The sequence below is a fragment of the Oryctolagus cuniculus genome, chromosome 16 (assembly GCF_051225735.1).
Source record: "Oryctolagus cuniculus isolate XC-2025 breed Fujian yellow rabbit chromosome 16, ASM5122573v1, whole genome shotgun sequence".
In the NCBI taxonomy this organism is placed as follows: domain Eukaryota; kingdom Metazoa; phylum Chordata; class Mammalia; order Lagomorpha; family Leporidae; genus Oryctolagus; species Oryctolagus cuniculus.
Genome location: NC_142882.1, coordinates 24,324,749 through 24,393,224, shown reverse-complemented (window position 1 = coordinate 24,393,224; position 68,476 = coordinate 24,324,749). Strand labels below are relative to the sequence as shown.

Here is a 68,476-nt window from a genome sequence, read left to right as displayed (position 1 = left end):
TCCCCTATGAACACTACTCAAGACCTACTTGCTCTGCTTCTGATCCAGCTCCCTGCTCACACACCTGGGAAAGCAGCAGAAGATGGCGCCAGTATTTGGGTCCTTGCCACCCACATGGGAGACCCAGATAGAGTTCTGGACCCCTCTGTCTCTCTGTCTCTCTCTCCTTCTCTGTGTCACTCTGCCTTTCCAATAAACAAAATAAATCTCTATAATGTATATTGAGTGAGAGATGAGAGAAAGGTTATTGCATTAACAGCCAGGATAATATAAGCTGATTTCTAGGATTCATTAACTTGAAAAACATAAATTAAACAGAAACTAAATGAAACTCAAAATGTAACCAAAAATCATCATTTGCTACAAATTACAACCATTACATGCAGAGCTGTAACTGAAAAAAATGTTACTACTTCTTTTAAAAAAAACACACACACAAAATGAAGTACTTTGGTCACTCCCTCCAAATGAAGCCTCCATTAAACTGTAGCTGAATCCTCCCAGTCACTGGGGTTCAAGGACAAGGCTTCCTTCTCCAGCCCACAGCAGATGTCAGTAGCTGCTAGTAACGGAGAGATGAATGGACATCATCAGACACCATCAGCTTCCCCACAGGGTGCCTTTCCTAGAGACATCACTGCTAAATCACCAGAGCATGTATCTCATATTAAAAACTTCTCTTCCACATGCTAAGTACCTTGCCTGTCACCCTCAAGCGGCAGTGGGTATGATCTGCAGAGGACAGCCTGCCAACAGGACAGCTCTAGGAATCCTGTTCCTGGCTGTTTCCCTGGGAGATGAATGGTCACAGAATGTGGGTGCTCAGAACGCCGGCTTGAAACAGCACCTCCCAACAGCAATACACAGCTGCTGGTCCATCAGAGGCTCCATAACAGGATGCAGCCTGGGGACAAGCAAACCCCACACTGGGGCTGAGAGGAGGCATGCAGCAACCTTCACACCCACTGCCTAGAGTCCCTTCTGCTCCTCCCTCCTAGGCGGCCTCATTATGGGCAATCAGGTTCATCAACCGGGAATCGGGTGACAGCACTAACCTAACAGAACAGGGACTCACTCAAGACTGGTTACTCTGCTGACAATTCCACTATGCGGAAGATAAGTGCCGTATTTTCCTAGGCCACATCTCTTTCCCCACTGCGTGGGCATCTCTGCGGGGGAAAGGGGGCGCTTATTTCTGGTCCCTTTTTCTGTTTTACCCCTCCTGACACTTGTACAGAGGCCTCCACAGACCAGACCTTGTGCAAATCAGCAGTTAGTGTGCTCCCAATGCTAAAAATGTCTTGGGCTTTGGCACCAAACAGAAAATAAAAAAACTCAGCGTCCCCCTTACTTCCAGCTGCAGGGACTGTAGGACAATTGGTGGGGAGCTGCACTGCGGGACAGTGAAGAACAGGGGGGAAAGTCAGCGGAGCCCGCAGAGCCCCAGCCACCACGAGTTCCCGCGGGTACCTCACCTTGCGGGCAGTGTGCATGTGGAGTGGGGGCAGCAGGGCTGAGCCATCCACTGCAACCCTGGGCTCCCTGCTGGGGGCCACCCAGCCCTGCTCCATGGGAACCGCTGCAAAATGGCCTGGTAAGTCTGAGGTCGCATGGGCACCGAAAGAGGAAGCTAGCTCTTAACAACTCCAGTTCCGGGCAGTCACCTGCCTGCGTGCACCCAGACCACTGACCCAGCTCTGCACTGCGGCATTTCTCAGAAAGTCTCAGCTCCAAAGCCTCTACCTGGTTGTTGTGTGTTGTTGTTGTTACTATTTTTGTTTTTTTTTTTTTTTTTTTTTTTTTTTTTTTTTTTTGCCTTTAGCCAGTTTTTTCTTCCCAAGAGGAGGGGTCCCTGCTGGTACTTAGAACCATATAAAAAGGAACCCCACCCCTCCGATTGTGGACCAATTAAAAAAAAAAAAAAAAGCGAGACCTTTAAAAACCTAGTACACCTCCTGAAAACCAGCATCCGGCTCGGATAAGACTCTACTTTCGCTTGGCACAAAAAAGCTTCTGCCTTTTTTGCTACCTTTTTCCGGCCGTTTATTGCTACACTGAACCCACCGATCCGTTCCAGTAACTGAACACCCCACACACACACCCTTCGCGACTGGGAACACCACCTTGGACCCCATAAATAAAAGGCATTAAGGAAACTTGAGAAAAGGGGAGACACAGGACCCCCAGAGTGTGGGGAAACGAAGGACAGCCTGGGTCCCTCTCAGTCCTTGCCGCCGCCTGATGGCACCCAGCGAGCCAGGAACCCCAGCCGCCAGCAGCCCTGGCGCCCAACCCCTCTTCATGGTCTCTGTATCTGCCGTGAGAATTCTGGGGAGCTCGGCAGCTCCCTTCAGGCCACGCAGGGAAGCAAGGGGATGCGCGGGAACAGTAGTGGCCATGGCTACAGACCAACAGCAGTGGGAGGAGAAGCAGCAGGGGCGGCCCGGTTGTTGTGCTTGCAAGCTGCCTGGGACCGCAGGTGCAGAGTAACGGACTCGCTGAGTGTGAGCGAAATCACTGCCTCGCCTCCCAGCGCTGGCTCCCGTCAGTGAATAAACTTCCCCAGTCCTGGGCTTTGGATCCACCTGTGCGCACACGCGCTCCGATGTCCACACATGCCATAACCACCCTCCCACCTGCAAACCATCCCATCTCCTACTCTTTATCCCATCCCATTCTTCATTAAGATTCATTTTTAATTATCTTTATATGCAGAAGATCAACTTAGTATATACTAAGTAAAGTTTTCAACAGTTTGCACCCACACAGACACACAAAGGGTAAAGTACTGTTTGAAGACTAGCTTTACCATTAATTCACATAGTACAACACATTAAGGACAGAGATCCTACGTGGGGAGAAAGTGCACATTGACTCCCGTTGTTGATTTAACAATTGACATTCTTATTTATGACGTCAGTAATCACCTGAGGCTCTTGTCACGCACTGCCAAGGCCACGGAAGCCTCTTGAGTTCACAAACTCCGACCTTATTTAGACAAGGCCAGAAGCAAAGTGGAAGTTCTCTCCTCCCTTCAGAGAAACTGAACCAACATCCTTAAGAGTGACACCCAGTGAAGCTGACCCCAATTTCAGGATGCTTTATAAACTCTGCCTTCTTCCAAAAAGTACCTTACCTGCTGCTTACCTGGAAGATTTCTCTGGGTTTTTACCCGTAACAGTCAAATAATAAATGAGAATGAATGCAAAATAATCATTGATGAGTTGCAGAGGGGAAAGCTTAGCATCCAGATTTGAGAATAAAATTCGTATTGGTGTTTTATTGATGTTTGGTAGTTATTTTCAAATCATTTTACGTCATCCTTTAGTTCACCAAGTACAGAAAGAATAACGGGAGACCTGGATAGAGAACTAACATTCCTGAGAGACTAAATGCCTTCCATCATATCTTTTAGCCCATAGATTAATTCTGGGGACCATATTATCACTAGTTCACTAAGAGGAGACTCAGGTGGAAAAGGTTGGATGGAAGACCTTTCTCTCTCTCTCTCTCTCTCTCTCTCTCCCCCCCCTTCCCTCCCTCCCTCCCTCCCTCCCTCCTTCTCTCTCTTTCCCTGTTTCTCCTCTCTATTACTCTACTTTTCAAATAGATAAATAAATCACACGTACACACACACACACACACACATATATATAATTAAGGGAAGTGTGATTATATTCTTGGAGTCATACCCATGAAATGCATAAAATCTTTATATTAATAATAGAATTTTGGGGGTCCAGTGTTGTGGCGTACTACACTAAGCCTCCACCTGCAGGGCCAGCATCCCTCATATGGGTGCCAGTCCATCTCCCAGCTGCTCCACTTCCTATCCAGCTCTCTGCTTATAGTGTGGGAAAGTGGTGGAAGATGTTCCAAGGGCTTGGGCCCCTGCACCCATGTGGGAGAAAACAGAAAGCCCCAGTAAGCTGAGCTTGAAGTTGAGATAGAAATGGGTGAAAACTGTTGAGCAAACTGAAGAGGAAATTCAAGAAAACTTCACCCATTAAAAACCCAACGTATGCCAGTGGGCATGTGATGGGTGCCCTCTTAACACAATCAGGCAGGTAAGTAATAGCTCCATTTTATAACTGAGAAATCAGGCCAAGAGAAGATGATTTCGCTTATTCACCAAATATATGCACAAGGAACCTATAGATGTGTAAGATTTTCCCAAGAAGCTCTGAATATCATAGGAGATACAGGAAAATCATCATATTACACGAGGATGCTTAGACAAGGTACAATGAAGCCATAAGATCAGTCAGTGTGAGAGGCAGCATTCAAATACTGGACTATCTGGGTGCGAACTGCACCACCTTAGTGGGCCAGCTTTTAGTTAGCATCCTAACGCACAGTACATTTCAGAGGGGCAGTGGCCTTTGCTGCTGGCAGGGAGTTTTTGAGAGCAAAGAGAGGACGTTGGGAATTGGGAAGCAGCATCTACAAGTAATCCAGCAGCAATTCAGACCCAGAAGAGATGGTGATATATGTCTCCAAAGTAGGCAAGCCATAGTGATCCTTCCCGTGGGAAGGGCTGACTCCAGAGTCTAGAGGTGATAGTGGTTCTGGCTTTGGGAGCCACTGGAGGTAGGAAACCAGGTTGCTCATTGTGGGGAGCAACTCAGACTAGACTGTTACTGGAATTAAGACTTATTCTATGCATCTGCTCTCCCACAATATGGCGCTGGGAGAGGAGGAAACAGCTTCTACACAGCTGCCTCCAGTTCAACCAATAAACAGCAGGACCTGCTCCTGATTGGAGGAGAGCAGTGTGCTCGGCGTGTGGGTAGCAGAGTTGGGATTGGTGGAAGAGGACTATAAAGGAGGAGAGAGACAACATGCACCAGGAACATCTATCTGAAGGAACACCTGAGCAGCCCCCGAGAGAGCCAGCCGGCGGTGTGCCACTCCCCCACGGAAGTGGGGAAAGTGGCAGGGGGAACCACCCTTCCACAGAGGTGGAAGGGTCGGTAACCAACCTGGGAAGAACCAGCAGCAAACCCGGGAAGGGCCGAGCAGACAAAAGAACAACGCAGGGTCCTGTGTCGTTCCTCCACGAAGACGGGGAGCGACATAATGGTGCCGTGACTCGGATAGGAAACCTAGGAGGGAAGAAACGGGAAGAAGTGGGAAAATACCAGAGAGAGAGACTAGCAAAGAGCCTAGGGAAAAGCCGGACGGAAAAGGTGCCAGAAGAAGCTATCGAAAGCCTAGGCATAGACTCGGATATGGACTGTGGGAAAGAAGTTAAGATTGGACGCTAGGATTGAAAGTGAAAGTGGAAGCTGGGAGAAATCTCTAAGGTTGAAAGTGAAAGTGAAACCTAGAAGAAACTTAGACTCGGATACGGACTGTGGGGAGAAGCCAGGAGAAATGAGAGGGGAATATTGTTGGAAGAAAAGTTAGGAAACATACCGGGTAGAGAAAAATATGTTAGGGAGGATGAAGCCGCGGGGGCAGACTGAGGCAGAGACGTAAGCTAGCTTGGGATTCTTCAAGTCAGCCCGGGGAGCAAAAGGCGAAAAGCTAAAACTAGAGGCGGACACGTAAGCCAGGTTGGAATCCATCAGATTAGCCCAGGGAGCAAAAGACGGGAAGCCAAACCGAAAGGCGCAGACGTGAGCTAGGTTGAATTCGCCAGGTTAGCCCGGGGAACTTAGACTGAATACCGGTGGCAGAAACGTGAGCTAGGCTGTGTGACTCACAGAAGCCGCCGCGCGCATTGAGAGTGCGCGGGGTACAAGCAGGGAGAGCGTGCGGGGCGCAAGTAGATAGGGAACGCAGGGCTAGCGCGAAGGCCGTGGTGTGGGCGCAAAGGGGCGCGGAGACCGTGGAGCGTGCGCGAAGCTGGGAAAGCCACGCAGATGAAAAACGCGGGCTGAAGCCACGCAGAGCCGGGAAGCTGCCGCGGGGCAAGGCGCCGAGAAGCTGCCTCGGGGCGGGTGCCGGGAAGCCACGGGGATAAGAGAAACAGAAGTTTAGAAGTAAAATGAGAGAAATAGGAATGCTGGCAGATAGAAGTAAAATAGGAGAAATAGGAATGCCCAGAGATAGAGAAATAGAGAAAAATAAGGCCTCCCCACAACATGGCAATGAGAGAGCTTGGATTTGGTCTGCCTGATTAGTAAGACGATAAGCACCTGTGGGCGGCTGCAGGTCACCGAAGACAGGCACGTTATCAACACCAATAAGTCTCCCCACAATACGGCAATGAGAAGGTTCAGATTCGGTTTGCCTGATTGGTAGGGCTTGTAAGCACCTGCAGGCAGGTCTAGCAGAGCAGAGCATGCGCTGCAGGGCACCGAACACAGGCACGCATCAGCGCCTAAAAACCTCCTCACAACATGGCGAAGAGAGGACCCGGATTTGGTTTGCCTGATTGGTAGGCTTGTAAGCACCTGTGGGCAACTCTAGCAAGTAGAGCAGAGTGTGTGCCACGGGACACCGAAGACAGGCGTGTATCAATGCCAAAAATAAAAAGAAAGGGGGATCTGTGGGGAGCAACTCGGACTAGACTGTTACTGGAATTAAGACTTATTCTATGCATCTGCTCTCCCACAATATGGCGCTGGGAGAGGAGGAAATAGCTTCTACACAGCTGCCTCCAGTTCAACCAATAAACAGCAGGACCTGCTCCTGATTGGAGGAGAGCAGTGTGCTCGGCGTGTGGGTAGCAGAGTTGGGATTGGTGGAAGAGGACTATAAAGGAGGAGAGAGACAACATGCACCAGGAACATCTATCTGAAGGAACACCTGTGCAGCCCCCGAGAGAGCCAGCCGGCGGTGTGCCGCTCCCCCATGGAAGTGGGGAAAGTGGCAGGGGGAACCGCCCTTCCACAGAGGTGGAAGGGTCGGTAACCAACCCGGGAAGAACCAGCAGCAAACCCGGGAAGGGCCAAGCAGACAAAAGAACAACGCAGGGTCCTGTGTCGTTCCTCCACAAAGACGGGGAGCGACAGCTCATAAACAAAACAACCTGAGGACAAGGCAGTAGAGGGCTCTTGAGCTCGGGTTGACAGTGGAATAGCACTGTTGATATGAGAAGGAAGGATGCAAATTCTTGGGTTAGGAGGAGAAAATAAACTCTGACAGGATTGGCTGCCTTGGAAAAAGTAAACCTTTGCTTCTTTCTTCCCCTGTGAGCCCCGTAGCTCAGGGACCCTGGGCTCCAACATTTCTAGAGATGCATAGTCTATGGCCAGTGGATGCATAGCTCAAGCAGGCCTTGTGCATTGGGACAGGCTGTAGGCTTCATTGAGTTTGTCACCCATTCCTCTGGGGAATGTGCATGCACCACTCTGGACCAGCAGGCAAGGTTGGCTGAATGACAACAGAGGAGGTGAGGAGAAGAGATGAAACACAGGAAGTAGAGTGTGGAGCAGCTAGAGGAAGAGCTCCACTCTTGGCAGGTGGCTTCCTTTGGTTTCTGATCAAATGGGAGGTTTGTAAAGCCAACAAGAAAAAGGCTAATTTAAAAAATATATTGGGCACTGGCATTGTAGTATAGCAGGTAAAACCACTGCCTGTGACTCTGGAAACCCATATGGACACTGGTTCAAGTCCTGGCTGCTCCACTTCCAATACAGCCCCTGCTAATGGCCTTGGAAAGCAGGAAAAGACAGCCCAAGTGCTTGGGCCCCTGCACCCGTGTGGGAGACCTGAAAAAAGCTCCTGGCTCCTTGCTTCGGATTGGTTCAGCTCTGGCATTGTGGCCAATTGGGGAGTGAAACAACCTCTCTATCTCTCCCTCTCTCTCTCTCTCCCTCTCTCCCTCCCTCTCTCTCTCTCTCTCTCTCTCTGTGCATGTGTGTATGTGTGTCTCCTTCTCTCTGTGTAACTCTGATATTCAAATAAATAATTTTATATATATATTGCAATATATATACATATATATTGTATATATATGTATATATATGTATATATATGTGTGTGTATGTATATATATATATATATATATATATATATATTGCACTGGCTTGTAGCATAGAAGGTAAAACCATTGCCTATGACTCTAGCATCCCAAATGGACATTGATTCAAGCCCTGGCTGCTCCACTTCCAATCCAGCTCCTGTTAATGGTCTCAGAAAAGCAGTGGAAGATGCTCCAAGTGCTTGGGTCCCTGCCACACACATAGGAGACCTGAAAGAAGCTCCTGGCTCCTGGTTTTGGCACAGCCCAGCCCTTGCCATTGCAACCATCTGGGCAGTGAAGCAGTGGATGGAAAATCTGTCAATCTCTCTCAATCTCTCTCTCTCTCTCTCTCTCTCTCTCTCTCTCTCTGACAGTCAAATAAATAAATAAATTTTTAGAAAACATATTGAACTGCAGCATATGTGTCCCCAGGGAGTTCGCCCTTGCCATGAGAGGTCTCCCAGGGAGGTCGTGCATTCCCAAGCCTGCAGCTTTCTAGGCACTTGCAGGCCTGTAGAAACACCAATGTGCTGCTGCACTTGGTTTTGGTCACTGAAATTTTCAACAAATTCATATTAAAACCAAAGAGAAAAGTAAATGGGGCCAAATGAGCGCTATGGGAGACCTTTCTCTCTGTCTCTACCTCTCACTGTCTATAACTCTACCTCTCAAATAAATAATTTATTTCTTACAAAAGTGATCTGAATGTCTTATTGCTCCTGAACACCATCACCCCTACAACTTTTGGAAACTTTGCTCTGTATAGCTCATAGATAAGTAGGCATGGAATCTGTACAGTGTCCCTATTTTGTGGGAAAGGCAACCAAGGCACAGATGCTGCACAGTTCTGACAATGTTGGCAGCACCCAAGAGAAGGCCCTTCATGCTTCCAGCAAGAGCAACCTCCCCAAGAACATCCAGCAATGCAGCCAGACAAAGAGGCTCGGGAGGCTCAGCAGCCCAAGGCACAGGGAATCACTGAGATTCTAATCATTGAAAACTCTGGTATACTGGGAAAGGAAATGAGAGTGGAAAGATGCAGGCCAACTTTGGAGAAGCAGAGAATTAAAAATAGTGGAACTTTGTTTTGGCTTCTCTTATGATTGTGACTGTGACTTGATAGTCCCAGTAAGTGTTGCTTTCCTGAGTGAGTGGGTAAATGAGTGAATCAAAACATTGCTTCCTGAAGTCGAATTATTTCCCTTTCAAGGGAAGGAGTGGCAAAACCAGTCATTGGAAAAATGTTGACATTCATGAAAATTTTCTGTGAGAAAAGGAAATAATGACAAATTTTCTTTAGCTGATTAAAGCTGAAAAAATAATCTAGGTGTAATTCATTACATATCCATGCATTTTCTCTCCATGCTTAAAGGATAACAATGGAAATACATTCTTCACTCTATTAAAGGAAAATATCCTTCCATTCCTGATTCTACAGTGCAAGTAATGTAATATATGAGGTAAACAGGGACAGGTGTTATGGTTCAATGAGTTAAGTTGCTGTTTCGGATCCTTGCACTGTGTATGAGAGTAGGCACCTGTTTCTGAGAAAGAAATGAACATCCTATTTGGATCTGATGAATATAGCAAAAATAGTTGTCCAGCACCAGATTTTTTTAATTGCAAAGTATCTATTTATCATAATTCTTTTTTACATCACATTTTCAACCTAGATTCAGGAAAGTATCTGTGTCTCCCATCAAAGGAGAAGGGTCCTGCACATTACAAAGAGCAAAATTTTTTTCAGAAATAAAACTTTAAATTGATCCATTTCTATTTTCTAAAGTTTCTTGAGTACATTGGAGAGTTGAAAAAAGAAAGAGGAACATATATACTTCAAACAGGGACATTGTGATAACCTTCTTTAAGTTGGTAAGCTATATATTCTTTTATCTGTAATTCAGACCCTGAACCCTCTGACATCCCCTCAAAATTCCTAAATCACAGTTGTCGCTCCCCCATTCATGGAGGAATGACACAAGACCCTGCGCTGTTCTCTTTGCCTGGCCCTTCCCGGGTTAGCTGCCATTCCCTCACTCGCGGAGGAACGACGCCATCCCGGGTTAGCTGCAGGCCCCTTGCCTCTGCAGAAGGGCGGCACCCCCCACCACTTTCCCTGCTTCTGTGGAGGAGCGGCACACCACCGGCCAGCTTTCTCGGGAGTTGCTCAGATGTTCCTCAGGTGTTCCTGGTGCATGTTGTCTCTCTCCTCCTTTATAGTCCTCTTCCACCAATCCCAACTCTGCTACCCACACGCCGAGCACACTGCCCTCCTCCAATCAGAAGCAGGATCAGCTCCTGCAGCTTATCAGTCAAATTGGCGAGGGAGCTGCATAGAAGTTGTTTACTCCTCCCCAGCGCCATATTGTGGGAGAGCAGATGCATAGAATAAGTCTTAATTTCAGTAACTTAGTCTAGTCTCAGTTGCTCCCCACAGTTCCCCCTTTCTTTTTATTCTTTGGCGTTGATATGCGCCTGTCTTCAGTGCCCCATGGCACACACTCTGCTCTGCTCGAGTTGCCCACAGGTGCTTACAGCCCTACCAATCAGGCAAACTGAATCCGGGTCCTCTCATTGCCATGTTGTGGGGAGACTTCTAGGCACTGATGCGTGCCTGTGTTCGGTGCCCTGCGGCACATACTCTGCTCTGCTCTGCTACAGCTGCCCGCAGGTGCTTACCGCCTTGCTAATCAGGCAGACCGAATCCGAGCCCTCACATTGCTGTGTTGTGGGGAGACTTATTGGTGTTGAAACATGCCTATCTTCGGTGACCTGCGGCGCATACTCTGCTAGCCGCCCGCAGGTGCTTACCACCTTACTAATCAGGCAGACCAAATCCAAGCCCTCTCATTGCCGTGTTGTGGGGAGGCCTTTTTTATTTTTCTCTATTTCTCTCTATCTCCAGGCATTCCTATTTCTCTTATTTTACTTCTATCTCCGGGAATTCTTATTCCTCTCATTTTACTTCTATCTCTGGGCATTCTTATTTCTCTCATTTTACTTCTATCTCCCAGCATTCTTATTTCTCTTATCCCCACGGGTTCCTGGTGCCCGCTCCGCGGCAGCTTCCCGGAGACCTGCACCACAGCGGCTTCCAGGCTCTGCGTGGCTTCAGCCCATGCTTTTCTCATCTGTGCAGCTTCCTGGCTTCGCATGCACTCCGCGGTCTTCGCGCCTTTCACACTTGCCCCCACGGTCTCCGCGCTAGCCCCGCACTCTTATCTACTTGTGCCCCGTGCACTCTCTCCGCTCGTGCCCTGGGCGCTCTCTCTGCGCTCGGCGGCTTCTGCAAATCACGGCCTAGCTCACATTTCCGCTACCGGTTTAGTTTTCAGTCTAAGTTACCCGGGCTAACCTGACGAATTCCAACCTAGTTTACGTCTCCACTTCTGGTTTGGCTTCCCGTCTTTTGCTCCCCGGGCTAATCTGACGAATGCCAACCTAGCTTATGTCTCCGCTTCCAGTTTAGTTTTTCACCTTTTGCTCCCCGGGCTAACTTGACAAATCCCAACCTAGCTTAGGTCTCCACTTCGGCCTACCCCTGTGGCTTCACTTTCCCTAGCTTATTTTTTTCTCTACCCGGTACTTTTCCTAGCTTTCTTCCAGTAATATTTCTCTCTCATTTCTCCTAGCTTCTCCCCGCAGTCCGTATCCGAGTCTAAGTTTTTCCCAGCTTTCACTTTTGCTTTCAACCTTAGATTACTCCTAGCTTCTCCCCACAGTCCGTATCTGAGTCTATGTTTCTTCTAGCTTTCACTTTCGCTTTCAATCTTAGATTTCTCATAGCTTTTCCCCACAGTCCGTATCCGAGTCTATGCCTAGGCTTTCACTGGCTTCTTCCGGCACTTTTTCCGTCCAGCTTTTCCCTAGGCTCTTCCCTAGTCTCTCTCTGGTATTTTCCCACTTCTTCCCTCCTAGGTTTCATATCCAAGTCACAGTACCATTATGTCGCTCCCCCATTCACGGAGGAATGACACTAGACCCTGCGCTGTTCTTTCTGCCCGGCTCTTCCCGGGTTAGCTGCCGTTCCCTCACTCGCAGAGGAACGATGCCGTCCCGGGTTAGCTGCAGGCCCCCTGCCTCCGCGGAGGGGTGGCACCCCCCACCACTTTCCCCACTTCTGTGGTGGAGCGGCACACCACCGGCCGGCTCTCTTGGGAGCTGCTCAGATGTTCCTCAGGTGTTCCTGGTGCATGTTGTCTCTCTCCTCCTTTATAGTCCTCTTCCACCAATCCCAACTCTGCTACCCACACGCCGAGCACACTGCCCTCCTCCAATCAGAAGCAGGATCAGCTCCTGCAGCTTATCAGTCAAATTGGCGAGGGAGCTGCGTAGAAGTTGTTTACTCCTCCCCAGCGCCATATTGTGGGAGAACAGATGCATAGAATAAGTCTTAATTTCAGTAACTTAGTCTAGTCTCAGTTGCTCCCCACAACAGTGCTCTAAATTCTTCTACATCTCAATGTCAAAGAGCTCACTGGTAACCACAAACCTATTATCCTTCCCCAAGAAGGCTAACAAAAAGCAGCAGGCTGTTGTAGTGTTTTCTTAGTGCTGAGGTCCAGCTTTCTTTAAAGGACACTGGAGAGCTATGTTTTTAGAGCCTGGCTGCAGTACCATTTCTTTAAAAATCCATAGACTCTCTCATGGCCGGCGCCACGGCTCACTAGGCTAATCCTCCACCTTGTGGCGCCGGCACACTGGGTTCTAGTTCCGGTCAGGGCGCCAGATTCTGTCCCGGTTGCCCCTCTTTCAGGCCAGCTCTCTGCTGTGGCCAGGGAGTGCAGTGGAGGATGGCCCAAGTACTTGGGCCCTGCACCCCATGGGAGACCAGGAGAAGTACCTGGCTCCTGCCATCGGATCAGCGTGGTGCACCGGCCACAGCGCGCCAGCCGTGGTGGCCATTGGAGGGTGAACCAACGGCAAAAGGAAGACCTTTCTCTCTGTCTCACTGTCCACTCTGCCTGTCAAAAAAAAATCCATAGACTCTCAAGTTCAGATACATCTGGGCTTGGATATCAGCTCTAGCAATTACTGGCTCTGGGATTAAGGCACTGGTTTTCCTCACTGAGCCTCCTTTTTTTTATACCTATGAATATATATTACATATATTTAATATACAAAATGCCTATGCTAAGGCACAATAATAAGAATAGTAATAACCAAGTGAGCTAACAGAGTATGTCTGAAAATGCTTCAAAAGCATTTAACAAGTAGAGGATGAATTTTAATGCTCTCTAGAATCAATACTTTTCAGACCTTGGTTTACTAAACTTCCCCCGGAACCCACCTATCTTTCCAATGGAGCCAAAGAAATGTACTTGTCAGAAAGATTAAATACCAGTTTCACTGGATGCTGAAAGGTGTCATACCAAAAAAAAAAGACAGTTTTGCAGGACAAACATGTTTGGGAAAGTCTGGGTTAGTCAACTTTAAAAAAAAAAAAAACAGTCTCTCTCCTTTAAAACTTCTGAGGACTTCTACTCTAACATGCATTATGTTCTCTAAAAGATGTTACGAGTACAGCTTGATGTCATTTATCAAGCGCTCACTGTGTGCTAGCTTCTGTGTTAAATGTTTCACGTGTATTAATCCTTGCTTAATCTTGTCACATAACACAGATGATTTCATTACCTTAATGCTATAGATGAAGAAGTGAAGGCATAGAGTGGTTAAGTACCCCATCCAAGGTCACAAGCAAGAAATCAGCAGAGCTGATAGTCTGGGGACTGCACAGATGTTCATTGAATCCATTTCCTCTTCTCATAGGGCTCACCACTGAAGTACATTCGCCAGGCCCTTTGAGGAGTGAACCAAGCAGATGGAAGATCTCTCTCTGTCTCTCTCTTGCTCTCTCTCGCACACACTGTCCTCCTCTCTCTTTCTGTAACTCTGCCTTTCAAATAAATAAAATAAATCTTAAAAAATCCAGTCACTTGCAGCATGGATGGAACTGCAGGGCATGCTATGTGAAATAACCCAGCCATAGAAGGACAAATACCACATGTGCTGTCTCATATCTAGAAGCTAAAAATGTTGATTTCACAGAAGCAGAAAGAATGGTTACCAAAGCCTGGGAAGGGGGAGGAAAAACCCTACATACACCTGGTTGATGGGTACAAAAGTAGTTATATAGAAGAGTTGGTTTCTAGCATTTTATAGCACAACAGGGCAATGGCAGTTAACAATAATAATTCATTGTGTATTCCTAAGTAGCTATTAAGAGAGAATTCTGAATGTTCTAATCACAATAACAAATTGATAAAGGTCTGAGGTGATAGATAATGCCTATTACTCTGTTCTGAGCATTACATTCGGTCTTCATGTATTGAAACATCACACCGGACCTGATAAATATGGACAATTATTATGTGTCAATTAAAAATCTTAAAAAATGATGTCTGTCTCCTATACCCAGTCTCTCAGCCTCAATCCCCTCCTATGCCTGGAATGGTGTTCTCGTCATTCCTCAGTGCCCAGTCTAATGCTACTGCAGGTGCACAGAGATCAAATTCTTCAAGTGTCACCTGTAGGCAGAGGCTGGTGGGGGCATAGGGGATTCTGGTGACAAGGGAACCCTTGATCTGTGTGCAGTGATTCAGTGCTCTGCTCAGTGACCCAGAAATTTTCATTCACACGTATCTTCTCTTCCCGGAGAAGATAAAACAAATGCTTCTTGTGTCCCAGCCAGCACCGGCCATCCTAAGTCTGCCTCCACCATCCAGAGAGAGAAGAAAAACTTTTTTCCATTATATCAGACATGTATTTACTTGAATGCAAGAGGGAGAGAGTGAGAGATCTCACATCTGCTGGTTCACTCTCCCAGATTCCTTCAAGAACTTGGGCTGGGCCAGGTGGGATCCAGGAACCTGGAGCTCTATTCAGGGCCCAGACGTGGGTGGACATGGCAAGGACTCAAGACTAACATCAGGAACCACCTCATTCTCATGTGCATTAGCAAGAATCTGGGTTAGATGCCGAGTCTCCAGGACTCCCAGTGGCACTTGCATATGGATGCCATTGTCTCTTGTGGCAGCTTCACCTGCTGCACCTTCACGCCTGCTGCAACTTCTGCTTCTTTAACTGCTTCAAACTTCTGGAATTCTTTCTTGGGACTGCTTTTCTGTATTGGAATATTCGTGAATAGAGGATAGGTGTGTGCATCGATTTCACATTCACAGGAATCAAATGTTTTCACGAATGGATCAATAACAACATTTTATAGACGTGACATCCAGATGAGGATTAGAAGAGGAGGAGAATGTTATCAACCCAGGACTCCAAGGAACTGACTGACAATCACTGGTGAAAGTATTAACAACCATTTTGCTGATGTGAAACGAAAGGTAAACAGGAACAAAAGTTTGGTTTAGTGGGGTATCAGCAGTCGAAACCGTTTCTAGAAAGGAAATGTGTGACTGCCTTTGTGGTATCTATACTACGTGTGTGTGTGAAATCATGGCTTCCTTTCTTGCATTCCCATGGAAACTGACTAGGACCCCGGGGGATGTGGAGGGGGAATCTGCTTTGGGATCAGGCGATTCTGAGAGAGGGGTTTCAAGGGAGTTAACTCTGCATGAGGCCTTCAGCATCCTGACACTCTTCACCAGTTTAGTCGTGCTGGCTGCAGGGACTGCTTTCCCAAAACATCACCAATGCTTAGTCAAGTCCCACTGACCTTGGAAAGCAACCCAAGTGCTCTAATTCCCCCTGCCCATGTGCATTGAGCACTCCTGGCCGCCAGGCTTCTGTGTGCATGCGCAGCCCACAGAGCTCGCGAGCCAGGAGCCCCTGCGCAGTTGTGTTGCTTGGCAACAGTTACTGTGAGCTGAGAGAAGCATCCTGAGACCCCGGCTTGCGCTGCACACAGCTGCCACAGGTGCCTCAGGCCTCGGAGTCTGTGAGAGGTGGCCGCCAGTCTCAGCACGGAAGAAGGCTAGCTCCTTCCCCTTTCGGAAGGGGAATCATGTGTGAAAACTGTGGGTAGGATGAAATCCCAGTCCGGGGTCTGTCAGCATGGGGGGAACGGCCCGAGACCACCTTAGGTACAGACTGCGTGACCTACCTACTCCTTGAATAGTTCATCCGTTGTCACAGCTTTTTGATGGGCTGTGGAGCTGCCTCCGAGGGTCTAATCATGTCATCTGCAGATATGGACTTTTGGTTACCTCTTGTGAAATTTGATGCCTGTTTTCCTCTTTTTCTTTTTTATTCATCCCACACCCTGTGAGAGCCCTGCTTTGTCCAGTCCTCTCAGAGTGACAGACCTGGTTTGTCCCGGACCTCTGGCTGTGGCGGTCTTGTTTTGTCGCACCCCTCTGTGCCTGGCAGCCCTGCTTTTTACCACCCCTGAGGTTGTGACCATCTTGCTTTTTCCTGCCCCCTGAGAGTGAAAGCCCTGCTGTATCCCGCCCCTGAGGGAGTGACAGCCTGCTTTGTACTGCCCTCTTGTACTGACAGCCCTGCTTTGTCCAGACCTCGGGAGTGACAGCCCTGATTTGTCCTATCCCCCTAGGATTGACAGCCCTGCTTTGCCCTGCCTCTCTGGGTGTGACAGCCCTGCTTTTTCCCGACCCCAGGAGTGAAAGCCCTTTTTTTTCCCAACCCCAGGAGTGACAGCCCTGCTTTGTCCAGCCTCTGTCAGAGTGATAGACCTGGTTTGTGCATGCCCTCTAGCTGTGGCAGTCTTGCTTTGTCCCGCCCCTCTGGGCATGGCATCCCTGCTTTGTACCGCCCCCAGGGACTGATACCCTGCTTTGTCCCGCCCCTCAGGGAGTGATAGCCCTGCTTTGTCCCACCCCCTGTGACTGACAGCCCTGCTTTGCCCCTCCCCTCTGGTTGTGTCAGCCCTGCTTTATCCTGCCCCCCTGGGAGTGACAGCACTGCTTTATCCCACCCTTTGATAATGATAGCCTTGCTTTGTCCCGGCCTTTTGGGAGTGACAGCCCTGTTTGTCCCAGCCCCTGGTAGAAAAAATAGCCCTGTTTCTCCCCAGGGAGTGACAGCCCTGCTTTGTCAAGCCCCTCTCAGTGTGACAGCCCTGCTTTGTCCAGGCCCTATGGCTGTGGCAGTCTTGCTTTGTCCCACCCCTCTGGGCATCTCAGCCTTGTTTTGTCATGCCCCTGGGACTGACCACCTTGCTTTGCCCCGCCCCTCTGCTTGTAACAGCCTTGCTTTGTCCCGACTCTCTGGGAGTGACAGCCCAGCTTTGTCCTGTCACCTGGGAATGACAGCCCTGCTTTGTCCTGCTCCCTGAGGGTGACAGCCCTGCTTTGTCCCAGCCCTATGGCTGTAGCAGCCTTGCTTTGTCCTGCCACTCTGGACTCTTGCAGCCCTACTTTGTACTGCCCCTCTGGTGGTGGCAGTCTTGCTTTGTCCCGCCCCTCTGGGCGTGGCAGCCCTGCTTTTTCCTGACCCCTGGGATTGACAGTACTGCTGTGTTCCACCCCTCTGGGGGTGACAGCTCTGCTGTGTCCTGCTCCATGAGAGTGCAGCCCTTCTTTGTCTTGCCCCCCTGAGAGTGACAGCCCCATGTCTGACTCCCGCTGCCTTTCTCTTTTTCTGACTGCTCTTGATGAGGCTTCCAATACTTCATGAAATAAGAGCCGTGGGAGTTGATATCCTTGTCTGGTTCCAGCTTGGAGGGGAACTGACAAATGACTTTGCTCTTCTAAATTTCCTCCATCTGTTCCTCCACTTGAATATAGGGTAAAATCAACCTTTCGTCCTTTTGGCTTCTCTTAGGATTGTGACTGTGACTTGATAGTCCCAAGAAGTGTTGCTTTCCTGAGTGAGTGGGTAAACGAGTGAATCAACACACTGCTACCTTAAGTCATATTATTTCCCTGTAATGGGATCCAGTGACCAAACCAGTCATTGGAAAAATGTTGACATTCATGAAAATTGTCTGTGAGAAAAGGAAATAATGACAAATTTCCTTTAGTTGATTAAACCTGAAAAAATAATCTGGGTGCAATTCATTATATCTCTATACCTTTTTGTCTATGCTTAAAGGATCAAAACACTAGAGTGGGCAGATCCCAATAGGATGTTCATTTCTTTTTGATATTATTCTTAGAATTTATTCTTTGTAACATTTTTCTCATTTTCTCAGACATTTAGTTACCTCAATGGAAGAGTGAGAGAGTGAAAGAGTGAGAGATCTCACATCTGCTGGTTCACTCTCCCAGATTCCTTCAAGAACTTGGGCTGGGCCAGGTGGGATCCAGGAACCTGGAGCTCTATCCAGGTCTCCGACTGGTGTGGCGGTGGCAGGGACTAAAGAACTAGGATCGTGAACCAGCTCATTCTCATGTGTATTAGCAACAATCTGGGTTAGATGCAGAGTCTCCAGGACTCCCAATGGCACTTGCATATGGATGCCATTGTCTCTTGTGGCAGCTTCACCTGCTGCACCTTCATGCCTGCTCCAACTACTGCTTCTTTAACTGCTTCAAACTTCTGGAATTCTTTCTTGGGACTGCTTTTCTGTATTGGAATATTCGTGAATAGAGGATAGGTGTGTGCATCGATTTCACATTCACAGGAATCAATGATTTCACGAATGGATCAATAACAACATTTTATAGATGTGACATCCAGATGAGGATTAGGAGAGGAGGAGGAGAATGACATCAACCTGTGACTCTGAGGAACTGACAATCACTGGTTGGAGTTTTAACAATCATTCTCGTAATGTGAAATGAAAGGCAGACAGGAACAAAAGTTTGGATTAGTAGTGCATAAGCAGAAGAAACCATTTCTGAAAATGAAATGTGTGACTGCCTTTGTGGTATCTATACTATGAGTATGTTTAAAATCATGGCTTCCTTTCTAGAATTCCCATGGAAACTGACTAGGACCCCAGGGGATGTGGAGGGGGAATCTGCTTTGGGATCAGGCGATTCTGAGAGAGGGGTTTCAAGGGAGTTAACTCTGCATGAGGCCTTCAGTGCCTTGACACTCTTCACCAGTTTAGTCGTGCTGGCTGCAGGGACCGCTTTCCCAAAACATCACCAATGCTTAGTCAAGTCCCACTGACCTTGGAAAGCAACCCAAGTGCTCTGATTCCCCCTGCCCATGCGCACTGAGCACTCCTGGCCACCAGACTTCTGTGTGCATGCGCAGCCCACAGAGCTCGCGAGCCAGGAGCGCCTGCGCAGTTGCGTGTTCAGGCGTTGCTTGGCAACAGTTACTGGGTGCTCAGAGAAGCGCCCTGAGCCCCTGGCTTGCTGCTGCAAAGAGCTGCCACAGGTTCCTCAGTCCTCGGGGCCAGTCTCGGCCTGAAAAAGCCTTACTCCTTCCCCTTTCGGAAGGGGAATCATGTGTGAAAACTGTGGGTAGGATGAAATCCCAGTCTGAGGTGTGTCAGCGTGGAGGAAGTGGCCCAAGACCACCCTAGGTAGGGACTACGTGACCTACCTGCTCCTTGAATAGTTCATCCATTTTCACAGCTTTTTGATGGGCTGTGCAGGTGTTTCCAAGGGTCTAATCATGTCTTCTGCAGATATGGACTTTTGGTTTCCTCTTGTGAAATTTGATGCCTTTTTTGCCTGTTTCTTTTTTTTTTTTTTTTATCTCACACCCTGTGAGTGAGAGCCCTGCTTTGTCCAGCCCTCTCAGAGTGACAGACCTGGTTTGTCCCGGACCTCTGGCTGTGGCAGTCTTGCTTTGTCCCGCCCTTCTGGGCGTGGAAACCCTGCTTTCTACCACCCCTGAGGTTGTGACCATCTTGCTTTCTCCTGCCCCCTGAGAGTGAAAGGCCTGCTGTATCCCACCCCTCAGAGAGTGACAGCCTGCTTTGTACTGCACTCTTGTACTGACATCCCTGCTTTGTCCCAACCCTGGGAGTGACAGCCCTGATTTGTCCTATCCCCCTGGGAGTGACAGCGCTGCTTTATCCAGCCCCTTTGGGACAGAATCCTCCTTCTTCCTGGCCCTCTGGGAGTGACAGCACTCCTTTGTCCAGCCCCTCTCAGAGTGACAGCCCTGCATTGTCCCGGCCCTATGGCTGTACCAGTCTTGCTTTGTACCGCCCCTCTGGGCATGGCAGCCCTGCTTTGACCATCTTGTAGTGACCACACTGCGTTGTCCTGCTCGTTGAGAGTGACAGCCCTTCTTGGTCATGCTCCCCTGAGAGTGACAGCCCCATATATGACTCCCGCTGGCTTTCTCTTTTTCTACCTGCTCTTGGTAATGCTTCCAATACTGCATGAAATAAGGATGTTGGGAGTTGATATTTTTGGTTCCAGGTCTGAGGGAAACTGATAGATGACTTTGCTCTTCTAGTTTTCCTCCATCTGTTCCTCCTCTTGAATGCTGGATAAAATCAAGCTTCTCTCTCTCCCACTCTGTCTCTGTCTCTTTTTCTGTCTCTCTATCTCTCTATCTCTCTGTCTCTGTCACTCTGCCTCTGCTTCTGCCTATCTGTAACTCTTTCAAACAAATAAATAAATCTTAAAAAATAATAAAGTGATCCTTCAGTGATCAATGAGTTTTGTCAAATATATTAGGTGAACAGTGTATTGAGTGTAATTTTATTGTGTGATTCTTCAGTTTTTACCATATTTTATCCATCTTTTCATAAACTTATAGTCCTTTTTGCATTGTTTGCTGTTTGTTTCTTGAGGACAGAGAGTAAACTATATGCATTTCCCTAGTTTCTTATTTGGATGCAGCTTGGATCTCTCTCCTGAATTCCAGCTCATTTCTTCAGTTCCCATTTGGATGTCCATACATATTTGACACAGAAACTTTGGACATAAGGTGTTCAATATCAACTTCACGTCTTTTTTTCTTTTTAAGTTTTATTTATTTATTTATTTGAAAGTCAGAGAGAAGTTACACGGAGAGGGAGAGGGAGAGAGAGAGAGAGGTCTTCCATCCAATGGTTCACTCCCCAGTTGGCTTCAAAGACCAGAGCTGTGTTGATCTGAAACAAGGAGTCAGGAGCTTCTTCCAGGTCTCCCATGCAGGTGCAGGGGCTCAAAAACATGGGCCAACTTCTACTACTTTCTTTTTTTTTCTTTTTTTTAACTTTTATTTAATGAATATAAATTTCCAAAGTACAGAATATGGATTACAATAGCTTCCCCCCCATAACGTCCCTCCAACCCACAACCCTCCCCTTATTCACTACCTCTCCCCTTCCATTCACATCAAGATTCATTTTCATTTCTCTTTATATACAGAAGATCAGTTTAGCATACATTAAGTAAAGATTTCAACAGTTTGCTCCCACACAGAAACATAAAGTGAAAAATACTGTTTGAGTACTAGTTATAGCATTAAATCTCAATGTACAGCACACTAAGGACAAAGATACTACATGAGGAGTAAGTGCACAGTGACTCCTGTTGTGGACTTAACAAATTGACACTCTTGTTCATGGCATCAGTAATCACCCTAGGCTCTTGTCATGAGCTGCCAAGGCTATGGAAGCCCCCTGAGTTCACTGACTCTGATCATTTTTAGACAAGGCCATGGTCAAAGTGGAAGTTCTCTCCTCCCTTCAGAGGATGACCCATTCTTTCCACTGGGATCTCACTCGTGGAGATCTTTCATTTAGGTTTTTTTCCCCCAGAGTGTCTTGGCTTTCCATGCCTGAAATACTCTCATGGGCATTTCAGCCGGATCCGCATGCCTTAAGGGCTGATTATGAGGTCAGAGTGCTCTTAGGACATTTGCCATTCTATGGGTCTGCTGTGTATCTCACTTCCCATGTTGGATCATTCTCTCCCTTTTTGATTCTATCAGCTAGTATTTTCAGACACTATTCTTGTTTATGTGATCCCTTTGGTTCTTAGTCCTATCATTATGATCAATTGTGAACAGAAATTGATCACTGGGACTAGTGAGATGGCATTGGTACATGCCACCTCGATGGGATTGAATTGGAATCCCCTGGTATGTTTCTAACTCTACTGTTTGAGGTAAGTCAGCTTGAGCATGTCCCGAATTGCACATCTCTTCCCTCTCTTATTCCCACTCATATTTAACAGCAAACACTTTTCAGTTAAGTTTCAGCACTTAAGAAGAATTGTGTATTGATTACAGTATTCAACCAAAAGTATTAAGTAGAACAAACAAAAAAATACTAAGAGGAATAACATATTAAGCTGCTCATCAACAGTCAGGGTGAGGGCTGATCAAGTCACCATTTCTCATAATGTTCATTTCACTTTAACAGGTTTCCTTTTTGGTGCTCAGTTAGTTGTCACCTATCAAGGAGAACAAGTGGTATTTGTCCCTTTGGGATTGGCTTATTTCACTCAACAGAATGTTTTCCAAATTCCTAACAGGGATCACTTTTCAGTTAAAATTTAAACCCCTAAGAATAATTGTGTGTTAATTACAGAGTCCAACCAATGGTACTAGAACAAAGAAAAATACTAAAATGGATAAAGTATTACATTGTACATCAATTGTCAGGACAAGAGCTGATCAAGTCACTGTTTCTCATAGTGTCCATTTCACTTCAACAAGTTTCCCCTTTGGTGCTCACTTAGTTGTCACCAATCAGGGAGAACGTATGATATTTGTCCCTTTGGGACTGGCTTAATTCACTCAGCATGATGTTTCCCAAATTCCTCCATCTTGTTGCAAATGACTGGATTTCATTGTTTTTGACTGCTGTATAGTATTCTATAGAGTACATGTCCCATAATTTCTTTATCCAGTCTACTGTTGATGGGCATTTGGGTTGGTTCCAGGTCTTAGCTATTGTGAATTGAGCTGCAATAAACATTAATGTGCAGACTGCTTTTTTGTTTGCCAATTTCATTTCCTTTGGGTAAATTCCAAGGAGTGGGATGGCTGGGTTGAATGGTAGGGTTATCTTCAGGTTTCTGAGGAATCTCCAGACTGACTTCCATAGTGGCTTCACCAGTTTGCATTCCCACCAACAGTGGGTGAGTGTCCCTTTTTCCCCACATCCTCGCCAGCATCTGTTGTTGATAGATTTCTGCATGTGAGCCATTCTAACTGGGGTGAGGTGGAACCTCATTGTGGTTTTGATTTGCATTTCCCTGATTGCTAGTGATCTTGAACATTTTTTCATGTGCCTGTTGGCCATTTGGATTTCCTCTTTTGAAAAATGTCTATTGAGGTCCTTGGCCCATCTCTTAAATGGGTTGTTTGTTTTGACCTTGTGGAGTTTCTTGATTTCTTTTTAGATTCTGGTTATCAACCCTTTATCTGTTGCATAGTTTGCAAATATATTTTCCCATTCTGTCGGTTGTCTCTTCACTCTCCTGACTGTTTCTTTTGCAGTACAGAAACTTCTCAATTTGATGCAATCCCAAATGTTAATTTTGGCTTTGACTGCCTGTGCTTCTGGGATCTTTTCCAAGAAGTCATTGCCGGTAGCTATATCTTGCAGGGTTTTTCCAACGCTCTCTAATAATTTGATGGTGTCAGGTGGTAGATTTAAGTCTTTAATCCATTTTGAGTGGATTTTTGTGTAAGGTGAAAGGTAGGGGTCTTGCTTCATGATTCTGCATGTGGATATCCAATTTTCCCAGCACCATTTATTGAATAGACTGTCCTTACTCCAGGGATTGGTTTTGGACCCTTGATCAAATATGAGTTGGCTATAGATGTTTGGATTGATTTCTGGTGTTTCAATTCTGTTCCATTGGTTTATCCATCTGTTTCTGTACCAGTACCATGCTGTTTTGATTACAACTGCCCTGTAGTATGCCCTGAAATCTGGTATTGTGATGCCTCCAGCTTTGCTTTTGTTGTACAAGATTGCTTTAGCTATTCGAGGTCTCCTGTGTCTCCATATAAATTTCAGCATCATTTTTTCTAGATCTGAGAAGAATGTCTTTGGTATCTTGATTGGGATTGCATTGAATCTATAAATTGCTTTTGGGAGAATGGACATTTTGATGATGTTGATTCTTCCAATCCATGAGCATGGAAGATTTTTCCATTTCGTGGTATCCTCTTCTATTTCTTTCTTTAAGGTTTTGTAATTTTCATCGTAGAGATCTTTAACGTCCTTGGTTAAGTTTATTCCAAGGTATTTGATTGTTTTTTTAGCTATTGTGAATGGGATTGATCTTAGAAGTTCTTCCTCAGCCATGGCATTGTCTGTGTATACAAAGGCTGTTGATTTTTGTGCATTGATTTTATACCCTGCTACTTTGCCAAAATCTTCTATGAGTTCCAGTAGTCTCTTAGTAGAGTTCTTTGGGTCCCCTAAATAAAGAATCATGTCATCTGCAAAGAGGGATAGTTTGAGTTCTTCCTTCCCAATTTGTATACCTTTAATTTCTTTTTCTTGCCTAATAGCTCTGGCTAGAACCTCCAGAACTATATTGAATAGCAGTGGTGAGAGTGGACATCCCTGTCTGGTACCAGATCTCAGTGGAAATGCTTCCAACTTTTCCCCATTCAATAGGATGTTGGCTGTGGGTTTTTCATAGATTGCTTTGATTGTATTGAGGAATGTTCCTTCCAAACCCAGTTTGCTTAGAGTTTTCATCATGAACGGGTGTTGTATTTTATCAAATGCTTTCTCGGCATCTATTGAGATAATCATATGGTTTTTCTTCTGCAGTCTGTTAATGTGGTGTATCACATTGATTGTCTTGTGCACATTAAACCATCCCTGCATACCAGGGATAAATCCCACTTGGTCTGGGTGGATGATCTTTCTGATGTGTTGTTGCATTCTATTGGCGAGAATTTTATTGAGGATTTTTGCATCTATGTTCATCAGGGATATTGGTCTGTAATTCTCTTTCAGTGCTGCATCTTTTTCCGGCTTAGGAATTAAGGTGATGCTGGCTTCATAGAAAGAATTTGGGAGGATTCCCTCTTCTTCGATTGTTCTGAATAGTTTGAGAAGAATTGGAGTTAGTTCTTCTTTAAATGTCTGGTAGAATTCAGCAGTGAATCCATCTGGTCCTGGGCTTTTCTTTGTTGGGAGGGCCTTTATTACGGTTTCAATTTCTATATCAGTTATGGGTCTGTTTAGGTTTTCGATGTCTTCCTGGTTCAATTTAGGTAGGTTGCATGTGTCCAGGAATCTATCCATTTCTGATAGGTTTCCCTGTTTGCTGGCACACAAGTCCTTGTAGTAATTTTGATGATTCTTTTTATTTCTGTGGTGTCTGTTGTTACGTTTCCTTTTTCATCTCTGATTTTATTGATTTGGGTCTTTTCTCTTCTTTTTTTAGTTAGTTCGGGCAATGGGGTGTCAATTTTGTTTATTTTTTCAAAAAACCAGCTCTTCGTTTGGCTGATTTTTTGTAATTTTTTTTTTGATTCAATCCTGTTGATTTCTTCTCTGATTTTAATTATTTCTCTTCTCCTACTAGATTTGGGTCTGGTTTGCTGCAGTTTTTCTAGATCCTTGAGATGTGTTGAAAGCTCATCTATTTGGTGCCTTTCCAATTTCTTGATGTAGGCACCTATTGATATAAACTTTCCTCTTAACACTGCCTTTGCTGTATCCCATAAGTTTTGGTATGTTGTGCTGTTATCCTCGTTTACTTCCAGAAAATTTTTGATTTCTCTTTTGATTTCTTCTATGACCCATTGTTCATTCAGGAGCATGGTGTTCAATCTCCATGTGTTTGCGTATGCTCTAGGGATTCCTGAGTTGCTAATTTCCAACTTCATTCCTTTATGGTCTGAGAAGCTGCATGGTATGATTCTAATTCTTTTGAATTTGCTGAGACTTGCTTTATGGCCTAGTATGTGGTCAATCCTAGAGAAGGTTCCATGTACTGCTGAGAAGAATGTAAATGCTTTCTGTGTAGGATGAAAAGTTCTGTAGATATCTGTTAGATCCATTTGGGCTATAGTGTCGTTAAAATCTACTGTATCCTTGTTGATCTTCTGTCCTGTTGATCTGTCTATTTCTGAGAGTGGAGTATTGAAGTCCCCCAGTACTATTGTATTGGGGTCTAAGTCTGCCTTTAAGTCCCTTAACAAATCTTTTAGATAAACCGGTGCCCTGTAGTTAGGTCATATACATTGATAATTGTTATATCTTCCTGTTGAATTGATCCCTTAATCATCATATAGTGTCTCTCTTTGTCTCTCTTAACAGTTTTTGTGGTAAAGTTTATGTTGTCCGATATTAAGATGGCTACGCCCGCTCTTTTTTCATTTCTGTTGGCATGGTATATCTTTTTCCAGCCTTTCACTTTCAGTCTGTATGCATCTTTGTTGGAAAGATGTGTTTCTTGTAAGCAGCAAATAGATGGGTTTTGTTCCTTAACCCAATCAGCCAATCTGTGTCTGTTAACTGGACAGTTCAGGCCATTAACGTTCAATGTGACTAATGATAAGTGGTAACTTTGCCCTGCCATTTGCCAAAGATAAGTTCTAATATATGCTTTGACTTCCCTGTGATCTTTTGCTGTGAGGTTTCCTTCCTTTACCTTCTTTCATATTGATGACCATGTTTCTGTGTTTCTGTGTGTAACACATCTTTGAGCATCTTTTGCAGGGCTGGACGAGTGGCAACAAATTCTTTCAATTTCTGTTTGCTATGAAAAGTCTTTATTTCACCTTCATTCACAAATGATAGCTTTGCAGGATATAATATTCTGGGCTGGCAGTTTTTCTCTCTTAGTACCTGGACTATATCTCACCATTCCCTCCTAGCTTGTAGGGTTTCTGATGAGAAGTCTGCTGTGAGTCTAATTGGAGATCCTCTGAGAGTAATCTGACGTTTCTCTCTGGCACATTTTAGGATCTTTTCTTTATGTTTCACTGTGGAGAGTTTAATTACAACGTGTCGTGGTGAGGATCTCTTTTGGTCATGTTTATTAGGGGTTCTGTGAGCTTCCTGTACTAGGATGTCTCTGTCCTTCTCCAAACCTGGGAAATTTTCTGCTAATATCTCACTAAAAAGGCCTTCTAATCCTTTCTCCCTCTCCATGCCATCAGGAACTCCTAGAACCCGAATGTTGGTTTTCTTAATAGTATCCTTCAGATTCCTGACAATATGTTTTAGATTTCTAATTTCCTCTTCTTTTCTTTGGTCTGACTGTATCCTTTCCTGTGCTCTATCTTCTAAGTCCGATATTCTCTCTTCTGCTTCACCCATTCTGTTTGTAAGGCTCTCTATTGTGTTTTTCATTTGATCTATTGAATTCTTCACTTCATTATGATTTCTCTTCACTATCACAATTTCCTGTTGTATTAGTTGTTTCGTTTCATTTTGATTCCTCCTTAATATTTCATTTTCACGAGAGAGATTTTCTATCTTGTCCATTAAGGATTTCTGTAGTTCAAGAATTTGTTTTTGAGAACTTCTTAATGTTCTTATCAATTTTTTGAGATCTGCTTCTTGCATTTCTTCTAACTCATCATCTTCATAATCTTGAATTGGGGTGTCTTTTTCATTTGGGGGCGTCATGGTGACTTCCTTGTTTTTATTACCTCGGTTTTTGCGTTTGTTATTTGGCATATTGGAGATATTTGGTTTCTTCACTGTGGTGCTTTTTCTTGTTATACTATGACTCTAGATTAAGTGGACTGTCTGTTTTTGATGGAGCCTCAGAGGCTTGAGATGGGTGTGGCCTGAGAGCTCTGTTTGGTGTGCCAAAGGTGACACTCCCAGGTTAGGTGTGGTAGATCTCTCTCTCTCTCTCTCTCTCTCTTTTTTTTTTTTTTTTTTGATTCAAAAGGGAAGTAATTCCGCACAGCTGAACGAAGTTGGAGGTAGTTAGCAGGCAAATGACATACCCACAGGAGCCAGAGATCGGATGTTCTTTCCCAAGGACCACACAGAGAATCTGTTCTGCCCTCAGGGTGGGCTCAGATTCTCTTTCAGTCTCCCACTGGGTTGCCAAAGTTACGGAATTGTAGCGTCTCTGGAGAGTACTCACATGAATTCTGTGAGTTCTCTCCCCCACCATCTCTTTTTTCACAGTCTCAGTTCAGTAGCACCACAAATTTACTAGGTCCTAATCTCCTGTTAATTCACCCCACCTAGAGTCAGGTTTTTCTGCTAGGCTCAGGGCCGGTGCAGACCTGAGGTCGCTCTGCTTATGACGTATGTCCAAGATGGCGCCTGCTCTTTGTCTTGCTCGCCCTTGAGAGGTGAGTGGAGAGAGAGAAACCCGTGTCCGTACCAGTCACCTTTTTTTTTTCTCTCTCTCTCTCTTCCAGTTAGCCTGGTGAACTTTTCCCCCCCGGGGGTCGTTCCCTCTAGTCTCCTCTCTCTGCTTGCCTGCCGGTGTCTCGGGCTATTGAGGTTTGGCTCACCTCGCGTTCCAGCGCTGGTGTGTTGAGTCTGCCGCTGGTGTCCCAAACTGTGGGCTCCCAAGCTCTCCACGTAAGTCCACTGTGAATCACGCGTTCCGGAAGAGTTTCTTCTGCTGTTTCCTCCCCTACTCTTCCTTGAATCTGCAGTATCTCCACTTTTATTAAATTGTCTCTCCCCCGACTATCAGTGTGCTCCCTTCCTATTCCGCCATCTTGCCTCCTCCCCAACTTCTACTACTTTCCAAGGCCATAGCAGAGGGCTGGATCAGAGGTGGAGCAACCACGTCTCAAACCGACACCCATACCGGATGCCTGCACTTCAGGCCCAGGTGTTAACCCACTGTGCCACAGCACTGGCCCCAACTCCACGTCTTTCCATCACATTATTTGCCCTTTTTTCCCCAAGTTCAGTTTGCAGAGCCAGTGCCTATCCCACTCGTCATACAGAGTGGAATTAAACTCTACATTTCAGGCCCCTCACAACAAACAGCAGTGAATTCTCCTCTTGCCCTTTTTCCATTTTCTCATGTACACTCAGTTTTCCTGTGCTTATTGCTCTGTGTCCTGATGGAAATTGGTCATGTCTCAGTCTGTTTTGCTTCCCTCTATCATTTAGTTCTTCTCCATTTGCTTCACTGGGGAGGACATTTAATATACCAATCTGTCCGAGTAGTTGCCAGATTTTATTGGTCTCATTATTTACAGCAAATTAGTTTCATGTAAAAAACAACAAGTATTTTGATAATATTTGTAGGAAATAGAAAGATACATATTAACATACTTTATAAACAATTTTTTAAGAAATAGCAAGTGCATAAAACTCATTGGAATTAGGTCAAGCACATAAATAAAGTGTCACCTAAGTATCAGCTCTTTAAACACCTTTCTACTTTTACCACCTCACAACCCAAGGCCACTCACTTAAAAATGCTACAGGTTTTAGGTCTGGTCTGGGTTCTCTGTGCTTTTAACAACTGAATGGCTGCATCATATTCTTATGAACAATTCTTGCATGAGTGAACCTGATAATAAAGAAAAATCCATTTTTAAAAACATTCTTGCATCCTGCACCATGACATAGCAGGTTAAGCCATGGCCTGTAGCACTGACATCCCATATGGGTGCTGATTTGAGTCCCAGCTCTCCTCTTCCCATCCAGCTCCCTGCTAATGTGCCTGGGAAAGCAGTGGAAGGTGGCCCAAGTCCCTGATCCCTGCACCCACATGAGAGACCTAGAAGAAGCTCCTGGCTCCTGGCTTCAGTCTGGTATAGCTCTGGCTGTTTTGGACTTTTGGGGAGTGAAGCAGCAGGTGGAAGATTTTCTGTCTCTCTGTATCTCTACCTTTCAAGTGAATAAATCTTTAAAACATAAAATAAAGAAATTATTTGCTACCCTAATTGAAGATGTTCTCCTATAGTTTGTCGAGAATGTTAATTCAGTCCTGTGTTTATACTTGAGTCTACAGACCACAGTCTGAGCTCCTTTCACAATCACTAAAAATGAGCTCCAGAATAAGGGAAACTCCATTGTATTGGTTTTGGAATTAGAAAATTATATAGAAGCAAGATTTTTTCCCTATGATTATGCTTTCTGTTGCTAGGTAGATTACAAACTAAGCTGCACCTTATCAAAAGAAAATAATATGCACACAGAATGCAATCCCAATCTTTGATGAGAGCAGATATAATCAGGAGATGCTGGTGCCTTTTGAAGATCTGGCTGTGGTCTTCAGCTAGGAAGAGTGGCAGCATGTGAACAATGCTAGGAGGACCCTGTAGAGGGATGTGATGCTGAGAACTACAGTCTTTGGGTGAGTAAAACTCACCACAGTCTTTGGGTGAGTGAAACTCCCCTGAAATGGACAACTTTATTCCCATTTGACAAATAAATGGACACCTTGCAAGGTTTTGGGCTGGGTAGGTTTAGGAATTGAGTGCATGAAGGGTGAGCAGAGCATTTAAATGGGCACTTTTGCTGGGGCTGGCACTGTGGCACAGTGGGTTAAAGCCCTGACTTGAAGTGCTGGCATCCTATATGGGCACTGGTCCAGCAGCTCCTATTCCAATCCAGCTCTCTGCTATGGCCTGCGGTAGCAGTAGAAGAAGGCCCAAGTCCTTGGGCCCCTGGACCCTTGTGGGAGGCCCAAAAGAAGCTCCTGGCTCCTGGCTTCGGATTGGCACAGCTCTGGCCATTGTGGCCACCTGGGAAGTGAACCAGTGGATGTAAGACCTCTCTCTCTGTCTCCACCTCTCTCTGTAACTCTGTCTTTCAAATAAATAAAATAAATCCTTAAAAAATAAATTGGCACTTTTGCTGCATAAATTCTAGGACCAAATATTGTCCTTCAGCACTCTAACTTACTAATTTCACAAAACCAGCATCATTTTCTAGGAGCAGGGTGTTACAGCACCAAACGTCAGGAGGTCTTCAAGCTGGAGCAAGGAGAAGAGCCCTGTGTGGTGGCAAAATCCATCAATCAGAGCCTCTCACGTCAGTCAACACACAATGGGCAGGGAGGCCGGGACTAAAAGAACTGCAGAAAGAACTCAGCAGATGATGACTGTGTAGAGCTCTTATCACTAATTTTTCCCCATCCCTGCTCTGAGAACAGCTGGTATCATGCACCAGAGACAGGGATTCTGCAGTCTCCAAGGAAGGCTGCCATGTGTATGTTCATCTACTTGCTTTTCTGCTCTTAGTGAATATTATCTTAGATTTTTACCAAAAATTCAATCAATTTCTGGCTCTAATAAGGCTGTTTTCTAGATTAGACAGAGCCCTTACATTCTACCTTGTCCTTGTCTCTACTTTTTTAAGGTAAACAAATTTCATGTATTTCATGAGTGTATGTATTTCATATATGCAGATTTAGGAACATAGTGATTCTTCATCTCCTGCCCTTCCTCCTGTCCACTCTCCCACCTGTTCCTCCTCCCTTCCTCTCTTATTTCTGTACAATTTTTACAATGATCTATTTTCAGTTTACTTTATACTCATAAGATTAACCCTACACTAAGAGTTCAGCAAATAGTAAGAGGGAAAAAGCCCATTTCCTCCACAGCAGCCTTGTCTCTACTACACACCTGGCTTCTTTTTAGACATCCATTTATGTATTTGTTACTTCTTTCAATGCTTATTAGCTGGAAAGTCATAGGCACTGGTTTCTTACTAGTTACAGAGACTGAACTCCTAACTTGTGGTTTCAGCCAGGCAAAGGCATTGTGTTGCCTAAATCTGAGGACTGCACCAGTGAATGAGAACTAACTCCTTCTCCCTCTCCCTCTCCCTCTCCCTCTCCCTCTCCCTCTCCCTCTCCCTCTCCCTCTCCCTCTCCCTTTCCCTCCCTCCCTCTCTCTCTCATGTTTCTCTGTCTTCTCTCTCTCTCTCTCTCTCTCGGTCGCTGATTCTCAAATAAATATGTAAGAAAAATAATACACTGTTGGCAATAATTGAGAAGTAAACCAGTGGATGGGTTCTGGTTTCCTATGTGCTACTCTCTGGATCTCAAATCAAGAGCAGGAAAGAAGTAAAAATAACAGCAAAAGATGCCTCTGTATTATGACATCAGAAATTGAGACACTAAGCAAAAGGAAATGGGTGGTGCTAAACTAACTGAGAGAATCAGGAGAATATGGTTACCAAGGCTACATGAATCCATGGATTCTCAGTGAATCACTGATACTTTTTTGGGAGGGGAGATTGTACTTAAAGTTTTCCTTCAAGGACTGGCACTGTGGTTCAGTGGTTTAAAGCCCCAGCCTGTAGTGCCTGCATCCCATATGAGCAGTGGTTCAAATTCCAGCTGCTCTAATTCTGATCCAGCTCTCTGCTATGGCCTGGGAAAGCAGTAGAGGATGGCCCAAGTCCTTGGTCCATCCTCCCCCATGCCTCTCTTCTCTCATGGTGTAATTATACTTTAAAATAAATAAATAAATTTTTTTTGACAGAGTGGATAGTGTGAGAGACAGAGAGAAAGGTCTTCCTTTTGCCGTTGGTTCACCCTCAAATGGCCGCCACGGCTGGTGCACTGTGGCCGGCGCACCACACTGATCCAAAGGCAGGAGCCAGGTGTTTCTCCTGGTCTCCCAGGGGTGCAGTGCCCAAGCACTTGGGCCATCCTCCACTGCCTTCCCGGGCCACAGCAGAGAGCTGGCCTGGAAGAGGGGCAACCGGGACAGAATCCAGCGCCCCAACCAGGACTAGAACCCGGTGTGCCGGCACCGCAAGGTGGAGGATTAGCCTATTCATCTGCGGCGCCGGCCAATAAATAAATCTTAAAAAAACTTTCCTCTTCTGGGGATTAAAAACCTCAACAATAGTTAAGGTTAAGTCTGCTTTTGGGGTCCTTTGATCTTCTTGTATCTGGATGTACATGTCTCTTTCAAGACCTAGGAAATCCTCAACTACTTTTTTAAAGATTTATTTATATGAAAGGCAGAGTTACAGAGATGGAGAGGCAGAGGCACAGATAGAGAAGCTTCTGCCTGTTGGTTCACTCCCCCAAATGGCCACAATATCTGCAGCTGCGCCAGTCTGAAGCCAGCAGCCAGGAGCTTCCTCTTGGTCTCCCATGTGGCTGTAGGGGCCCAAGGACTTGGGCCATCCTCCACTGCTTTCCCAAGTGCATTAGCAGGGAGCAGGATTGGAAATGGAGCAGCCAGCTCTCAAGCCAGCACCCATATGGGATGCTGGCACTGCAGGCAGCAGCTTAACCCACTATGCCACAGTGAAATCCCCCTCAACTATTATTTTCTTTAGCAGGTTCTCAATGCCTCTTCTCTTTTCCTTCATGTATACCTGTAATTTGAATATAATGGTATTCCAAATTTCGTATAGACTTTTTTTTTAGATGAGATATCTTTGGAAAATTTAATTTGGACCATATTTTCTTTCTCTTGCTGAAAACATCAAATATCCCCCCACACATTTTGGGCTCCACAGCTTATAAAGCAGCAGTGGTGTCCCACAGTCACATACTGTACCCAACTTTCTATAGAAAGATAAGACATTTTCCAACCTTGCTTTTGAGTATTTCCTAAAAAATGCTTTAAAGGTTCCTTACAATAAATGGCAAGTAAAACAAAGTAAGGCTTGATGTTCTCCTTGTCCCTGTTTGGGTACTGCGTGTTGGAGGATTAAGGAAGACTAGTTATGTCAGTGTTGGTACCCTGGGGATGGCTGCAGGGTCCTCCAAGGTGCACCTGTGCACCGAGGAACCTGAGAAGCTGGCAAGCACGGAGCAGTCTGTCACAGCCCTGTGGGGCCCGTGTGGCGAAGGGCGGACTGGCAGCTGCGGTTCTCAGCACTCACAGGGCTGCTAGCCGCCATGGCCAGAGATCTCCCACCTGGCACTGCGGTACCACACACTCACTTCTGTGGGCCTTACTATGCACAGTCACAGACTAAATGAATTTGCTGAAGATAAAATGAGGAAAAAATGCCTTTACTAATTCCTGTATCAAATGACTAGACTGAAAATAAAAGCATCTGTTGGATAAAACATGTTCTCTATGTTGGATGAAAACCACTCTCTTGCAAGATAATTTTAGTAATGTATATTTGTCACTATCCACATATTTTTGCCTGATGCACACATTTCTCTGACTGCACCATCTGAACAGCTCTGTCATTTTTCAAACTTGTGTTTCTTTAGTTTAAAAGAAGGATAAGGCAGCCAAATGTAACTAATGTTGGTTGCAGGCAAACATCGCAGACATTAACCTTCCTCTTCTCAAGTGTTAAGAGTGCATGACTAAATGGTGACCAGGCAGCTTCTTCTCTCGGCTGGAAAGGAAGCAGCTACTGTCACCAACTGTACCTCTAGCAAACACAGGCCCCTCATAAATATAAAATTAAATTCTTCTGAGGAATAGGTTTGTGATTTTAGTTATGCATGATTTATACTTATTCTTTATATTTTGTCATAAAAAAAGACCATGTGGTCTTCGTTTCATTATTTTCATATATGGGCATTTCTTCATCTCAGCAGGTTCTCACATGGAGCTGGCAGGCTGTGTCACTCAGCGTGAGCAAGAAAGGGGAGGCAGCCATGCGCAGTGTGCTCTCAGAATCCCTGTAGAAACTCCTGCAGCTGGGTGACAATCTCTGTGTCCACCGTCTCCATGAGGGACTGGAAGCCCTGTTCCCCCAGTAACTCCTGCTGGGCCTTGAGCTTCTCGTAGATGAACTGCTGCAGTGACACCATGTGCACAGGGTCCTTCAGGGCCAGCATCTTCTTCCTCTTATCTTGTTCTATGGGCAGTTCTTCGTCTTCTGTTACTTTTGGTTCTTCCAGATGAGACATTAACATACAGTCTTTGTAAGTGCCTGTTTCGGAATCTTCCGTCATGACATCATGCAGGCCCTCCACTGAGATGTTTATAATCCCACAGAATTTATCTTGGATAACACTGTTATCAGATGGCAGGAGAGACAGCAAAGCCAAAGCTGAAAGTTTCCTTCTTTTGGGCTGGGTAATGTTGTCCATTCGATCCACCCACATTTCAACTATTATTTTCTTTAGCGGGTTCTCAATCCCTCTTCTCTTCTCCTTCATGTATACCTGTAATTTGAATATAATGGTATTCCAAATTTCGTATAGACTTTTAAAATTCTTTCCTGTTTATTTTTGTTTGATTGAGTTGTCTTGTCCTCAAAGTCTGAAACTCTTTCCTCCACTTGGTCTCTGTGGGGAGCAATCCGGACTGGACTAAGTTACTCGAATTAGGACTTATTCTATGCATCTGCTCTCCCACAATATGGCGCTGGGAGAGAAGTAAACAGCTTCCGCACAGCTGCCTCCAGTTCAACCAATTAACTGTAGGACTTGCTCCTGATTGGAGAGCAGCGTACTCAGCCGAGTTGGGATTGGCGGAGGAGGACTATAAAGGAGGAGAGAGACGGCATGCACCAGGAACATCTATGGGGAACATCTAAGGGAACCCGTGCAGCCCCCAGAGAGCCGGCCGGCGGTGTGCCGCTCCCCTGCGGAAGTGGGGAATGTGGCCAGGGGGAACTGCCCTTCCACGGAGGTGGAAGGGATAGTAGCCAACCCGGGAAGAACCAGCAGCAAACCCGGGGAGGGCCGAGCAGACGAAAGAACAGCGCAGGGTCCTGTGTCGTTCCTCCACGAAGAGGGGGAGCGACATAATGGTGCCGTGACTCGGATAGGAAACCTAGGAGGGAAGAAATGACTCGGATAGGAAACCTAGCTCGGATAGGAAACCTGACTCGGATAGAAAACCTAGGACGGATAGGAAACTTAGGACGGATAGGAAACCTAGGAGGGAAGAAACGGGAAGAACTGGGAAAATATCGGAGAGAGAAACTAGCAAACAGCCTAGGGAAAATATCGGAGGGAGAGACTAGCAAACAGCCTAGGGAAAAGCCGGACGAAAAAGGAGCCGGAAGAAGCTATTGAAAGCCTAGGCATAGACTCGGATACGGACTACGGGGGGAAGCTGGGAGGAATCTCTAAGGTCGAAAGCGAAAGTGAAAGCTAGAACAAACAGACTCGGACGCGGACTGTGGGGAGAGGCCAGGAGAAATGAGGGAGGAATATCGTTGGAGGAAAGCTTGGGGAAACATACCGGGTAGAGAAAAATGTTAGGGAAATTGAAGCCGCGGGGGGCAGGCCAAGGCGGAAACGAAAGCCACTTTGGGATTCTCAAGTTAGCCCGGGAATAGGGGGCGAAAAGTTAAAACCAGAAGCTGAGACGTAAGCCAGATTGGGATCCGTCTGATTAGCCCGGGGAGCAAAGGACGGGAAGCCAGATCGTGGGGCGGAGACGTACGCTGGGTTGAATTCGCCAGGCTAGCCCGGGGAACTTAGATTGAATCCTAGTGGCGGAGACGCAAGCTACGCTGTGTTACTCGCGGAAGCCGCCGCGTGCAGAGAGAGCACGGGGCGTGAATAGATAGGGAACGCTGGCGTAGGCCGTGGTTCAGACGCGAAAGGGTTAAGCGTGGAGACCGCGGACCGCGCAAAGCCGGGAAGCCGCGCAGAGAGGCGCGCGGGCTGAAGCGGCGCAGAGCCGGGAACCCGCCGGCGGGGCGAGGTGCCGGAAAGCCGCAGGGATAAGAGAAACAGAAGTTTGGAAGTGAAGTAAAAGAGAAATGGGAATGCTGGAAGATAGAAGTGAAATGGGAGAGGTAGGAATGCCCGGAGATAGAGAAATAGAGAAAAATAAGGCCTCCCCTCAACATGCCAATTAGAAGGCTTGGATTCGGTCTGCCTGATTTAAGGCGGTAAGCGCCAGCAAAGCTCGACCAGAGTATGAGCTGCAGGTCACCGAAGATAGGCACGAACCAACACTAATAAGTCTCCCCCACAATAAGGCAATGAGAAGGCTTGGATTCGGTTTGCCTGATAGGTTTTGTAAGCCCCTGCGGGCAGAGCAGAGCATGCGCTGCAGGGCACCGAACACAGGCATGCATCAGTGCCTAAAAACCTCCTCACAATGGCGAAGAGAGGACCCGGATTCGGTTTTCCTGATTGATAGGACTTGTAAGAGCCTGTGGCAACTCTAGCAAGTAGAGCAGAGTGTGTTCCGCGGGACACCGAAGACAGGCGCGTATCAACGCTAAAAAATAAAAAGAAAGGGGGATCTGTGGGGAGCAATCCGGACTGGACTAAGTTACTCGAATTAGGACTTATTCTATGCATCTGCTCTCCCACAATATGGCGCTGGGAGAGAAGTAAACAGCTTCCGCACAGCTGCCTCCAGTTCAACCAATTAACTGTAGGACTTGCTCCTGATTGGAGAGCAGCGTACTCAGCCGAGTTGGGATTGGCGGAGGAGGACTATAAAGGAGGAGAGAGACGGCATGCACCAGGAACATCTATGGGGAACATCTAAGGGAACCCGTGCAGCCCCCAGAGAGCCGGCCGGCGGTGTGCCGCTCCCCTGCGGAAGTGGGGAATGTGGCCAGGGGGAACTGCCCTTCCACGGAGGTGGAAGGGATAGTAGCCAACCCGGGAAGAACCAGCAGCAAACCCGGGGAGGGCCGAGCAGACGAAAGAACAGCGCAGGGTCCTGTGTCGTTCCTCCACGAAGAGGGGGAGCGACAGTCTCTTCTGCTGTTAAAGGTCTCAATTGTATTTTTAATTTCACTGATTGAAGATTTCATCTCTAAAATTTCTACCTGGTTCTCCTTAATGACTTCTATCTACTTAGTGATATTTTCATTATGCCATTTATTGATTTCTTCATTCTTTAACCTATCTGTATGCTCTTGCATTGCATTGAGTTTTCTGACAATCTTTCTTTTGAATTCTTTTTTTTTTTACATTTAATGGAATTTATTGCTAAATGGTAAAGGCAGGTAATGGAAACAGGAAAAGACTAAATTAAGGGTATAGGCATTTAAAACACAGGTGCAAATGTTGAGATGGGAATCAATTTAGTCTTGGAAGTCTAACTGTAAATTCTGAAATTTTTATCTCCCCACTATATTTAGGCACAATTGACAAGTGAAAATCAAATATACATGCTATGTATAATATTTGTGTTGATATATGTGTACATTGTGAATGAACCACCACAAATTCAGAGTATGGTAATTTAAGCAAGCTGGTGATGTTCATTCATTTGGTGAATAAAAACAAAACAGGCTTAAAACTAGCTGATATTCAGTTTAAAACCTACTTACCTTACTAAACTTAATAAATGAAAAAATTGGGGAAAATAAGCAAAAAGACTATCAAGAGCCAAGGAAGGGATTTGTTATGAGCAAAAAGCTGGTTTGTGATTCTTATTCTCACCACTGTCTTGGAATCTGAGACAATGAGAAAACTTTATAATTTTTTTTCCAGAAAGCAAAAGTCAAATAATCTGCCCCATATCCTTTGCAAACCAGGAGAAGAATGACAGTCCTGGAGCAGTGAGGAGTCATCACTTCCTCTAATCACTCTGCCCTGTGAGCTGTGGTCCAACTCCATGCCAGGGGGAATGGGTAGAATATACTTGGACTCAGTATGATCTTCTGTTTCCTTAAGGGTCTTGTCTAAATGGTAACTTTTCCAGGCACGGATTCTGGTATTTTATGATTTCTAGTTGTCCATTGTGTGCATCTACAATGCAATAATACAACTCAAAGCATCTCATAACAATTTCTGAAGCACCACATACTACACAACAAATGATTGTGTAAAATTTTTGCTCAAAGAAAGTAAGCTTTTCCTCTTTGTGTTTTGGGTATGGATTGCAGGAAGCGATCAAAGAATAGAAACTTTTCTTTGATTTTGTTTTTCTCCTGGACCTTTTTTTATACTTTCTTTTTTTTTTTTTTTTGAAGGTGGTCAGAAAGCAAAATTTATTTAAAGACAAAGTACATGCTCAAGGAATAATTGCTGGTGTTGGTGTTGTGGTGCAGTGGGTTAAGCTGCTACTTTCAATGCCAGTATCCCATGTAGGAGTACCTAATCGCATCTTGGCTGTTGCACTTCTGATCCAGCTACCTATTTTTTTTAACCTTCAAACGCATTTATTTTATTTTTTTAACTGTTATTTAATGAATATAAATTTCCAAAGTACGACTTATGGATTACAATGGCTTCCCCCCCATACCGTCCCTCCCACCCACAACCCTCCCCTTTCCCACTCCCTCTCCCCTTCCATTCACATCAAGATTCATTTTCGATTCTCTTAATATACAGAAGATCAGTTTAGTATACATTAAGTAAATATTTCAACAGTTTGCTCCCACACAGAAACACAAAGTGAAAAATAATAGATGATTTTTTTAAATGATGATGAAATCAGATCAGACCTATTGTCATGTTTAATCCCAGTGAGAGTCAAGTTGGGAATTGATAATTTCTTTTTTTTTAACAGAAGATCAGTTTAGTATACATTAAGTAAAGATTTCAACAGTTTGCACCCCCATAGAAACACAAAGTGAAATATACTGTTTGAGTACTCGTTATAGCAGTAAATCTCAATGTACAGCACATTAAGGACAGAGATCCTACATGAGGAGTAAGTGCACAGTGACTCCTGTTGTTGACTTTACCAATTGACACTCCTGTCTATGGCATCAGTCATCTCCCTATGCTCCAGTCATGAGTTTCCAAGGCTATGGAAGCCCCTTGAGTTCTCCGACTCTTATCTTGTTTAGACAAGGTCATAGTCAAAGTGGAGGTTCTCTCCTCCCTTCAGAGAAAGGTACCTCCTTCTTTGAAGACCTGTTCTTTCCACTGGGATCTCACTCACAGAGATCTTTCATTTAGGTTTTTTTTTTCCAGAGTCTCTTGGCTTTCCATGCCTGAAATACTCTCATGGGCTTTTCAGCCAGATCGGAATGCCTTTAGGGCTGATTCTGAGGCCAGAGTGCTGTTTAGGACATCTGCCATTCTATGAGTCTGCTGAGTATCTCGCTTCCCATGTTGGATCACTCTCCCCTTTATTTATTCTATCAGTTAGTATTAGCAGGTACTAGACTTGTTTATGTGCTCCCTTTGACTCTTAGTCCTTTCATTATGATCAATTGTGAACTGAAATTGATCACTTGGACTAGTGAGATGGCATTGGTACATGCCACCTTGATGGGATTGAATTGGAGTCCCCTGGTATGTTTCTAACTCTACCATTTGGGGCAAGTCAGCTTGAGCATGCCCCAAATTATACATCTCTTCCCTCTCTTATTCCCACTCTTATGTTTAACAGGGATCACATTTCAGTTAAAATTCAACACTTAAGAATAACTGTGTATTAATTACAGAATTGAACCAGTCATATTAAGTAGAACAGACAAAAAAAATACTAAGAGGGATAATGTATTAAGTTGTTCATTAACAGTCAGGGATATGCTGACCAAGTCACTGTTTCCCATAGTGTCCATTTCACTTCAACAACTTTCCTTTTTGGAGTTCAGTCAGTTGTCACCGATCAGGGAGAACATATGGTATTTGTCCCTTTGGGACTGGCTTAATTCACTCAGCAGGATGTGTTCCAGATTCCTCCATTTTGTTGCAAATGACTGGATTTCATTGTTTCTTACTGCGGTATAGTATTCTAAAGAGTACATATCCCATAATTTCTTTATCCAGTCTACTGTTGATGGACATTTAGGTTGGTTCCAGGTCTTGGCTATTGTGAATTGTGCTGCAATAAACATTAGGGTGCAGACCGTTTTTTTGTTTGCCAATTTAAATTCCTTTGGGTAAATTCCAAGGAGTGGGATGGCTGGGTCGAACGGTAGGGTTATCTTCAGGTTTCTGAGGAATCTCCAGACTGACTTCCATAGTGGCTTCACCAGTTTGCATTCCCACCAACAGTGGGTGAGTGTCCCTTTTTCCCCACATCCTCGCCAGCATCTGTTGTTGGTAGATTTCTGCATGTGAGCCATTCTAACTGGGGTGGGGTGAAACCTCATTGTGGTTTTGATTTGCATTTCCCTGATTGCTAGTGATCTTGAACATTTTTTCATGTGCCTGTTGGCCATTTGGATTTCCTCTTTTGAAAAATGTCTATTGAGGTCCTTGGCCCATCTCTTAAATGGGTTGTTTTTTTGATGTGGAGGAGTTTCTTGATTTCTTTGTAGATTCTGGTTATCAACCCTTTATCTGTTACATAGTTTGCAAATATATTTTCCCATTCTGTCGGTTGTCTTTTCACTCTCCTGACTGTTTCTTTTGCAGTACAGAAACTTCTCAATTTGATGCAATCCCAAATGTTAATTTTGGCTTTGACTGCCTGTGCTTCTGGGGTCTTTTCATAGAAGTCATTGCCGGTACCTATATCTTGCAGGGTTTTTCCAATGCTCTCTAAGAATTTGATGGTGTCAGGTCATAGATTTAAGTCTTTAATCCATGTGGAGTACATTTTTCTGTAGGGTGTAAGGTAGGGGTCTTGCTTCATGCTTCTGCATGTGGAAATCCAGTTTTCCCAGCACCATTTATTGAATAGACTGTCCTTGCTCCAGGAATTGGTTTTAGATCCTTGATCAAATATATGTTGGCTGTAGACATTTGGATTGATTTCTGGTGTTTCAATTCTGTTCCATTGGTCTATCCATCTGTTTCTGTACCAGTACCATGCTGTTTTGATTACAACTGCCCTGTAGTATGTCCTGAAATCTGGTATTGTGAAGCCTCTAACTTTGTTTTTCTTGCACAAGATTGCTTTAGCTATTCGAGGTCTTCGGTGCCTCCATATGAATTTTAGCATCACTTTTTCCAGATCTGAGAAGAATGTCTTTGTATTTTGATTGGTATCGCATTGAATATGTAAATTGCTTTTGGGAGAATGAAAATTTTGATGATACTGAATCTTCTAATCCATGAGCATGGAAGATTTTCCATTTTTTGGTATCCTCTTCTATTTCTTTCTTTAAGGTAATTATCATAGAGATCTTTGACATCCTGGGTTAAGCTTATTCCAAGGTATTTGATTGTTTTTGTAGCTATTTTCAATGGGATTGATCTTAGCAGTTCTTTCTCAGCCATGGCATTGCTTGTATATACAAAAGCTGTTGATTTTTGTGCATTGATTTTATATCCTGCTACTTCGCCAAACTCCTCTATGAGTTCCAATAGTCTCTTAGTAGAGTTCTTTGGATCCTCTAAGTAAAGAATCATATCGTCTGCAAAGAGGGATCCTTTGATTTCTTGCTTCTCAATTTGTATTCTTTTAATTTCTTTTTCTTGCCTAATGGCTCTGGCTAAAACTTCCAGAACTATGTTAAATAGCAGTGGTGAGAGTGGGCATCCCTGTCTGGTGCCAGATCTCAGTGGAAATTCTTCCAACTTTTCCCCATTCAATAGGATGTTGGCTGTGGGTTTTTCATAGATTGCTTTGATTATATTGAAGAATGTTCCTTCCAAACCCAGTTTGCTTAGAGTTTTCATCATGAAAGGGTGTTGAATTTTATCGAATGCTTTCTCTGCATCAATTGAGATAATCATATGGTTTTTTTCTGCAGTCTGTTAATGTGGTGATTCACATTGATTGATTTGCGAATGTTGAACCATCCCTGCATACCAGGGATGAATCCCACTTGGTCTGGGTGGATGATTTTCCTGATGTGTTGTTGTATTCTATTGGCGAGAGTTTTATTGAGGATTTTTGCATCTATGTTCATCAGGGATATTGGTCTATAATTTTCTTTCAGTGCTGCATCTTTCTCTGGCTTAGGAATTAAGGTGATGCTGGTTTCATAGAAAGAATTTGGGAGGATTCCCTCTTCTTCGATTGTTCTGAATAGTTTGAGAAGAATTGGAGTTAGTTCTTCTTTAAATGTCTGGTAGAATTCAGCAGTGAATCCATCTGGTCCTGGGCTTTTCTTTGTTGGGAGGGCCTTTATTACGGTTTCAATTTCTGTCTCAGTTATGGGTCTATTTAGGTTTTCTATCGCTTCATGGTTCAATTTTTGGTAGATTGCATGTGTCCAGGAATCTATCCATTTCTGATATATTTTCCTGTTTGCTGGCATACAGGTTCTTGTAGTAATTTCTGATGATTCTTTTTATTTCTGTGGTGTCTGTTGTTACGTTTCCTTTTTCATCTCTGATTTTATTGATTTGGGTCTTTTCTCTTCTTTTTTTAGTTAGTTCGGCCAATGGGGTGTCAATTTGGTTTATTTTTTCAAAAAACCAGCTTCTCGCTTGGCTGATTTTTTGTAGTGTTTTTTTTTATTCAATCCTGTTAATTTCTTCTCTGATTTTAATTATTTCTCTTCTCCTACTAGATTTGGGTTTGGTTTGCTGCAGTTTTTCTAGGTCCTTGAGATGCACTGAAAGCTCATTTATTTGGTACCTTTCCAATTTTTTGATATAGGCACCTATTGCTATAAATTTGCCTCTCAATACTTCTTTTGCTGTATCCCATAAGTTTTGATATGTTATGTTGTTTCTTCATTTACTTCCAGAAAGTTTTTGATTTCCCTTTTGATTTCTTGAATGACCCAGTGTTCATTCAGGAGCATGTTGTTCAGTCTCCATGTGTTTGCATACTTTCTGGGGTTTCCTGAGTTGCTAATTTCCAGCTTCATTTCACTGTGGTCTGAGAAGCTGCGTGGTATGATTCTAATTCTTTTAAATTTGCTGAGACTTGCTTTATGACCTAGTATGTGATCAATCTTAGAGAAGGTTCCATGCACTGCTGAGAAGAATGTAAAGTCTTTAGGTATAGGATTGAAAGTTCTGTAGATATCTGTTAGATCCATTTGGGCAATAGTGTCAATTAAATCTGCTGTTTCCTTGTTGATCTTCTGTCCGGATGATCTGTCTATTTCTGAGAGTGGAGTATTGAAGTCCCCCAGTACTATTGTATTGGAATCTAAATCTCCCTTTAAGCCCCTTAACATATCTTTTAAATAGACCGGTGCCCTGTAATTAGGTGCATATACATTTATAATAGTTACATCTTCCTGTTGAATTAAACCCTTAATCAATATACAGTGTCCCTCTTTGTCTCTCTTAACAGTTTTTGTATTAAAGTTTATTTTGTCTGATATTAATATGGGTACACCTGCTTTTTTTTTTGGTTTCTGTTGGCATGGAATATCTTTTTCCAACCTTTCACTTTCAGTCTGCATGCCTCTTTGTTAGAGAAATGTGTTTCTTGTAGGCAACAAATAGTTGGGTTGTGTTCTTTGAGCCAATCAGCCAATCGGTGTCTTTTAACTGAAGAATTCAGACCATTAATGTTTAATGTGACTATTGATACGTAGTGACTTTGCCCTGCCATTTTCTCAGAGATATTTTCTAGTATATGCTTTGAGCTTCCCATGCTCTTTTACTGGTAGGTATTCTTCCTTTACCTTCTTTCATATTGATGGCCGTGTTTCTGTGTTTCTGAGTGTAGCACATCTTTAAGTCTTTTGCAGGGCCGGATGAGTGGCGACAAATTCTTTCAATTTCTGTTTGCTACGAAAGGTCTTTATTTCACCTTCATTCACAAATGAGAGCTTAGCAGGATATAATATTCTGGGCTGGCAATTTTTCTCTCTTAGCACCTGTGCTATGTCTCGCCATTCCCTCCTAGCTTGTAGGGTTTCTGATGAGAAGTCAGCTGTGAGTCTGATTGGAGATCCTCTGAGAGTAATCTGACGTTTCTCTCTTGCACATTTTAGGATCTTTTCTTTATGTTTCACTGTGGTGAGTTTAATTGCCATGTGTCATGGTGAGGATCTCTTTTGGTCATGTTTATTGGGGGTTGTATGAGCTTCCTCTACTAGGATGTCTCTGTCCTGCTCCAAACCCAGAAAGTTCTCTGCTAGTATCTCACTAAAAAGGCCTTCTAATCCTTTCTCTCTCTCTCCATGCCTTCAGGAACTCCTAGAACTCGAATGTTGGTTTTTTAAATAGTATCCTGTAGATTCCCAACAATATTTTTTAGATTTCTAATTTCCTCTTCTTTTCTTTGGTTTGACTGTATGTTTTCCTGTGCTCTATCTTCTAAGTCTGATATTCTCTCTTCTACCACACACATTCTGTTTTTAAGGCTTTCTAATGTGTTTGTCATTTGATCTATTGAGCTCTTCATTTCATTTTGATTTCTCCTCACTATCACACTTTCCTGTTCTACTAGTTTCTGCATTTCATTTTGATTCTTCCTTAAAATTTCATTTTCACGAGAGAGATTTTCAATCCTGTCAAATAAGGATTTCTGTAGTTTAAGGATTTGCTTTTGAAAACTTCTAAATGATCTTATCATAAATTTTTGACATCTGTATCTTGCATTTCTTCTATCTCATCATCTTCATAATCTTGGCTTGGGGTGTTTTGTTTATTTGGAGGCATCATAGTGTCATCGTTGATCTTGTTCCCTCGATTTCTGTGTTTGTTGCTTGGCATAGTTAATTCTTCTTTCGTCACTGTGTTTTTTTTATTTTTTTATTTTATATTATGTCTGTGTTAAGTGGATTGCCTGCTGTTGGAGGAGACTTGGAGGCTTGAGATGAGTGTGGCCTGAGAGCTCTGCTTGGTTCTTCCGAGTTACGGGTGTGCAAAGGTGACACCCTCAGGTTATGCGTGGTAAATCTCTCTCTATTTATTTATTTATTTATTTATTTATTTTATTCAGAGGATAAGTAACACCGCACTGCACGGCTGTGCAGAATTGATGGTATTTAGCTTCCAATCTCTGGCTTCTACCCAAAGAGTCTGTGCAGGCTCTGTTTCTCCTCTGGACTCCCACTGGGTTGCCTAGGCTACTGAATTGTAGTGACTCAGTTCCTTAGCTCTCCCCTGTTGTTATGTAAATCCAGAGAGGCAGCCTGCTCTTTGTCTCTTGCAAACTCTTGTAAACTCTTGCAAGCCTTGCAGCCTTGCAACCTTTGCAAGGTTGGAGGAGAGAGAAACCCCCCACCTTTTTTTTTTCCTTCTCTCCGGTAGTGAGTCTGGTGCACTTTCCGGCTCCCCTCTAGATTCTGACCCCCATTTCCCCGCCAATGTCTTGGGTTATTGAGCTCACCTCCTTTCCAGCACCGATGTGTGGACTCGGAGCCCAGGGCGTCCCTGCTCTCCACGTTGGTGTCTGTGTGACATGCACTCCCCTTCCTGCACTGGCGTGCAAACCCTGCAGCTCCCGCAGCTCGGCTTCCGCGTGGTGGGTGACCTTGTTCTCCCAGTAGGTCCTCCAATTCACAGCCACTAGATCCAGAAGAGTTTCCCCTGTGATTTTTTCCTGGTCTTTTTTCTGAGGCTACCGTAACTCCCCTTTTACTAAAATAAATTTTCCTGGACTATCGGTGCACGCCCTCACTATTCCGCCATCCTCTTTTAAATTCTATTTCTGACATTTCATGGATTTCCCTTACTTCAGGATCTAATTCTGGAGAACCATTGTGGTTTTTTGGGGGCCACATGTACCTTGCTTCTTCAAGTCTCCTGTCCCTATGCTGACACCTGTGCCTCTGGTGTGATTATCTTTTTTTTAATGGAGCGGATGTTATTGGTAGAGCTTATGGTTTAGCAAGAATAGAGATATCAAGCACGACTGGCTGTTGCAGCCATTTAGGGAGTGAACCAGTGGATGGATGCTCTTTCTCTCCATCCCTAACTCTAACGCTGCCACTCAAATAAATAAAATCTTCAAAAGGTGGGTGTCACTGTGGCATAGTGGATAAAGCGGCCACCTGCAGTGCCGACATCTGATAGGGGCACCAGTTCTGATCCTGGCTGCTCCACTTCTGATCCAACTCTCTGCTATGTCCTGGGAAGGCAGTAGAAAATAGCCCAGTTCCTTGGGCATGTGCACCCATGTGGGAGACCTGGAAGAAGCTCCTGACTCCTGGCTTCTGGCCTGGCTCCAGCCATTGTGGCCAATTGGGGAGTGAACTGATGGATGGAAGAACTTTCTTTCTCTCTCTCTCTCAGCCTCTGCCTCTCTCTAACTGTCTCAAATAAATAAATAAATAAATACCTTTTTTACAGGCAGAGTGGACAGTGATAGAGAGACAGAGAGAAAGGTCTTCCTTTTGCCATTGGTTCACCCTCCAATGGCCGCCGTGGCCGGCACACTGCGGCTGGCACACCGCGCTGATCCAAAGCCAGGAGCCAGGTGCTTCTCCTGATCTCCCATGGGGTGCAGGGCCCAAGCACTTGGGCCATCCTCCACTGCACTCCCTGGCCACAGCAGAGAGCTGGCCTGGAAGAGGGGCAACCGGGACAGAATCCGGTGCCCTGACCAGAACTAGAACCCGGTGTGCCAGCGCCACAAGGCAGAGGATTAGCCTATTGAGCCACGGCACCGGCTTAAATAAATAAATCTTAAGAAAATAAAAAGAAAAAAAAAACACGCAATTGAAAGACTCCAGTGAGTCCTTAGGGCAGAGAAACATGCAAATACCCATGACCTTCTTTGCCTGCATGGTGGAGGATATGGTTGAAAGGAGAGACTCCTTTCCTACCTCTCCTGTTCCAGAAAGAGCCAACAGTAAAGTTTTGGATCACAGTAGCCTGAGCTCCCCCCAAACCCCCAGTCTACCACATTCCCTCTCTTGTGACAGACATTCCCAGCTCTACTAGTACATGAACAAAACTATGATCACTCTGGAGAAGATCCTAAGGTTGAGCAGAAGGTCAAGGTAAAAACTGAGAAGGCAGGAGGAGTGAAAAAGCAGGACTGCTGCAGCCCTTGGGCCTATCAGTCTTGTGTACATCTTCTTCCTGTTCCATGGGGAATGAAGAGTGATTGGTCTGAGAACATTCTTAGGGGCTTTTCTGATGTTTTGTCTGGAAGAAATCAGAAACTTCTATAATCAAAAAAATTTTACAATATTCCATGATGATTCCAACTGGAATCAAGGGATTCCCGCCCTCCCCCAGGGCCTTTCAAATGTTGGTGTGTCACTTGTGCCACCCTGTCGAATGCACAGGGTGCAGGACTGCAACTCTGAAGAGGCAAACAGGTCTCCCAGGTTCTGAAGAACTTTGACTCACCTGTGTATTCTGATTCCTACAAGTCCATGTGAGCTAACCCAACTCTTCCTGCACATGTGCAAAGTCACATGAATGTAGCTTTTGAGACAAGTCTCCATCTCTCAGTGGCCTATGAAAATTCAACATCAACATATGCATATTCCCTTGTTGACTTTATTGGGTTCTTTTTTGATTTAACTTGGATTTTCACTGAGTCCTTTTACCTACTGACCAGTAGAAAAGTTATGCACACAAGCCTACCGACCTCAAAAGCAGTAACTCAGGGAAAAGCCTTGTGGTGTAGCAGATAAAGCTGCCGCCTACAGTGCCAGCATCTGATATGGGCGCTGGGTTGAGTCCTGGCTACTCCACTTCCAATGCAGCTCTCTGCTATGGCCTGGGAAAGTAAATGATGGCCCATATCCTTGGGCCCCTGCACTCACGTGGGAGATCTAGAAGTTGTTTCTAATTCCTGGGTTTGGATCAGCCCAGCTCCAGCTGTTGCAGCCATCTGGAGAGTGAACCAGTGGATGGAAAACAAATTCTCATTCGCTTGCTCTCGCTCTCTCTCTCTCCCCCTTTCTCTCTAATTCTGCCTAACTCTTTCAGATACGTAAATAATATCTTTAAAGAAAAAAGCAGTAACTAACTCAGAGAGAGACTTGGTGTTAGACATTCTAGTGAAAGACCTGAAAATGAAGCAACTACCTTCTACTGAAATCAACAGACCCCAAAATAGAAATCCACATGCCAATTCTACCTGCCCACGAGTTCTCAGCAATGGTACCACTTTATCACTGTTGTTTTTCCAAAGGATCCTTATATATGTAAGCTACTGAATACCTCTGTGACCATTTTGTCTCATATTGTGCATAAAATTCGCAGTTTACAACATTTTCACATTTTTAACGACAGTTGTTCATTACCCACAGGCTAGTTTATATTTTCCCATGATTCTACAGCATGCGCACTGTGAACCCCATGCCCATGTTTAGGAACTGTGCGCAAGCAATCCGCCCAGTGTGCATGCGCAGCGTGATCTCGGACATTTCGATGCATGCACAATGTAAAATGGCCGCCATGGCCAGGAATGAGGCGCATGTGCAGTAGGAAACATACCCAGCGCACATGCGCACTGTGACCCTGGGCAATTTGACGCATGCACATTGTGAACCTGGGCCATGTTAGCTCATGCCCATTATGACTCACGGATTTTGCGCATGTGCAGTGTCCCCCAGGCACCGCCCCGCCATGGCCACGCGCCGTGCACCTGGGGCTGCTGCTGTTGCTGCTGAGCACGGGGCTGCACGCCCAGAGTGAGCTGGGGTGTGGCCAGGGATGCCGGGGGCGCCGGGGTGGGGGCACAGCGACCCCCCGAAAACAGCCCCAGGGTTCACGGGTCCTGACTCCACCCCATACTGAACTCCCGGCGTGCACCGCAGCAGCAGCAGGGCTCTGTGGGCTCCATCCAGGTCTCCAGCAGGTGCAGAGGGGCTCCATCCGGGTCTCCTCTGGCAGGTGCACGGGTCCCCAGGAAGCTGTTGCGGACCCGGATGAAGCCCCTGTGGGACCCAGACGCAGCTCGCGGGGTCGGTCTGGGGCCCTGGGAAGCTGCTGGGAGCTCGCGGGGGGGCCCGGGTGGAGCTCCTGGGGCAGATTCTGGGGGTGACAAAACATTCTGGACTTTTTATTTTTTTTTTCATGGAAACCTCATTTTTTGTTGCTTTTTGACCTTTTCCTGTCAAAGAAACGAATTTTCTGACTGAAAAAATATTCTAGAATGTTCTGGAGTGTTCTAGGAATCGCTTCCATGTTGATTGTTGGCCCCTAGGCCATTTTTCTCATTTTTTAAATCTTTTTTTGCCAGAAAACAGGTTTTCAGACTGAAAAAAATTTCTAGAAAATTCTGGAACATTCTGGGTTTTTTTAAGATTTTTTTTTAATGGAAACCTTATTTTCGCTCATTTTTTTGCCTTTTTTCTGTAAGAAAAACATGTTTTCTGACTGAAAAAAATGTTCTAGAAAGTTCTGGAATGTTTCTAGAAGTCGTTTCCATGTTTCTCCATAGGCTGTTTTTTGATCTTTTTAAAAAACTTCTGTCAGTAAAACAGGTTTTTTAACAGAAAGAAACATTCTGGAACCTTCTAAAACAATCTACAATATTCTGGAATTTTTTTGAGGATTTGTTTTCCGCGGAAACAGATTTTTATCTTTTTTTGACCTTTTTCTGTCACAAAAATGGACTTTCTGACTGAAAGAATATTCAAGAATGTTCTAGAAATTGATTTCTTGTTGATATTCCCTAGGCTAGTTTTTCTCATTTTTTTAAACTTTTTCTGTCAGAAACAGGGGTTCCCTAACTGAAAGAACATTCTGGAACATTCTGGAATTTTTTTTTTTTGAGATTTCCTTCATGGAAGCATCATTTTTGGGCGATTGTTTTTACCTTTTTTGGTCAGAAATACAGGTTTTAAGAAAGAATGTTTCTAGAATGCTCTGGAATGTTCTAGAAATTGCTTTTGTGTGTTGATTGTAGGTCCCTAGGCCATTTTTTCTCATGTTTTTAGATTTTTTCTGTCAGTAAAAGAGGTTTTCTGACAGAAAGAACCTTCCAGAACATTCTGGAATTTTTTAAGATTTTTTTTCCATGGAAACCTCATTTCGGGTCATGTTTTTGACACTTTTCTGTCAGAAAAATGGATCTTCTCACTGAAAGAATGTTATAAAACACGTTTCCTGACAGAAACATCATTCTAGAATTTTCTAGAACATTCTAGGATGTTCTAGACATTTGCTTCCATGTTGTTTCTCCATAGGCCATTTCTTTTCATTTATTGACTTTTTTTGTTAGAAAAATGGATTTTTGATGGAAAGAACACTCTACAACATTCTGGAATATTCCAGAAATTTTTTTAAAGCATTTTTTTCATGAAAGACTCACCTTTGGCCTTTTTTCAACTTCTGTCAGAGAAACTGATTTCCTGACCCAAAGGAAAAAAAAAAGCTATGTTCTAGAGCATTCTGGAACATTCTAGAAAATTCCAGAAGCGAGAAATGCCATACAATCTTCCAGATTTGGTGCCAGGTGTTCGCAGGCAGGTCCTGGCACACACTCCCATGCTTCCCCTGGCCACTTTGTTCTGGCCGGAGCCAGCCTGAGCCCAGCGCAAGTAGAGCGAGAAATGGGATTAAAGGATTTCACACTGTGGAACTGGTCTGAGCCAGTTTTTTCACTGAGAATGAAATCTCCAGGAGCGTTCAGGTACCTCCTCCCGTCCCCGGCGGTAACCCAAATGTTTGCACGACCTCGGCCACGCCTACTCCCGCCCCCCCAGCCCCAACTATAAATAGACGCTTCAAAGACGACGAAGACGAGGATGAGGACGGTGATGAAGGCTCTCCTCCTCGCCCTCGTGGTGGGCGTGCCCTGTGCCAACGTTGACCCCACCCAGGCATTATTAATTTGCGTCATTAAATCGCATCATTAATTGACATTAGTTCACGTCATTAGTTCGCATCATTTCTTCGCATCATTAGTTTGCATCACTAATTCGCATCATCAATTTGCATCATTTCTTCAGGTCTCTGGGCCCTGGCGCACCATCACCATTGCCTCTGACAACCCCGCCCTGACCGCGGACGGCGGCCCCCTGCGGGTGCTGCTTGGAAACATTCAGGGCGGCAACGCACTGACGATCACCTTCTTCGTCAGGTGAGCATTGGGGCAGGGCCAGGGGAGACGAGCCGAGCCCAGAGTCAGAGACACAGGGGGGAGCAGTGGATCCCAGAGACGGGAGAGCAGTCGAGCCCAGAGTCAGAGAGCTGACGGTTGGCTTAGATGTCAAGTGAGCGGGGGTGGGGCCAGGCGAGCTAGCCAGAGGGAGAGACGGGGGGAGCAGTGGAGCCCAGACTCAGAGAGCAGGGAAGATAGGAGCAATCGAATCCAGAGAGAGCCAGGGGAGAGCAGTCGAGCCCAGAGTCACAGAGCATATGGCCCAGGGAGAACAGTCAATCCAAAAGACATAGGGAAGACTAGCCAAGCCCAGAGAGAGAGCAGACAGGAGCAGTCAAGCCAAGAGACAGAGCCAGGGAAGAGCAGTCGAACCCAGAGAGTCAGGGGAGAGCAGTCAAACCCAGAGAGAACGACGGGTAAAGCAGTGGAGCCCAGAATCAGAGAGCAGATGGCCCAGGGGGGAGCAGTCAAGCCCAGAGACACAAGGAAGATGAGCTGAGCCCAGAGAGAGGGCAGGCAGGAGTAATCAATCCCAGAGACCAGGCATTCATGAGTAGTTGATCCCAGAGCCATCGAGTGGGTGGGCCAGGCAGGAGCAATCTATCCCAGAGAGCAGGCCAGGCAGGAGCAGGTGAGCCCAGAGACCAGGCAGGCAGGAGTAATGGATCCCAGAACTGTCCTCCCGGCCCATCCCCCCACCCAGGGAAAACGGGGTCTGCACCCTGCACACAGTTGTGGCCCAGAGGAACGCGGACGGCGTCTATGCAACTGTGAGTGCAGGGGGGGATTCTGGGACGTTCCAGAAAATTTCAGGACATTCCATGGGGCAGGGGCAGGGGCAGGGGGTGGGGGTGGGATTGTCTGTGCACAGCCCTGGGGGGGGTCGCAGGTGACTCCAGGTGATATTCCAGGAAGAGAGCTTTGCAGAATGTTCTACAATGTTCTACAATGTTCCAGAATGTCCCAGAATATTTCAGAAAATTCCCGGATTTGCTCTAGAATGTTCCACAGTCTTCCAGAAATGTCCCAGAGTGTTCTAGCATTTTCCAGATGCTTCCACAAATGGTCCATGATGTTTTTCTGGAATGTTCTAGAACATTTCTGGATCTCCTGGAATGTTCTAGAACATTCCGGAATCTTCCAACTTTGCGCCAGACAATTCTAGGATGTTCCAGAATGCTCTACACAATACCATAACGTTCTGGAATGTTCTAGATAAAGCTTCTGGGATGTCCCAGCATGCCCCAGAATGTCCCAGCATGCTCCATAATGCCCTGAAATGTTGCACAATGTCCCAGCATGCCCTGGCATGCCCCAAATGCCCGCCTCTTCCCCACAGTTGAGGGCCATAACTACTTCAAGTTCCTGGAGCAGGACAACGGCCACATTGTCTTCCTCAGCTGATGGCACAGTCAGCTGCATCACCCTTGCCGCCGGTGAGCACCCTACACACACGCGTGCATACAGCCGGCGCCCACTACAGAGAGCCTGCCCCCAACTGTATACATTTGGCACCCACTAGATAAAGTGAGCAGATACAATTGGCACCCCCAGACAGGGCGAGTGTATACAGTCGGCACCTACTAGATATCCAGGTGGCTTTTGCTGAATGTATACAGTCAGCACTTACTAAGCAGAGCCATCCTGACCCCATCCTATCCTGGGTGCATTTGGTCAACTGTACACAGCCGGTGCATACTGGAGAGAGAAAGCCATCATGACCCTGACTGTATAAAGTTGGCACACACTAGCAGAGCCATCCCGACCCTGAGTGTAGACAGCACCAACCGCATGCTGCCCCGGGTGGGTCCGGCCAGCAGTATGCAGCCTGGGTGTATACAGTTGGCGCCAACCCCAGTGGTACACTGAGGGCACCAACTAGATGGAGGCACCCTGACTGCATATAGCTGATGCACACTAGACAGAGGCACCCTGAATGTATACAGTCGGTGCTGACCTTGTGCTGCCCCGGCATTAAGCAGTGGGTACCCACTAGACAGCGTAAGTGTATACAGTCAACACTGAACCTGGTGGTATGCAGTGGGCGCCAACTAGACAGGGTGAGTGTATACAGTCAGCATTCCCTGTAGCCTGGGACCAGGAGCTGAGTGACGAGCACCTGGCGCGGTTCACGGCGCTGACAGAGGAGACTGGGATTCCCAGGGAGAATGTGGATCGTGTGGCCGGCACGGGTGAGCCTGGGGTGTGGCCGGGGTGGAGGGGGTATGGCCAGGTGGGAGTGGGGGCGTGGCCATTGTGGGCATGGCCATAAGTCAGGGGCGGGGCCGGCATGTGAGAGCTGGGTGGAGGGGGCATGGCTGGCACGTTCCAAGGGGCTCCAGAAAAACCCAGAATGTTCCAGGGAGTCCCAGAAAATTCCGGAATGTTCTGTGCAGCCCATGGGCTGCCCTGTGCTGACTCAGCTGTGTCTCTCTCTCCCTGACAGACACCTGTCCCCAGTGACACCAATGCCGAGGCCCCGGTGAGCAGAGCCGTGGTGCCAGCTGGTCCCCGCACCTCCCCAGGAGAGCTTTCTGGACATTCCGGAATATCCCAGAATGTTCTGGAATGCCCTAGATGTTCCCACCAAGGCCACAATTGCCCCCAGTGGGCGGGGCCATGTTCTAGATTGTCCAGATTATTCTAGAATGCCCTGGAACATTCTAGATGCTCCCAACACGGCCACGATCGCCCCAGTGGGTGTGGCCATGTTGCAGAATGTTGCAGAATGTTCTAGAATTCTCTGGAATGTTCTTGAACATTATTTAACATTCCAGAACATTCCTTTTTTCTCTGTTCTCCCCCCCGCAACAGAACAGCCGAGATACTCTCGCCGATGTCTCCCTGCCCCTCGGACGCAATCGCCACTGGAAGCTTCCAGAATGTTCTGGAATGTTCTAGAATGTCCTGGAAGCCTTTGTCCCCAGCTCACCCTCTCTCTGCTCCTCTCTCTCACTGACGCCATAAACTGCATTGCACACGACTGTGGGTTCTGTGGTCTTTCTGGAATGTTCCATGGATGGACCCCCACATCTGGCTCCCAGAATCCCCTGGGAGAAGCCAGGACCCCACTTCTGGCTCCCAGAAACCCCTGGGACTCCTACTCCAGCACCGTCTTCCCCACCACCTGTGCCTTGTGGGGACACAGGTTTGGGGATCAGGACTGTCAAACACCATAGTCCCGCCTCTTTCTGGCTGCCAATCATGATAACACCGCCCCATCTCTAGGCCCTGAGCTTCCACCAGGGGCTCCATCCGGGTCCCCAACAGGTGCACAGGGCTCCCAGGAGCTCTATCCGGGTCCCCAGAGATCTATCTGGGTCTCCAGAGGTCCCTAGGGATCTATCCAGGTCTCCAGGGCTCCATCTGGGTCTCCGGGGCTCCATCCGGGTCCCCAGCAGGTGCTCATGGCCCCCAGGAGCTCCATTTCTGGTCCAGCTGGGACCTCAACAAAGCTGGGATAACCCAGTGGCCGCCAGGCCAGGACCATGGGACAATCCGGGAACCGTGGGAAAACATGGTGCCCTGGCACCTCTGGGCTGAGCCCAGATTCGGGGGAAGGGAGGGATCGCCGAGCCCCAGTGAGTGTCCCTAAGGGCAGAGACCCCCGCCCCTCCCCCACCCCTGGATCTGGGTCTCCAGGGCTCCATCCGGGTATCTAGCAGGTGCACAGGGCTCCATCCGGGTTCCCAGCAGGTGCCCAGGGGCCCCAGGAGCTCCATTTCTGGTCCACCTGGGACCCCCGAAGCCTCCGGCCAGGACCGTGGGAACATGGCTACGCAACCCATGCAGGCGCCCTCAGGGCCTCTGGCCAGCTCTCTGTTGCTAGGCAACAGCCACAGACAACCCGGACCTCTGGGCTTAACCCAGTTTCTAGGCAACGCTAGCGGGCGCACTAATTCCTTAATGAATTTTTAATTTTTTAAATAAAATTTTAAATTAATTTTAATTGAATTTATTTTAAATTAATCTCTGAATTTTTAAAATTAATTTTTAATGAATTTATTTTTAATTATTTTGGACAGCAGTGGCAGCCATATTGGATTCTGGCAAAACTTCTCTGACAGAAACTCGAGGGCGTCCCTGTCAAGGAAAGTTGCCTTTCGGACCCAGGACCGATTTCCTGACAGAAACTTGTATGAGAATTAAAATGTTTTTCCTGAGTGACAGGTTTCTGAGTGATGGGCAGGGGTGATCGGTGTTGACAGGTGTCCCCACTGAGACCCCTGGGACCCCCAGAGACACTGAAAGACACCCAGAGACCCCAGAGAACCTGAGACACCCAGAGAACCCCTGAGACCCTCACAGACCCCCCAGAGCTCCCAGAGACCCCCTGATACTCCGAGAGACACACAGGGACCCCAAGTGGCCCCCAGAGATGCTGAGAGATCCAGAGATCCCCAGAGACCCCTGGGACCCCCTGAGACCCCTGGGACCCCCCAGAAAACCCCTGAGACACCAAAAGATGCAAGGGACCCCGAGTGATCCCCAGAGATGCTGAGACCCTGAGGGACCCCCCCCCCAGAAATCCCCAGAGACACCTGAGACCCCCCCCCCAGAAACCCCCAGAGACACCTGGGACACCCAGAAACCCCCAGAGACACCTGAGACCCCCCAGGAACCCCCAGAGACACCCTGCAGTGACTGTAAGAACTCAGAAGTGGACCAGAAGTATCCAAAAATGGGTATAAAAGGGACGGAAGTGGACCAGAAGTGACTTAGGAACCCAGAAGTGCAGGGAAGGAAGGAGGGAGCCCATTGAGCTCAGAACCCCCCCCCCCAACCTGGGCTGAGAGCCCTGCCCCTGGGTTGAGAGCTCCCCCCGCTCTTTTTAAAGAATTTTTTGGCATCGCGACTCTTGTCTGCCCAGTCCCTGTCCTAGTACAGCATCCTCCGCCCTCTGCCATCCACAGGGTTCATGCCTGCAATGCCCACAGCAACAACCAAGGGGTGGGGCCAGGCTGGAGTCAGGAGCCTGGAGCATTCCATCCAGGCTTCCAGCAGGTGCACAGGGCCCCCAGGGGCTCCATCCGGGTCCCCAGAAGGTGCACAGGGCCCCCAGGGGCTCCATCCAGCCCTCCAGAAGGTGCACAGGGCCCCCAGGGGCTACATCCAGGCCTTCAGCAGATGCACGGGGCCCCCAGGGGCTCCATCCGGGTCCCTAGAAGGTGCAAAGGGCGCCCAGGGGCTCCATCAGGGTCTCTAGCAGGTGCACGGGGCCCCCAGGGGCTCCATCCGGGTCCCCAGAAGGTGCACTGGGCTCCCAGGGACTCCATCCAGGCCTCCAGCAGATGCACAGGGCCCCCAGGGGCTCCATCCAGGTCTCCAGCAGATGCACGGGGCCCCCAGGGGCTCTATCCAGGTCCCTAGAAGGTGCACAGGGACCCCAGGGGCTCCATTAGGGTCTCTAGCAGGTGCATGGGGCCCCCAGGGGCTCCATCCAGGCCTGCAGCAGGTGCACGGGGCCCCCAGGGGCTCCATCCGGGTCCCCAGAAGGGGCACGGGGCCCCCAGGGGCTCCATCCGGGTCACTAGAAGGTGCACGGGGCCCCCAGGGGCTCCATCCGGGTCCCCAGAAGGTGCAGGAGGCCCCCAGGGGCTCCATCCGGGTCCATAGAAGGTGCACGGGGCCCCCAGGGGCTCCATCCTGGCCTCCAGCAGATGCACGGGGCCCCCAGGGGCTCCATCCAGGCCTCCAGCAGATGCACGGGGCCCCCAGGGGCTCCATCCGGGTCCCCAGAAGGTGCACGGGGTCCCCAGTGGCTCCATTCAGGCCTCCAGCAGGTGCACGGAGCTCCCAGGGGCTCCATCCAGGCCTCCAGCAGATGCACGGGGCCCCCGGGGCTCCATCCGGGTCCCCAGAAGGTGCACGGGGCCCCCAGGTGTTCCATCCAGGCCTCCAGCAGGTGCACGAGGCCCCCTGGGGCTCCATCCGGGTCCCCAGAAGGGGCACAGGGTCCCCGGGGCTTCATACAGGTCCCCAGAAGGGGCACGGGGCCCCCAGGGGCTCCATCCGGGTCCCCAGAAGGGGCACAGGGCCCCCGGGGCTTCATACAGGTCCCCAGAAGGGGCACGGGGCCCCCAGGGGCTCCATCCGGGCCTCCAGCAGGTGCACGGAGTCCCCAGGTGTTCCATCTGGGCCTCCAGCAGATGCACGGGGCCCACAGGGACTCCATCCGGGTCCCCAGAAGGTACACTGGGCCCCCAGGGGCTCCAGCCAGGCCTCCAGCAGATGCACGGGGCCCCCAGGTGCTCCATCCGGGTCCCCAGAAGGGGCACGGGGCCCCCAGGGGCTCCATCCGGGTCTCGAGGGCTCCATCTGGTTCCCCCAAAGATCCATCCAGGCCTCTAGCAGGTGCACAGGGCACCATCTGGGTCCCCAGGGCTCCATCCTGGTCTCTAGCATGTGCACAGGGCCCCCAGGGGCTCCATCTGGGTCTGGAGGGCTCCATCTGGCCCCCCAGTGTGGGCAGCCACAGGCAGTCACTTCCTTTGTTTACACTTAAACATATGAATGGAGACTTCCTGGCACAGACAATTAGGCTAGGGAGATTCCAGAAAGAGGCAGGAAGAACCTAAACCTTTCACAAGAGATGATATAGATAATCAGTCACACCTGAAACCTGCATTTATCACCTAAGTGTAATCAATAATTAAGAACCTTATCTGGAACTCTTTGTAACCTTAAAAGCCTTTTTGATATGTAAATCTTTTGTGCTCCTTCTTGTAAACAACTGGTCATGTTTAAATACTACTGGATTTGTTCAATAAACGAGCCTTGATCAGGACTTGTCTTGGCTCCATTCTTTGTCCTTGTCCCTGCATTCCCACTCTGTTTCAGGAAACCCGGTTCATTGTGCTGCAGGCCGGCACACCCCAGAGATCCATCTGAGCCTCTAGCAGGTGCACAGGGCTCCAACTGGGTCCCCAGAGCTCCATCCGGGTCTCTAGCAGGTGCACCGGCCCCCAGGGAGGGAATGCATGCAAGGGGTGACAGAAGAAGAAACACAAGAGGGGGCCAGCGGGGACCCAGATGGAGCTCCTGTCATGGATTTAACACTGGGGTGATGATTTATGACACCTAATGTAATATAACCCCTCTGTGGAGTTGTTATGACAGGAAAAAATATGGAAGAGTCAAGATGGCGGGCAGCAGCGCGCAGGGGGCGGAGCAAAGGTGGAAGGGGAGTGGCCTCCGTGTGCCCCGACCCCTCCCAAGGACCCAACATGGCCGCACCGAGGGCGCAAGATGGCGGCGCGCAGCGGGGACGGGGCCTAAGGGGCGACGCCGCCCGGGAGTCGCTGCCCCCACTGGCATCCCTCAGCTTCTGTCGCCGCCGCCCGCGTTCCCCGGACCCTCAGCCGCCCTCAGCACCTCAGCCGCCGCCACCTTCGCCCTCAGTGCCCGCGTCCCCGGCGTCTCCCGCGTCCCGCGCGCTCTCAGCGCCTCAGCCGCCTGCGTCCCCACTGACCACTGACATGGAAGCCGGGTCTCTGCGCAGACCTCCTCTCCCAGTCCCTCCCCTCCCCGCCTGCCCCTGCTGACGTCACTGTGCCCGCCGTAGAGTGTGTCCTGATTGGTGATGTCTTGCCCTCGCTGCCCCTGGTCCTGATTGATTGGTGATGTCTGCTGTGGGCAGGGCGTCCCTTAGAGTGCATCCTGATCAATTGGTGATGTCTGCTGTGGGCAGTGAGTCCTGTAGAGTGGGTCCTGATCTATTGGTGATGTCTGGCCCCCCACTGCTCCCCTGCAGGCACCCTGGCCTGAGTCATCGACCTGACTGTGGACCAGGGTCATCGACCTGAAGGAGGGCATGTGCCTGTCCACCTTCTGGTTCAGCCACAAGCAGTGTTGCTGGATGTCCAACGAGACCACGTTCAAGGACCCGAACCACTGCCCACTGTGGCAGACGTGGGCGTAGCTGCTGGTCAGCTGCTCTAAGGTAGGTGGGGCCGGGGGCGGGGCCTTGGGACTGAGGGCATTGGGGGTGGGCAGGGCCAGGGGACCCGAGGGCATCGCCCTCAGCGTCGGCCATGTCCATCCCCTCTGTCCACCATCCAGGGGCCAGCAACTACGTCCTCAATTACCTGATGTACGTCTTGTGGGCGCTGTTGTTTGCCTTCCTGACCGTGTCTGTGGTGCATGTGTTCGCATCCTACACCAGCGGCTCTGGGATCCCGGAGGTGAGTGGTGGATGTGGTGGGCGTGGATCCTGTGGGTGGGTGTGGCTCCATGGGTGGGCATGGCTCCCAACACTGTCCCTGACCCTCATCTCCCATCATCACCCACTTCAGGTCAAGACCATCCTGAGAGGCTTCGTGATCCGGGGCTACCTGGGCAAGTGGACGCTGCTAATCAAGACAGTGACGCTGGTGCTGATGGTGTCGTTCAGGCTCAGCCTGGGCAAGGAGGGGCCCCTGGTGCATGTGGCCTGCTGCTGCGGGAACCTCTTCAGTGGCCTTTTCTCCAAGTTTAGCCACCACGAGGGCAAGCGGCAGGAGGTGAGTGGGGGCCGATGGTGACCACCCCAGAGCCTGCTGTCCAAGGCCCGCCCCCTTCTTGTCCAAGGCCCGCCCTTGTCCACAGCCCCGCCCCTTCCTCTCTGAGGCCCCGCCCCCTCACTTGCACATGCTCCTGAGGCCCCGCCCCATCTTGTCCAAGGCCCACCCCTTACTCTCCAAGGCCCCGCCCCCTCCCAGCCCCTACTCCTCCTCAGGAAGCCGTGGGAGCTTACCAGCCACTGTCTGTCCTGCAGGTCCTGTTGGCTGCCTCCGCCGCCGGCATCTCTGACTTTCGGGGCCCCGATCAGGGGTGTGCTGTTCGATTGGAGCCAGCACTGTTGCATAGCAGGCTAAGCCTCCGCCTGTGGTGCCAGCATCCCATATAGGCACCAGTTAGCACCCTGGCTGCTCCTCTTCCAACCAGCTCTCTGCTTATGGTCTGGGAACCGTAAGTTCTCTGCATATGCTATAAGATGGTCCAAGTCCTTGGGTCCCTGCATCCGTGTAAGAGACCTGGAAGATGCTCCTGACTTTGGATCAGTTCAGCTCTGGCCGTTGAAACCATTTAGGGAGTGAACCAGCAGATGGAAGACCCTTCTCTCTGTCTCTCCTTCTGTCTGTAGCTCTACCTCTCACAGGCGGACATCAAACATCAGTGCCCCACTTGAATTTAATCTGTGTGTGTGGATAGTTTTTAGAGACTTTCAGGTACTGAAAATCACCACTCCTCCAGCAGACCATGTTTCTCTAAAATTAACTTTTAAATTTATCCTCAAATTACCCAATGATGCCCACAATGGGATATGGGTAGGCTAATTTGGAAAACTCCCCAAAGAAGTCCCTGACTGGCTCTTCATGCCTATTGTGCAAGCTGTGATTCCTGTGTAAAGACTAACAACTGGCAAAAATGTGCAGAACTTGTTTCTGACTCAAGCAAAAATCATAAATAATATAACTTCTACTCTGGAAGACCACTACATGGTTGTACATTTAGTATCTATGGTTGTCTGAGTATTCACTTCACACCTTGATTTCTTCTAGGCACGGGGAACTCTGTGCTATAGCAAACACTGCTTACTATGGCTATATACCATAAGAGAGGTAAAATAGCTGGGGATAAACCCATCTGTTCCCCAAAGTAATAATAATTTCATTTTTGGTCATTGTTTTGCAGTTGGCTGATGTGTCCTTACGGAGTTTCAAAAGCCACTACACAGTTATTGACCAAGTGATGGGATGCTAAAGAATACAGTCTTGTAGTTAAGGGGACAGATGCATTGGCTGATATGGGTACAAAGCCCAGCAATCAAGGTCCCTCGGATGAAGTATGAACACTCAGTGATCTGGCCATGGCTGCTCCAGGATAATTACCAGATAAGCCACTGTCTGCCATTATAGCATCGATTCAAGTCCCAGCTGCTCCACTTCCCATCTAGTTCCCTGCTGATGTGCCTAAGAAAAGAAGAAGAGGAGGAAGGGGGGGGGAGGAGATGGAGAGGAGGGGGATGGGGCGAAGGGGGGAGGGTGAGGAAAAGGAGTAGGTTAGGGGGAGAAGGAGGGGGGAAGGAGGACAAAGGGGAGGGGGAAGAGGAGAAGGAGGGGTAGGTGGAGGGGGATGGGGAGGAGGCAGAGGGGGAAGAGGCAGAGAGGGAGGCGGGGGAGGTACAAGTGCCTAGCTCTCTGCCACTCCTGTTGGAGACCCAGGTGTTAAGAGTTCCTGATTCCTGGATTCAGCAGATGAAAAATCTCTCTCTCTCTTCCTCTCTTTATGTAGCTCTACCTTTCAAATAAATAAAGAAATCTGAAAGAAAGAGACAAAGAAAGAGAAAGGAAGGAGGCTTCAAGAGTGAGGAGCAGGAAGAAAGGGAGAGAGAAAACAAATAAAATTCCAGTCATTTTCATGAAATAGAAACTTAAGGACAATGTTGTATGTTGGAGGAGTGTGTCAGTAAGTTGCTTTTTAAAGTTTTTTGTAGGGGGGCTGTACTATGTCAAAGCAGGTTAAGCTGCCATCATAACATATTGCAGTACTGGGTCAAGTCTGCTGCTCAACATGTAAACCAATTCTCTGTTAATGCACCTGGGAAAGCAGCAGCAGATGGTACAAGTGCTTGGGCCCCTGCCACCCATGTGGGAAAATTGGATGATGTTCCAGGCACCTGGCCCGGCCTCGGCTGTTGCACCCATTTTGGGATAAGAAAAAAATTCGCCCCCCTCCTCTCTCCTCTCCCTCCTCCCCCCTTCCCTTCCCCCCTCCCCCTCTCCCCTCTCCCTCCTCCCCCCTTCCCTTCCCCCATCCCCCTCTCCCCTTTCCCCTCTCCCCTCTCACATCTCTGTCACGCTGACTTCCAAATAAATGCATGAATCTTTTTCAAAAGGTTCTTTGGGAGGCCAGCACTATGGCACAGAGGGTTAAAGCCCTGGCCTGAAGTGCCGGCATCCTATATGGGCGCTGGTTCTAGTCCTGGCTGCTTCTCTTCTGATCCAGCTCTCTGCTGTGGCCTGGGATGGTGGTAGAAGAAGGCCAAGTCCTTGGGCCACTGCACCCACATGGGAGACCAGAGGAAGCTCCTGGCTTTGTATTGGCACAGCTCCAACAGTGGTGGCCATCTGGGGAGTGAACTAGCAGATGGAAGACCCCTCTCTCTGTCTCTACCTCTCTCTCTAACTTGTAACCCTCTCTTTCAAATAAGTAAAATGAATCTAAAAAAAGAAAAAAATAATAATAAATAAAATAAAAGGTTCTTTTAATTATGCTTCCATTTGGGATGGCTTGGTGAGCAGGTGGCAGCTCACCACAATGAGAATAGAACTACATCTGTTTCCAGCCACCCTGACTCCCAGATGTCATGAGAGCAGCTCATTCCCTGGGCCAGGCAGGAAACAGAGGAAGCCAGAGAGATGCAACCAAGAAGGGTCTAGGGTCTTGAGAAGGGGTCAACTATGGGGTCACAGCGTCTCAGAAACAGTTGTTTCTACCTGAGAACCAGCAGAGAACACTTTCCCACCTTCCTTCACAGGCATAGGAAGAGAGTAAGGTCATTGGAATGATCTGTGGCGTGCTTGAGAGCAGATTCTCAAAGCTTCCATCTGGAAGGTTATAGAGGAGGACTGACTTGGTCCATCTGGACTTCCATGCTGTTGCTTACACTACGGCCACACTAGCCATGGGTCCAGTTTGCATCTCCTCCTGGAAAGCCCAGCCCCTACAAAGACACCATCTCTCTGTCCCTTCCCCCAACAGGAGGGAGAAGAGGGGAGGGGGAGGGGGAATAGGAAGAGAAGGAAGAGGAGGGGGATGGGGAGAAGGAGTGGGAGAGGGAGGACAGAGGAGGAAGAGGAGGTAAAAGTGCTGATAGAGTCTGCATTTTTTAAAAGCCACATTCCTCCACCAGTCCTGCAAACAGGAGATAATGAATAGAAAGAATAAGTTAACATCCAACAGAAATATTTCCAAGGTGCTGACCATCTTTATTGGAGTCTATGACCAGAAGGAGAGTGTAGTTTCCCAAAGTATGTTTCAGAGAATACCAGTTTCACTGGATGCTGAAAGGTGTCATACCAAAAAAAAAAAAAAAAAAAACACAGTTTTGCAGGACAAACATGTTTGGGAAAGCCTGGGTTAATCAACATTTAAAAAAAAAAAAAGGACAGTCTCTCTCCTTTGAGACTTCTGAGGACTTCTACACTAACATGCATTATGGTCTCTAAAAGATGGCGCGAGTACAGCTTGATATCATTTATCAAGTGCTCACTGTGTGCTAGCCTCTGTGTTAAATGTTTCACGTGTTTTAATCCTTGCTTAATCTTGTCACATAACATAGATGATATCATTACCTTAATGCTATGGATGAAGAAGTGAAGGCATAGAGTGGTTAAGTACCCCATCCAAGATCACAAGCAAGAAATCAGCAGAGCTGATACTCTGGGGACTGCACAGATGTTCACTGAATCCATTTCCTCTTCTCATTGGGCTCACCACTGAAGTACATTCCCCAGGCCCTTTGGAAGTTGAACAGATGGGCCCCCACCCTATACTCTGCAGTTTTAGGTACGAATTTATTTGAGAGAGAGAGACACACACACACACACACACACACACACACACAGAATCTTCCATCTGCTGCTTCACTGTCAAATACCCACCAACAGCCAGGGCTAGGCCAGGCCAAAGTTGGCAGACTGAAACTCCCACATGGGGGGTCAGGGCCCCAAGTACTTAATCTCATCACTTGCTACCTTCTAGACTGTGCATTAGAGGGAATCTGAATTGGAGGTGACGTCCTGGAACTTGAACCAGGCCCTCTGGAATTGGATGAGGGTGTGCCAAGGGGCAGCTTAACTGCTGTGCCAAATGTCTGCCTTTATATTCCCTTTTCCCGTATCTGTTGGCAGATTACAAAGGACTCAATAAGAGATTCTAAGGATGTAAAAGATGGACAAGAAACACCATGAAATGAACTTGGACCCCAGAATGACTGCACAAGTAGTCCATCAACCAAACCCACCCCCACCCTTTCCAAGCAGCACCAGACTGTGACACTGATTAGAGTTATTGATTACCTTAAACCCCTGAGATTTGGATGGTACCTGTTACAGAATTTATGCTGTCCTATCATGACTAACAGTCAGGATGTCCTTTTTTCCTATGGAAACTCTTGTGCCCAAGATCTGGGGGAGTGTTGGCACTGAGGAATGACTGACTGACTAGCATAGCAAACACTAACTTCAAAGTGATCAGAACTGATTCAAATCTTGGGTCTGCACCAGCTGTGTAACTTCAGGCAAGCCACTTAACTTTTCTGAGTTCCTGTTGCCTAATTTAACAGTGGAGATTTTAATGACCAACTCACAGAGTAATCACTGTGAAGTAAGTGAGTTCATGGACAGAAAGTACCTGAGACTCAATGGATGCTCATTCAAAGGTAGCTATTATGAAAGGGAGATCATGGCACCTGCCTGGCATAATGAGGACCTAATTGATCGTAATTCCCCTAACTCCTTTCCCCACTCTGATGCCTATACGCTGGCTTAGTTTGACAGGCACCTTGTGGTGGACTGTTGCTCTCCCAGCTCCATCCTGGCCAGCATCTTCTTGGTGGCATCTTTTCCCTCACTCTTAAGAGCTGGTCCATGACCCATCTTCACCTACCCCAAATGCAAAAGCCCCAGGTGAAGCCACTCTGCTGAGCACCTTCCCCTTGAGAATGCCTTGTGCAGTGAATACTGTCCCTCTTCTGTAGATACTTGTGATCTCATTGTTATCACAGCATTATTCACAATGGCTAAGACAGAGAAGTTTCCTAGGTGTCCATTGACACACGAACAGATGAATATTATATACAACGGAATCCTATTTAGTCAGAAAAACAAATGAAATTCTGGGGGCTGCTGTTGTTGTTCAGTTGGTTAAGCCACTGCCCACAACTCTGGCATCCATTTGAGCTCCAGTTCCAGTCCTGACTGCTGAACTTTTGATCCAGGTCCCTGTGAATATGTTTGTGAAAACATCAGAAGATGGACCAAGTGCTTGGACCCCTGATATTCACTTGAGATACTCAGGTGGAGTTCCAGGCTCCTGACTTTGGCCTGGCCCAGCTCTGACTATTGCAGCCATTTAGGGAGTGAACCAAGCAGATGTAAGCTCTCTGTATCTCTCTTGCTCTCTCTCGCACACACTGTCCTCCTCTCTCTTTCTGTAACTCTGCCTTTCAAATAAATAAAATAAATCTTAAAAAATCCAGTCACTTGCAGCATGGATGGAATTGCAGGGCATGCTAAGTGAAATAACCCAGCCATAGAAGGACAAATACCACATGTGCTGTCTCATATCTAGAAGCTAAAATGTTGATTTCACAGAAGCAGAGAGAATGGTTACCAGATCCTGGGAATGGAGAGAAAAAACTATGTACACCAGCTTGATGGGTACAAACATAGTTATATAGAAGAATTGGTTTCTAGCATTTTATAGCATAACAGGGCAACGGCAGTTAACAATAATAATTTATTATGTATTCCAAAGTAGCTATTAAGAGAGAATTCTGAATGTTCTAATCACAATAACAAATTGATAAAGGTCTGAGGTGATAGATAATGCCTATTATTCTGTTCTGAGCATTACATTCGGTCTTCATATATTGAAACATCACACCAGACCTGATAAATATGGACAATTATTATGTGTCAATTAAAAATCTTTAAGAATGATGTCTGTCTCCTATACCCAGTCTCTCAGCCTCAATCCCCTCCTATGCCTGGAATGATGTTCTCGTCATTCCTCAGTGCCCAGTCTAATGCTACTGTAGGTGCACAGGGATCAAATTCTTCAAGTGTCAGCTGTAGGCAGAGGCTGGTGGGGGCATAGGGGATTCTGGTGACAAGGGAATCCTTGATCTGTGTGCAGTGAGTGAGTGCTCTGGGCAGTGACCCAGAAAATTTCATTCACATGTATCTTCTCCTCTCAGAGAAGACAAAACACATGCTTCTTGTGTCCCGGACAGCACCGGCCATCCTCAGTCTGCCTCCACCATCCAGAGAGAGAAGAAAAAAGATCCAAAGTTCCACTATTTTTAATTCTCTGCTTCTCCAAAGTTGGCCTGGATCTTTCCACTCTCGTTTCCTTTCCCAGTATACCAGAGTTTTCAATGATTAGAATCTCAGTGATTCCCTGTGCCTTGGGCTGCTGAGCCTCCTGAGCCTCTTTGTCTGGCTGCACTGCTGGATGTTGGTGGGGAGGTTGCTCTTGCTGGAAGCGTGAAGCGCCTTCTCTCGGGTGCTGCCAACCTCGTCGACCTGCCCCAATTCCCCCTGGCAGGTGCAGCTGTTCTTGACTATGACGCACAGGGACACCTTACCATTCTTCCCCACACTAGTCCATTATGCACCCCGTGTGGAGAAGACCACTGGGAAATAAGCCCTCAGGGAACCACAGAGGCACAGGCGGTACTTTCTAGAGCTCTCCAAGGCTGCGGGGCTGACCACACTGGTCTGAGGCTGAGCCGATGATCCATGGAGAGAGCACTTGAGAATGTTCCATGGCCCCTTATCAGGACGGGCAGAAGCCTGGGAGTCAGAAACAAGTCATCCTAAGCCCAGTTCCTAGAAGCCACACTAAAAACCACTTATGGCGAATAGCTGTTGCATGCGTGCTATATCTCCAGTTCTGTTTCAATTAATTCATAGATAAGCAAGCACTGAATCTGTAGAATGTCCCCCTTTTGTGGGAAAGGCAACAGAGGCACAGAAGCTGCACCATTCTGAGCTGGGATAATCCACCTCTAGATCCCATACTTTAACAACTCTACGTACACCTGCCTAATGAACCCCTGTCCTGCCCCCACCTCTTGATCTACTCCTTCTCCCCTCTGATTCTCAGCCCCTGGAGGCTTGACCTGCCTCACAGAAAATCCTAGTGTTTGCCTTGTAGGATGCTGGGACAATGCGGCCTCAGGGCCCAGAGCAGGGAGTCCTTCCTGAAACCTGAAGGCGGCCAGGAAAGGAAAGAGCAAGGGTGGCAAAACCAGGTATCTGGAGAGAGGTAGCTGGAAAGTGGGAGAGAATCGCTTCCTCTCTCCATGCAACAAAACACACCGCCCCAGCATCTCCTACTTCTGTATGCATGTGTGCACTCACTCCTGTGCTAAATGATTCCAGCAGAAGGCCAGGGATGCCAGAGAAAAGACTGCTTGTTAGCGAAGGAATTTGGCAAAGGTGCCTTCCAGCTCTGCTTTTGAAAGAAGTCAAGATGCTGCAACACCCCGGGGGCTCCAGTGAGACCCTCCAGAGAGGGCAGATGTTCTGGGAAGACACTCAGCTGCTCTGCAGAGCCAACTCACTCAGGACACTGGAGCAAAGCTCTGGGGGAGATCTCCTGGGCTACCAATCAAGCCCTAGCTCACCATTCTGGAACCTTCCTAAGGCAGGTTTGCTAGGAATATTTGAAACCAATTTCATTCCCTTGTGACTCTGCTTACCCTGAAGAACAGCTCCATCTTGCTCAACCAGTAGGTCACCTGGGGACAGAGCTAGTCTGCATCAGATCCTTGGGCTTCCAATCTCTCCACACAAGTACAGTCCCAAGAGCAAGCTGACTGTGAGAGCAAGGTCCTCCCATGATGCTCCTCTCCCAGTGACTCCCCATCCTGTGTGGTGAGAACCTGTCCACATCCTATCACCAGATGCTCTAACATTGTCACCTCTATTCATTTTTTTTTCTGACAGGCAGAGTGGACAGTGAGAGAGAGAGAGAGAGAGAAAGGTCTTCCTTTGCCATTGGTTCACCCTCCAATGGCCGCTGCAGCCGGCGCACCACGCTGATCCGATGGCAGGAGCCAGGAGCCAGGTGCTTCTCCTGGTCTCCCATGGGGTGCAGGGCCCAAGCACTTGGGCCATCCTCCACTGCACACCCTGGCCACAGCAGAGAGCTGGCCTGGAAGAGGGGCAACCAGGACAGAATCTGGCGCCCCAACCGGGACTAGAACCTGGTGTGCGGGCACCGCAAGGCAGAGGATTAGCCTAGTGAGCCACAGCGCTGGCCGTCACCTCTATTCTTATTCCCCTTTAATAGCCCTATGGTCCCACAGGTTCTCACATGACTCAGTCTGTCCATCTGTAAAATGAAAATGATAGTGCCCTGCGTTATCTGCTAGAAGTTTTGAGAATCTGAGGATATAATATTCTGGATGCCCTTGTGTCTTAGGGATACACATAATTAAGCTCATCTATTAAT

The 68,476-nt window shown here is 47.1% G+C and overlaps 1 protein-coding gene and 1 pseudogene across 2 annotated transcripts; one reads left to right on the top strand and one right to left on the bottom strand.

Moving 5' to 3' along the window:
- Positions 1–32,986: 32,986 nt before the first annotated feature.
- LOC149121605 (importin-11 pseudogene) lies at positions 32,987–36,988 on the bottom strand (annotated as a pseudogene). Its single transcript, XR_016222865.1, has 2 exons — positions 35,374–36,988; positions 32,987–35,323 (listed from the first exon to the last, which is right to left on the bottom strand). The product of XR_016222865.1 is annotated as an importin-11 pseudogene (transcript).
- On the top strand, positions 36,958–55,711 carry LOC127488465 (uncharacterized; the record flags this gene model as incomplete). Its single annotated transcript, XM_089315960.1, has 6 exons — positions 36,958–37,236; positions 51,096–51,226; positions 51,951–52,017; positions 52,587–52,683; positions 53,338–53,439; positions 55,273–55,711. Coding segments are annotated over 6 exons (846 nt in total), but the record flags the coding sequence as incomplete, so codon positions are not given.
- Between the last annotated feature and the right edge of the window lie 12,765 nt (positions 55,712–68,476).